This window comes from Amblyomma mixtum, chromosome 4 (assembly GCF_055824585.1).
Source record: "Amblyomma mixtum isolate Tamu chromosome 4, ASM5582458v1, whole genome shotgun sequence".
In the NCBI taxonomy this organism is placed as follows: Eukaryota; Metazoa; Arthropoda; class Arachnida; order Ixodida; family Ixodidae; genus Amblyomma; species Amblyomma mixtum.
In genome coordinates, this window is record NC_143015.1 from 97,310,998 (window position 1) to 97,383,086 (window position 72,089).

Genomic DNA, 72,089 nt, shown 5'->3' on the forward strand with positions numbered 1-72,089 from the left:
GTTAACTAAGATTGTGTTTCTGGGCCCCTTTAGGCGGGGGTACCACGGCGGCCATCTTGGACAAGACGATAGTTCAACCACCAGGGCGGCTCCACTTGTCCATGGAAGCGAAAAAGCGCTCCTCCGAGACGGTCTGGTCCTCCTCTCTGCGTTACCTTGACCTCCTCTCCCTCACATTGTGGCAGAAGGAAGCGGTTAGTCACGGAGGGGGGATAAACGCCCCGACAATGACGACCGCGCTCGAACGTGTTTGGCACACTCGTACTGCTTCTTTCGCCCCTAAGTACGCACCCCTTCGCGGCCCTGCCATGGTGTCTGGCTATTCTTTTTTAGGAGGAACTATTTCGAATGCGGAAAGTCTCCATATCTTTGACATTTACAGAAATTATATTTTGTTTCCCTTTATTCCAGAGATAATAATAATAATAATAATAATAATAATAATAATACTTTATTGCGCCAAATATTTAAAAAATGTACAGAAATCCGGCCTGCCAAAGCCTCATAGGGCTTGAGCGGCAGAGCCCGACAGGCAGCGGAACCGCGCAGACATACACACAGGCAAAAAAAAAACCACATTCAAAATAACGGACATCAAATTAGTATGACGGTGAGAACAAAATAGACACAAGACTCATGTTACATGAAGGAAAAAAAAATCCTCATCAGATTAAATCGCAAGGAAGAAAAACCAAAGTGGCATGACAATACCTCAGATCAGTGCAATAAATACAGCAGTAACCAATGAAATCACAAGATTTACTTGACAGGTGGTAAAGCACATGCATGATGTCGTAAACCCTCTAATTAATGTATCGCAGCATCTTTTTTATTTTGTATTTAGTTTTTGCCCGGCGAACACTTGGAGGTAACCTGTTAAAGTGAAAGGGAACGTAATAATCTCTTACACGCCTTCCATATCTTGTAGACCGTCGGGGAATACAAAAAGGTTCCTTCGGTCGAAGAGACCGTGTGGGAACATACGGAATCTGATAGTCACTAAGCCAAAAATGTTTCAAGACAATCGTTTCTATCAAAAGGCGATCAAAATCAGGTAGAGAAAATACCTTAAAGAGATCAGAATTGGAGGGAAGGCCTAAATCATAGCCGATATTTTTTAATAAAGATCGTAGGAGAGAATTAATCCTGCACTTCCAGCGAACTGCACAGTGACCATAAATCGTTATGCCATAGCGCAGTATGCTATAACCAAGGGCGTTTACGATAACTTTGCGTATTGAAAGCGGGATGTAGTACCTGATGTTGTAAAGCACACAGGAGACGGTTCGGAGCTTTACACGTTGTTTTATAGTTCTTTTCTCACGACCCTGAACAATAATTTGATGACTAGCAGCGGCAGCCACGGCAAGCAATATTACAAAATAAATCTTCGTAGGTTCCACTGGCATCCATAACAAAGGGCCACAAGACATCTATGGGCTATGGCCTTCGTAAAACAATATGGATGATGACGAAATTGATGCAGCGGAATAGTAGATGACCTCTTGGTTTCAAAGGGAGGTTTCCATGTGTGTTGTCACAGCCTTTTCTGCCGTCAAAGGCGCGTGGCGCGTAGCTTCTGTGCTATTGATTACCGTTCGCCATGCAGACGTTTATTTCGCAATTCCAGGAAAAACACCTGCAGTGAAACATCAACCCGAGATTTCGATGCATGGCGAGTGTTTTTATTGTTTACTCACACACTGCCAGTGCTATGTAGAATTCTAAGAGAAAGCTGATATGGTAACAGTAAATATGAGAAAATGGGCAGAATAAGGCATATCAGAATGGTACAAACATATTGCGTTCAAGTACTAGTGTTGTTGGGTCAGTAGCTGCGGAGAGGAAAAGAAAGCAATCTCACAGTGTGTTAGCCCCCTTCATCTCCCACCCGTTCCCGATAATAGCTTGGCAGAGGTAAAAACCCTTTTGTGCTTCAGTCTGTGACGTAGAGATGCGTTGCAAGTAATGCTGATTTTTTTTTTCCGCCCACGCATCCATGCATGATAACAAAGATCCCGAAAGCGCTTACGGCCGCAGCCGGCAACATTCTTTTCGTTCACTTTTTATTGTCAAATTAACCACTACCACCACCAAGGTTCGAAAAACGAAAAGGAAACACTGGCTGTGAAACTTCGACTAGAGACTGCGGGACATAGCTGGCAAGAGCTAATAAGTACTCATTACAATCGCGTCGACTTTCTCCCTACTGTGGGCTTAGCATAGCATTTCCATCCATTCATTGGAACTGCATTTTGTTGCCACACGAGGCAACGTTCCTGCTTTTCTGGTATCGTTAGTGATCAGCACGAAATTGTGATAATTCCAACAGTTCTGATTCCCTGCTGTCTTGTGAACACGGATGTGAGCGTGCGGCAGCATCTGTCTAGAAAATAAGCCATTGAATGTGGATATTGAACTACCCCCCCCCCCGCCCCCCTCTTTTTGTACTGGCACTGTTTGTGTAGTAAATTTGTATAGTAAAAGGCCAATTTTTTCTCCATTCCGTGGAATGCGGGAAGTGAGAGCTATACGCACCATGGTAGTCATCTAGCTGATGTCCGCAAAATCAGTGGACTTTTGCTTTCACGTCACTTTTCAACTGAAATCGCTTCTGCTGCTCTGTTTCGTTATGTTTGCTCTAGCATAAGAAAACATTTTGTGCTCACGCTGAGGTCTGGGGCGAATCGATCCTTGCACAATTAGTGAATTTCGGCGATAGGTAGCTGAAATTCGCAGATCTGGCCTCCCAGTGGTCTGCATTGTCCAGGAGCCGATTCGAAATATTTGGCGGCGTTTCAGGACAGCGCTTCTCAACCGATGAGCCATAGCGCGAGGCAGGGGTGCAAGATCGTGTCTTCGCCCTAGGAAAATTATCTCTGGCCGCCTCCTCTCTCGCTACTCACAGCGTTCCCTGTGCTCCTTCTAACATGGAGCGCCCGGTAGCTCTCTCGCTGAAAAAAAAAAAAATTTAGAATAGCTGTGGAAACTGCGCAACTCAAGCACATCGGAACCGGTTGTCAGAGTGTCAGCCAACACAGGGCATTCACAAGGCCATTCATCCCGTGGATACATGAGCCCGACAGAATTCGAGTTGAGTCCGCATTTTGAGGGAATGTGAAAAAAAAAAATAATCGAGGAAGAGAGTAGAGGAGTGTCGGTTTTCCTTCTCAAAAGTTGCTCTTCCGAATACTCAGCTCGACCTGCACTCTAATCGCATGCATCCCACACCTCTCTCTCTCACCATCCCACGCCCCTCTTAAGCGCTTTTCAGGCGTCCACTGACCCAGGGAGGCAGTTATGCGCCCAAAACGTTGTCAACGCCAACGCCAAAGAACACAATGAACGCCGACGGCCTATGGCTTCAATGCCGCGTTTCTGCCACAACGTTGTCAATGTCAACGCACGCAGCGCACATCTGTCACTACCGCCACGTAGCTTAAAACACGACTGAGGTGTCCACTGTCCTAAGAGGCCAATTATGCCCCTTTGCTTGAGAAGTTGCCGCTCTTCATCGTTTTCGTAGCTTAAAGCGCGACTAAGGTGCCCACTGTCCCAGGGGCCAGTCGACGAAGCCTGGCTTTCAGTCTCTGCGACTCACTTTCCCTATCTGCCGACAAATCCCACCGAGCCGCCCCTTCTATATATACGATGCAACGCCGGCTCCTCCTCTGTTGCTGCAACGCGGTTTCACCGGCTACTCCTCTGGCATCATGCCAGATGGCGCTGCGAGCGGTGCTGCCAGCTGCGGCGGTTGCTAGGCAACGGCTCAGCTCGCGGTGTGGCCATCGGCCACAGCGAAACGGCGAGAATACGGCCAATGTAGCTCTCGCTGCAAAACTGCAAGAGTCGATATCGTTATTTACATTTCGTATACGTTCAGTGCCGTTTTAATGCACGAAGGTGTGGCATGCAACTATGAGGCAATAGCAAAAAAGTGACAGATCGGTAAAAATAAAGTTAATTTAACGTGAGTACAAAAATTTGGCAGAGGCTTAGCTTGGTTAATCCCGGTAAGTTGCGAAAGCAATAGCCCTGGCTGCGCCTGGTTTGGCTGGTGGTGTGTCTCGGTAGTGCTCTTAGTAAAGCTTATGTTTATCAAAAATTTGCCAATTTGTTTTGCATGGCATTATACTCACCACACGAGGGCCCCCACGTGCTGGGAGATTTATGCGTGCCTCGGCCGCCAAAACGAGCGGCTGACGCTAACGGATGATTGTCTAGAAGCTCTGAGCTACGCGGCCAAAGCCGGCGGCCGAGGTTGAGGACAACCGCTAGATGGATGGATGGATAGGAGTGGCGCTCAGCTTTTCTTTATTTGTTTTTTTATTATTATTAATGTCTTTGTTTTTTTGTTTTTCTTGACATTTTTCGCTTTACTTTCTTAATTTTTTTTACTATTTTCTTCTTTCGCGGCAGCGGCGCGGAACTGCTGCGCGGCGCGGCGCGGCGTGGTTCCGCTGGGACAGCAGCGACGAGCTGAGTTGGGCCCCAGTTTCTCTCTCCGTCTGGCCTGACGTCACAACAGAGGTCAAGCTAAAGGTCAAACGTGGATCCGCCGGGCAAGCACGTTTACAAAACGCAGAGATCGAGGCGCCGACTACTGGCATGCCCTGAGAGGGAGATAATTGCTTCGGTAGGGACAGGCGTTGACAGGCGAAGAAAAAGGCGCCGACAGGCCTTGTCCAACCGAAATGCGCCAAGGCAACAAAGAGCCTTTCTCCCTTTCTCGCCCCCATCCGGACGCAGTAGTGCTGCTCCCTCCACGCCAAGGAACATGGCCTCCGAGGTCACCTGCCCTCAGCGCGCGGGCGGATGATCTCGGAGGCCACGCAAGGAAGAGCGCCGCTTTCTACGGCGCGACTGTCAACGGCCGGGGGGTTTGAAAATTCAAAACGGATAAGGAAAAAGAGAGACCAGATAGAGTTTATATTCTTTCAGAATCTTCTCGTTCCCTTTCCGTACGCCAAATGTGGAGAGGGTCGTCGAATTAGCCGGTACGCAAGTGACTGGCGATCCCCTTCCCCTGACCCAACTTGTTGTTATTCTGAACCCCGTACAACGGCGCATGCCCACACAGGGGGATCGGCTTAAAACTTTTTCTTCTCTTCATAAACTGAGATGCCATCTTGGCCATGGCCGGTAGTTCCACTACCTGTAATATCCTTGTCCTTGAAGCTCTTGTCTCTGCACAAGTCCCTAGCAGATGCTGTTGAAAATTCTTATTGAGCAAACTGAGTACGAACCCGGTAGTTGGAGTTCTTATTACTACTATTTCAAGATTCCATTGGTCGAAGCTGCTACGGCGGCTCTGTTAACGAGCCACATCTGGCCCTCAAGGCTTGCGCTGGACAGGACGGTCTCCCATCGGTTAGGAGATGGGGAAGGGATGGTGGATATGGCATTGCTTTTCTAACAAGACCATAGTATTGGTAGAAATCCGCAATTTCTCCATAGTGCCGACATTCTGTCCTGTAAAGTTGTGGGTACCAGGTCGTTAGAGATTTGGGGGTGCGAAACGCGTTGGTTTCTAATCGTGTCGGTTTAATCGTGTCGGCCACGTGAGTATTTTTTTTTCTTTCAGTGCAATAGCACCAGAAGTCCTAGCGAAAAAGCAATTATGGGTCCTGGTGAAGCTCGGAGTGGAAGGGGCAGCCACCGGTGGGGAGTAACCCAGGTTGCTCTAACCACTCGCGGCCAATCATTAATTTACCTGCCACCTGCCATGGTCATAAGGTTCGCGCCGCGTCATGGCCCTATTAGATTAAAACAAAGCAAAAGCAAATCAAAGGTTCAGGAGAAATTTCCAAATGGCCGGTGGTTGGCAAGTCACCGGTTTTGAGTTGGTGGCCGATTTGCTCGGCCGACTAAATTCAGGCCAGCGTTGGGCTACAGCTACTCGACTGCCATGTTGGCCAATTGTTGGCGAAAGAAACAACCGACCACTGGCAAACGCCTCACAATAGTTAGCCGCCGACACGTAAGCAAACAATCAAAGGCCAATGCCAGGCCCTTAGTTAACTGCTTTCTCTCGGCCTCTGCTGCCTATGGCAGACGAAGTGGCCTTATCCGAGCAGTGTGAGGCGGGGCTTCCACCTCACTTATTGGGTTAATCGTACCCTCTTTACTGTTTGTAGCCCTATGACCTGGCACGGAACTATTAATTCATCTAATTAATTCATCTTTCTTTCCCATCCACCAACCATGGCCAAAATTGTGTTTGTACAGCATTCCGGCTGGTGTCATACGATTTCTCCTTCCATATAGCTTACATGAGCAGTTCTAGTTGAAGGCTTGCTTGCGACAAGGGATTCAAAACGACGATATACATGGTCTGTTCTGAAAGTAGTAGGACTCATTTTTTAAACAAAATTTATTCAAGAGAATATTACAAACGATTAAAATTTTTCAAGGTAGTACCCTTCCGCACCTACACGCTGCTGCCAATGAGTTTTACAGTTTTCGTACGCCTCCAGAAACGCGTGGACTGGAATGCTGTTTAGCTCCCTCGTCACGGCCTGTTGAACCACCTCTACCGATCCGTGATGTTCTCGGGAATAGAAAAAAGTCTGGCGGGGTCAAGTCAGGCTCTAGGGAGGCTGATCAGGCAGCGTTGCCTTCTTGTGCAAGGCAAAAAATCGGGGTCCTCATTCACATGATGAAGAAGATCCTACCGCTTGGCCTGTTGCTCCTCTGACAACACTCCCGGCACCAACTTCGCGCACGCTTTCCTCATGGATAAGTTTTCTGTCACGATCTCTAAAACTTGGGTTAGAGGAATGCTCAAGTCATCAGCAATCATTCTGATACTCATTCTACGATCACTGTTAAGTAAATGTTTCACTCGCTACACATTTTCGTTGGTCTTGCTGGTAGAAGGGCGTCTGGAGCGGTCGTCTGCCTCCACTCTTTCTTTACCTTCTCGGAAAAGCTTGTGGCACTCAAAAAACACCTGATCTACCCATGGAAGCGTCACCGTAGGCCTCCTTAATCATGTTGTTAGTCTCTTTGCCCGTTTTACCGAGATTTACTCAAAATTTGATAGCGTATCGATGATCCAGTAAACGCTTGACGATTCTGCGTGACGAGACGTTTCGACAGGGGTTCGCAGTACGAGCGACCTCCTCTCTTCAACGGCCGAGAGCTGACTGCCGATTTTCCCCAGCATTCCCAATATCCCCCTTCAACGATCCTGCACGCGCAGACCACCTCTCGTCCCCCCGTTCGCCCAGGAAAAAACCACTCCTACTACTTTCAGAACAGACCCTGTATGTGCACCTTCAATTGTAACGCCTACCTAGACTTTCGTATCAAAATTTGTTACGCAACCGTTCGTCTTACAGCGTTCCGGGTCTTTGCCATACATGCCTGTGCTTTCACATACTCACACGTAAACGGTCTTTGGTCAAATGTTTAGGGGAATCCCCCAAGGTGGAGTAGATTTGTAATCTTGGGAGTACTTGACAATGAGAAAGTACTCCCTTATTACAAATCTACTCCACCTTGGCGGATTCCCCTAAACATTTGCCCAACACTGTTCCCACTTCGAGTTATTGATCAATTCGATCTCGCCCTGCCATAAGCTTGCCGTCCTGGTTAGCTCAATTGGTAGAGCGACTGCTCCGGTGTAGCGGTGGTCCTGGGTTCGAACCCCGGACCAGGACGAATTTTTCTTTAACTACGAAGTTTCTGAGAAAGCTGTACAGCTTTCCTTTGTAGCCGTATGGCTGCGCTCGGGTGGATGTCAATGAGTAATTACTCCCTTATTACAAAACGTGATGAGAACTTTGCTCATTTCTCTTTTGACTGAAGAGAATAACCCATTTGGAATGTTATCGTTCTGAAATGATGGACAGTTGGTACGAGTCCTCCTTTCGAGGGTGCCAGGGTCAGCGGTTGGAAGTGAAGATTGATAGTAATTCTATAACAGTGTTTTTAGCTTGTTAATTAAATAATCAAAATGGAGCATTGAATATTTTAGTCTATGGGAAAATTCCAGGGTGTAGATTTGAAGCTTTCCTTTGTAGCCGTATGGCTGCGCTCGGGTGGATGCCAATGAGCAAGTAAACGGTCTTTGAGGGGTCGTGACAAGGTCTACCACCAAATAGTGCTTTGGCGTTGAAGCTACTAGCCACGACGTTATTATACGTATGCAGAAACGAAGTAGAGCTCTACGCGCGCATTTCAGCTAGAAATGGTAATTTGAAGTTATCAGTTGAAAGCCCCTCCCCCTGGCAGCGACGGCCATTTTGAAGCAGCCTGAGTGACGTCATAAACTGGCAGCGTCGTCTGCTGCAAAACTGAGTGCGCGAGCACGGCAGGCGCGGAGCATAGCGCACGCCTGCTCGAGTCTGGCCGCGGTCCCTGGCACATTGTGGTGAAGTGGTGGTGGTAATGGTTTATTTTCAAGAAAAAAAAGTGAAGGAAAAGAATGTTTCCGGCCGCGGCAACTGTCTATTATCTAAGCACTGAAGCTGCAGCAGGCGGAGGTGAAAGCCTTTCCCTCGCTCGCCCACTTGACCGCTCCGCACACACACCGCTCATCCTTGGTGCATCTTGCGTACGCCTTGACTCCAATGAATGACATGGGCTTTGGAGCGGAGAAAAGACACAAACACACAAACACGCATGGAGAAAAGCAAACGGGCGGTTGCCGGGTTCGCGCTTCGCCGTGTGTTTCGATCACAATCGACTTTCGCCCCTCCGCTCGTGAAACGGTGTGGAGGCCTAAAAAAAATGAAAAGGTGGCTCGCTAACTGGGAATGACAAACATATGTATGAAAGCATGCGCTCGCTAACAAGTCTAGCGGCGAAACACCGCGAGGAGACCCAAAGAGCAAAACAGAAAGGGTGTTAGGAAACCCGAAGCGCCCTCCCCCCTTTCCTCGAATAGACCCAGTAGCAAGAACCAAGAAAAGAATTCTATTGAAGACGGGGCTATGACGTAGACATGTGACGCACTCCACAGACACCACGCCTCCGGCTTACATCGGAGAACGAAGGGGTGATTTTCCCTTGCCGAGCCTACTCGACGAGGAGCGGGAGAGAAAAATCTCGAGGAGGGAACGGAAGGAGAGGACGCTCGCTCCAAGAAAGGTAGAGAGTGTTTTCGACCAGAGGGTGGTCAGCGCTACTATCGTCCCGTGGTAATCAACCGCAATGGTTCAAAAACGCCTTTTCATTATCAAGAAGAGACAAGGAAGCGGCGCTAACACACTGACCCCCTGCTTTTCTAATGTGATATGCCTCAATAATCTCTATTTCCATCCGATCCTTTCCATGCCCAAGAAACTTAGTTTTCCGAAAAAAGGAAACAGTCCCGGCAGTGGATAGCAAGATGACCGCTCTTCCCTTCTTTCACCTGATTGTAATGCTCCCTAGCTCTCTCATTAAAACAACGTCCAGACTGACCTATGTACACTCTGTTGCAAGTGAGCGGAATGCTGTACACTACCTTAGTGGTGGAACGCGCGAAACCTAGTTGGTGGTTGATAGTACAAATCGGCTTTTTCTTATTAACCATCAAAGGACAAACTTTTGATAGCTTGCTTGGGGCGGAGAAGAGCACGTTTACATCGTATCTTCTTGCAATTTTCTCAAGATTGTGAGACACTCTGTGAAGGTAAGGAATTACTTGAGCTGCCATCCTGTCATCATGCTTATCTGTCTCTTTAGTGCGCTTCTTTTGTAGCAACGTCTCTGCAACAGCTGCCAATGAATCTGGAGGAAAGCCTGACATGCGCAGTCGGTCAGTTTGCAGTTGAACACTTTCAAACATTTTACGTGGACATGACTTTTCCAAAGCGGAATAGACGATATGCGTTGCTTGGCGGTCTGTCAACACCGCGCCCACAACTTCCGGTTTCCATCTTTGTTCGGTCGAGCTCGTCGAGCTGGTGCGAGTGGAATTTCAACAGGCAAGCTTCAGCTGCTGCGTTGTTTTCACAGCTGATCTTTGACCAAATGTAGGTGCTTTCAATAAGCGCCAGCTTAGTCATACCGCGTCCTCAACTTCGCTTGAAGTCTGGCGCTGATGATCGCAATAATCGGCACTCGAAAGTGGGTTGGAAAGTCGAACCGTGACCGTGTGCTGGTGTCGTTTTAATGCTCGCATTAAAGCACCAGTTCAAGCATCACGCATTATCATGGCTATTTTATTCCCAGGTGGACGCGAATTTATCTGGTAGGGTAGCGAGCGGTTATTTTGAGCTGAGTGCGCACGTGTGTTGACAAACTTCTGTGACAGTGCGAACTTTCGTTCGCGCCGACGCCAAGAGGTTCGTACATTGCAGTATAATCACACAAGACCCTCGACCAGCTGCGTAATTCGATTCCTTTACTGCAATGTGCCATGAGCATCCGGGGTTTTCAACGTCACCGTTTCAGAGCCCGGCGTCGGTTGATTTTCGCCACAATTCCTTGAAACCGCGTCCTGCTTAAGACGCAGTCAGTCGACATTAACAAGAGGAAAGTAGGCATGCACATATAATTCAAAATATTGTAAGCAAAGACGCAGCTTTTTTTTTTCAGATAAGCACTGAGCCACCACGGCGGCTTGATTAGAGAAAGATGCTACAGCTGTAGGTGCATGCACGGACTCGATACGCTGGTCAAGCTGTGTGTGCAGGGGCGAAATTAGCATGTTCGGTTGCTTCCGAAACTTAATTAGCTTACTCCCAAACTTAGAAAAATAGGTCTGTTGGGAAGCAAGCTGTTGGAGCTTACCACAACGATAATAAAATCTGATGGCCTGAAGCGTTTTCAGAACACTGTTGCACGTACTTTTTAGCTTAGAAATGCGTCCCTCCTTCATAATAAAGTAGCTATATTATTCGCTTCTTTTTTTTAGATTTTCGTCGCCGCAGATAACGAAGGTATAGGAATCCTCAAGAAATAAAGCATTTGCGCCTCAGTTTTTATACGTAGGGTGTATTGCTTAACAAAGACTCCTTAACGCGCGTAATATATGCGTATGGTCCAGAGAGTTTGCTCGCCCTTCTAAAACTAATTGAACTAGGGAAAAACTTAACTGAACACGTAGCAAACTAAGCAGTAATCGGCATATGGTTCTTCGAGTGAACTTATTTCGCCAAGGCACGAGCGATTGGCCGGCTCAAAAAAAATTACCTTCTCTATTACGTTGTTCAAGTATGCTTCTATATATATTCACGCCCGACCGGAGAGTTGATAAATGCATGAAATCGGCTTCTAATTTTGATCAAAGACAACAAAGGCTGTGGTCTCTATCTTAATTTAAACGCAAATAACCTCGAAAGCTTTGTAAAAAATCAGCGCAGAAAGCGAAAGCTGCGCACTGATCCGCGTGCTGACACATGATACCTCGCATGGCGTTTTGTGTTACTAAAACGTTGGGACGGAGTAAAAAAATAGAAAAGCGAAAAGCTGGAACGCACCTAGTTCTGGCACGCATCGTAGTGCCTTTTCACAGTGGAGAGGGTAGCGCAACACTGCATCGGCATTTTACTTTTCAAACGAAGCGCAGCCGTTTTAACCCAACGCTGGCAGCGGTTTCGTTTTCTGTACCGTACCAACATGGAGGACTTAGTTCTCAGAGCGCCGAGAGATGGCGCTGCGCATTTCGCATATCTAGAGTCACTGGAAAAAATTTCAGAGTACCGCATTTCTTTTCCCCGCGCCGCCGTCGCGGTCATTGGCCCAACCGTACCACGTGGTCTTGGGGTGCCATATACCTTCCAAGCGCCGGTCGGGCCGGCTGAGAAGAGCGCAGGCTCCCGACGTTTCTCGTGTTGCAACTGTCGCTTTCGTGTTTGATACTGAAGAACTCATGCCTGGCTGCTGCGCCTGCGGATGCAGCAACCGAACCGAGTCCGGAAATACTTTTTTTCTCGATTCCGACCGGGAAAAAATGACCGAGAGTGTCGTTCTGCGTAGTTGCACAGAATCGGCCGGGAGAACTTCAAGCTTTCAAAAAACACACGCTTGTGCGAGGTAAGTGAACCTTGCTTGTGCTTTTTGGTGCTGTTTTAGAAGGTATGTAAGCGCAGTGCACGCGGTGTTAGCGATAGGATGCTAAGAAAATAGGTGTTCACAGCAAGACGGTCGCGCATGTCGCGCAGGGATCGTTCGCGGCTTGCTCGCTTGACGCGGGTACACGTGTACGCGCTCGTTACTCAACACACGCGGCTCTTCCGACTATTCCGTGCTTGTGGCACGCGAAGGCACATTTGTCGCGCGAGAATTCCGCGTCCTAACGTGCACCAAGCACTCGCACGATCTTTCCGCGCCTCGAGTCATTCGACCTATGACACTTGTTTTTCGCGGACCGTGACGATCGCAGTAAATAAAAGCATGATTGGGCATGTCTTACGTTCACGTAACGGCCGCTTTCTGTTCAGTTGTGTTGGGACTGGTAGAAAAATAGAAATGGGTCAAATGTTAGCAATCCTTGAAGCTGCGTGTTTGCGGCGACATGCGTGTTTACATCTCAAATGAGCTATTTTAAGTGTCACTGCGTAAACTTAGAAACTTTTATATTCCATGTTTTTCTTGTTCCACATATTTGAAACAGGGCTTCACTCGAAAAAGCCCTGGGAGCCTCCTAGGGCAGCCCAGCATTCTGGTGACCATCATCGCTCTTCTAACTGTACAACAAACATTTGCTGGACCACTTTTGCGCTGAAGACTTCGAGAAGCCTAGAGTGGATGGGAAGAAGAAGCTAATGTCAAGTATTTTCGTCCTGCTTGAACTAGACGGCGGTCCCATGGCGGTCCACGATGATCACTGCCCAAAAGCACGAGCTTGTCTCTTTGCTGCTCGAAGTGGCGAAATGTTTCCATCGTAGCTTGCTCCGCGGAAGGAGAAAAAGAGACGTGCACAAGCTCCCGATAGCAGCGCTAAGATGCTGCTCACAATCATAGTACAGTTCCTGCAGTAAACGCAACCGGGGAGTAAAACAACCGCCGGCTGCATTACTTCGCACAAAATAACAATATTTTTTTCTCTTCTGAGTAACCATTGTCTCCGAGCACGAAGTATTTGCGCTTCAGTGAACACTCAACCCGATATGTCACCGAATATCAAGCTCTTTCAACACGGCGACCTTCCTGCGACGCAGTCGGCTTGGAAGGTAAATGGCAGTGGCCGCTCAGTGTTGCCAGTCAAATTCCGACCTTTGCGGTACTCTGAAAATTTTTCCAGTGACTCTACGCATATCTAGGGTGCTTCGATGCCACCAGCGCTGCGCCGTACAGGGTGGAGACACGACCTTCGTGGGCGCCATCTTGGGCAAGCGCTGAAATGCGGGACTACGGAGCGTCGGCCGGTATCCTTCTTTAGAACGCGCTTTCGCTAGCAGGCTGAGCTGTATAAGGTTTCTGCATATATGGTCACAGTTCTGACCACTTTTTGCTTAGTCATATTGTAACGAATATTACACGGCACACCGTTAGATACACAAGAACTGTTCCAGTCTGCCGAGCGGTCACCAGCAAGCAGGCGAAGCACTTCTTCCTCGTCATAAGCGAGATGGCGGAGCACTTCTTCTTCGTCCACTACTAAGCTGTATCATTGCTCCCTCCTCTGCAGCATCGCCTCGATGCGGGCCGCTTTCATAGAGGGGAAAATGGGTTGGACACGGAAAGTTAAACACAGCTATCACGACACAGAACCGGTGGCAGTCAAAGTACAATCACCAGGACGGTCGTAGTACGGCTTCATACGAACGACGTGCACAACATCCGGATGCGGTGGTCTGCGCGATGGGCGGCCTGGGGTTGTCGGTGAAACTTGGTACGTCACGTCGCTAATGCGGCGAAGAACTCGGTAAGGTCCGAAGTATCGGCGCAGTAATTTTTCGGACAACCCACGGCGACGAACTGGTGTCCAAACCCACACATGGTCGCCTGGTTCGTACGTAACAAGTCGCAGTCCGAGATTGTAGCGGTCAGCGTCGACGTGCTGTTGACGGTGTATTCGCTGCCTGGCCAGTTGACGTGCTTCTTCAGCCCGCTGAACGAAAGTGGCGACGTCAAGATCTGGCTCTAGGTCACACTGAGGGTCGACGGGCAACATGGCATCCAAAGAAGTAACAACTGGACGACCGAAGACAAGCTGGAAGGGCGTGAGCCGCGTTGTCTCCTGCAGGGCCGTATTGTAAGCGAACGTTACGTATGGGAGAATTTGGTCCCACGTTTTATGCTCCACATCCACATACATGGAGAGCATGTCGGCCAGGGTTCTGTTAAGGCGCTCCACCAAACCATTTGTCTGTGGGTGGTACGCTGTTGTACGCCTATGGCTGGTGTGGGTCAGATCTAGGACTGCCTGAGTCAAGCGGGCCGTGAAAGCAGCCCCACGGTCAGTAATGATAACCGCCGGAGCCCCATGACGCAGCACGATGTTGTGTACAAAAAACGTAGCTACCTCGACAGCAGTTCCGTTTGCAAGCGCCGTTGTCTCAGCGTACCGCGTCAAATAATCCGTCGCGACAGCAATCCAACGTTTTCCAGTGGATGACTTCGGGAAAGGGCCGAGTAGGTCCATTCCCACTTGTTGGAAAGGCGTCTTCGGAGGCGCTATGGGATGAAGAAATCCTGCGGGTTTTAAGGGAGGAGACTTACGGCGCTGGCAGTCGCGACAGGTTTGACGTATGTCCGCACTGATGGAAGTAATCTGGGCCAGTAGTACCTCTGCCGAATCCTCGCTAAGGTACGACTGACCCCTAGGTGGCCGGCAGATGGTTCGTCGTGGCAAGCGCTCAAGATATCCGGTCGCAACTGGGACGGGACTACGAGCAGAAATGTTGCGGTGTTGCTCTCAAAGTTGCGCTTGTAGAGGACGCCGTTCTGCAGAGTGCAAGATTTGAGCCCACGAAGAAAAACACGAGGAACGCGGGGACCATCGCAGCCTTCCAGGTACGCGATGAGCGGCGCTAACTCTGGGTCCTCCCTTTGAAGCTGCGCCATATCGGTTGCGCTAACAGCACCAAGGAAAGAGAAGTCTTCAGTGATTTCTGAGGAAGCCAGGTCCACTGGCGCGCGTGATAAACAATCCGCATCTTGGTGCTTCCGCCCCGACTTGTACACGACCGTTACGTCGTACTCCTGCAAACGGAGGCTCCACCTCGCCAACCGCCCAGATGGATCTTTTAGGCTGGCCAGCCAGCATAACGAGTGGTGATCGCTGACAACGCAAAAGGGTCTTCCGTATAGGTATGGGCGGAACTTACTGATGGCCCAGACTACCGCAAGACATTCTTTCTCAGTCGTTGAATAGTTGCATTCCGAGCGCGAAAGTGTACGGCTTGCGTAAGCGATGACTCGTTCGGCGCCATCCTGCCACTGTACGAGGACCGCCCCAAGGCCTACGTTGCTAGCATCAGTGTGTATGTCGGTTGCTGCGGCGTCATCAAAATGGGCGAGTATCGGTGGACGTTGCAGGCGTTGGCGGAGCTCCACGAAAGCATCCTTGAAGTTTGAAGTTGAAGTTTATTTCCTTTGTTACGAAGGAGGAGCCGGGACTAAAAGCTGTGGTGACAGCTTGACAAAGGGTCCCGGCTCCTTTACATTCCCGACAGTACAGGAGGAAGACGATGGCTATACTCATACATACGTATATACATACATAAAAAAATATATCAGCAAGATGAATACATCACTCACTGCTGAAAAAAAAATAAATAAATCAGCATTTTACAGACCACTTATGCACATCATGCACTAGCGAACACACAAAAAAAAGGTAATGTCATAAATCATCACAAAAGAACACCGCAAATAAAATTAAATAAATATAATAAACGGCACTTGAAATTCAAGGAAAACAGTTTGTCCGGCAATATTCCAGAATTTCAAGTTTTGATTTGTTGGTTATATCAAAATTTTCTTGGATTAATTTGCTCAGCAGAGTTGGAAGGTTATAACATACGGATTCATTCACATAGTGGGCTCTTGGTGTTGGGGCAAACCAGGTTTCTCTATGTCTCGTGTCACGGCAGCTGGTGTTTTCTCTGAGTTGTGCAAGCAAAATGATGAGATTATTGGGGTGTTTTAATTGAGATTTATAATTTAATAGTAGTCTGTAAGTATAAAATGCGAATATGGGAAGAATTTCATACTTTGCAAAAAGACTAGTGGTAGAAGAAAATAATGGTACATTGGCAATACATCGCACTGCTTTTTTCTGAAGCAGATGTATCTTTCGAAGATTAGTTATGCCTGTTGTGCCCCAAACTATGTTACAATATTGAAGATGAGAAAGTACTAACGCATTGTAAAGCATGATTTTTACCTTTGTTGGAAAGATGTGTCTAAAACGCGCAAGTATACCCAGGGCTGAGGCAACTTTAGAACGAATGTATTCTGTGTGTGCATTCCAAGATAAATTGCTTGAAAAGGTTACTCCCAGTGTTTTTACAGACTCAACGAGTTCAATAGGCTGATTATCGAATACGGCTTTGATAGGATGTGATATTTTCTTTCCCTTAGGACGGAATAACATAATTTTTGTCTTTATCGGATTTATTCGCAGATAATTTGCTTCTGCCCATAAGCCGAGTTGAGTAAGTGCACTGTTTGTTTGTTTTTCAATGTCTGTTTCGGAAGTACCTGTGATAAAAAAAGATGTGTCATCAGCATATGATACTATATGAGCGCTACTTGTGCAGTGGAAAATATCATTTATGTAAATTAAAAACAGTAATGGCCCAAGTATGCTGCCTTGGGGCACTCCGCATGTTATAGAGAGGGTAGAAGAAGTTGCTCTGTTTACATCTACGTACTGAGCTCCGTATGATAAGTAGGATTCTAATAAATTTAGCGCTACGCCACGTACACCATACCTATTTAATTTAAAAAGAAGAATATTATGATTAATGAGGTCAAATGCCTTAGAAAAATCGATATAAATACCAATGGCGAGTTTATTTTCTGTGAAAGACTTTATTATAATTTCTTTCTGTGTTAGAAGCGCCGTTTCAGTAGACCTGTGCTTCCTAAAGCCATGCTGGAAGTCAAGTAATAAGCGATTGTCATCAAAATATGAGGTAATTCTGGTGTGGATTATTTTCTCAATACCTTTAGAAAGCACAGGTAGTATGGAAATCGGTCGATAGTTATTGAGTAATTTTTTATCTCCATGCTTAAATACTGGTACCACTCGGGCAATCTGCATTTCTTTAGGGAAAACGCCAGTGGATAAAATTAGGTTATATATGTAGGTAAGAACAGGGCAAATGACGTCAAGAACATGCTTTACAGGCAATATTTGCATACCATTCGAGTCCTGTGATTTGCTATTTTTGATATTATTTATGCAAGCGAAAACTTCGATTGAATCAGTTGGGGCAAAAAAAAGAGAATGCGTACTGTCGTTACCTTTCACGTACTCAGCGTAATTGCGGCAGATACTCACGTCCTGGTTAAAGTGTTTAGTTTATTCAATAAAGAAGCGGTTAAAACCATCTGCCAACAAAGTGCCGGTGAGTAGCTTTCCCTCATGTGTAAGGGAGTCAAGCGTAGATGCATTGATGCCGGGATGTAATAATAGGTTCAAATTGCGCCAAACAGCATCTGGACGTTGTGCGCATTCACCCCGGAACATGTTTATTAAGAAAGAATCTTTAGCCTGCTTCAGTTTAGATGTAACTTTATTCCGATAGGTCCTAAATTGTGCAAGTATTGTTAAATCTTTTGTTTTTACAAATTTGGCAAACAACGCATGTTTATGCTTAATCATATTCAGTAATTCTCGCGTTAACCAAGGTTTTCGCGCTTTCTTCGGTTTCTTTACTTGCACTAACGGAAAATGTAGGTGGTAAATATCTTTAAATATGCTTATAAATTTTGAATATGCAGTATTACTATCACTGTGTGTGTAGACGGACTCCCATGTTTGGCGTTCGATTGCGCAGCGGAATGACTCAAGGCGAGAAGGATTAATTACTTGGCTATAAGTAGTTTGCTCTGTATTCCATTTGATCGGCAAGGGCTTATTCACTAATAGAAATATTCCCAGATGGTCGCTCATGCTAGTATAAATAGTTCCAGCGAATATTGTGTCAGTGTCAACATTAGTAATAAACACATCTAATAAAGTAGAGCTTTGTTCTGTGATCCGTGTTGGATGAGTGATAACATTTGATAGCCCATATGCAGAAATAGTAAGGCTCAGTTCATTCTGGTTTGGCGTAGGTATGAGCATGTTGACGTTCAGGTCTCCACCCAAAAATATATTCACTTTCTGTTCCACAGCATACTAAAAAACTTCGTCTAAAAAGGTCAGAAAGTTGCTAAATGTACCCGATGGTGGTCTGTACACCACGCAAAACAGATTATCAAGATGGCGCAAGGTGAGCACTTCAAAGTCAGGTGTGATAGCACAGAATCGTTCTTCGGTATCACAGATAATATTCGCTTTTACAAGAATAGAAACACCACCCCCTTTCTTGTCCTGACGATTGCGAAAGAAACACTGATAACCTGGTAAGTGAAATACAGCCGATTCTTCTTCATACCATGTTTCTGTAAGCATTAGCACCGTGAATGACACTCCGAAAAGATCTAACAAGGCATTCATTTCACTTTCTTTGTTTTTTAAAGAGCGAACGTTTTGGTGAAAAAAGGATAAGGCTGGTTTTTTGGTCAGAACCAATTTCTGAATTTCCTGTGGTAGGAAGCCCATATTGGCTGGACAACAAGTTATATAGGTTCAAGAAATTTACACCATCTTGGTCATGTCATCCACGCAGGTGATAGGGATGACAGGTGTGGTATCTGATTTGCGAACATAAATTTTTCCGTTCTTGACCCACGCGTACTTCCAGCCCTGCGCTTTTTTCGCTGCATTTGCAGCACCGAAGAGGCGCTTCATGGCTGGGCACAGGTGTTCGTTTACAAAGATTTGGTTGTTTGGTTCTAGCCCCAGGTCATTTGCCGTAAGTCTGCACTTTTTAGCTTTTTCCAGGAAAGAGTTTCGCCGAGCTCTGCGTGTAAACTGCAAAATTATGTTAGGGGAGGCAGTATTTCCAACAGTTTGAACACGATGACAAGCCTCAATGTCACAGTCCTCCAGAGGCATGTCAATTTCTTGAGCCAGTTTTTTGGACAGTTCTTGTAAATTTTCGTTGTCTACCTGTGGCACTCCTTTGATTTCGATGTTGAAGCACCGTGAGTGCTGTTCGTTCTGCATGAGTCTAGACTCTTGTTCCTTTACTTGTGCACACAGAGTTTGACGTTCCTCCTGCAGCGTTCTGATTGTTTCTTTCAGATCCTTGTTCTCTGTTTCAACTCTTTTCACGGAATCTTTTATTTCTTCATAGCTTTGGTTAATAAAGCCCATGCTAGTCTTAATTTCTCTTATATCTTTCCTGAGGTCTCGCTCGATACTTTCTCTCATGTCGCGAAACTCTTGTTTTATTTCACGCTTCAAGTCTTCAAACATTTTCTGAAGTTCTTTCGTCATTTCTCAGACGTTTTACAACCCAAAAAGGCACACTAGTTCTAAAACAAGACGCGCATCAAAGTGCTTGGCAGCAATATGGCAGCGGATTCACACTGAATAGTTTTACATGCAGTAAATGAAAATGTTTGGTAGCCAACCTGCAAAATATGGGCGGAAGATATAGCACGGCCGTCGTCTCCGCTACCGTAGCTGCCAAGTGATGCTTGATGAAGCTCTCGCAGATTATGTAGCCTCAGTCGATGTGACGTCACGCCGGGATATCCAATGGCTGATGGCCTCCTTTCCGGAATGACAGTGATGGTGCAGTCACGTGGAGCTGCACTCGGCAACAAAGTCTGGCCGCGGGAGCTGCAGAAACGTCCGGTAGAAAGCGATGCTGCAAAATATGGGCGGAAGATATAGCACGGCCGTCGTCTCCGCTACCGTAGCTGCCAAGTGATGCTTGATGAAGCTCTCGCAGATTATGTAGCCTCAGTCGATGTGACGTCACGCCGGGACATCCAATGGCTGATGGCCTCCTTTCCGGAATGACAGTGATGGTGCAGTCACGTGGAGCTGCACTCGGCAACACAGTCTGGCCGCGGGAGCTGCAGAAACGTCCGGTAGAAAGCGATGCTGCAAAATATGGGCGGAAGATATAGCACGGCCGTCGTCTCCGCTACCGTAGCTGCCATCCTCTTGGTCGCTTCCCCACAAGAAGGGTGTGTCGTCTCTGGTCAGCGCTGTTAAGGGTTCAGCTATTTTGGAAAAATCTTGGACGAATCGTCGATAGTAAGAGCACAGTCCCAAAAAACGTCGAAGAGTCTTTTTGTCAGTGGGACGCGGGAAACTGGAGACAGCAGCGGTCTTGTCGGGATCTGGGAGAACACCGCGCGCGCTGACAACATGACCGAGGAAACGAAGCTCCTCAAAACCGAAATAGCATTTCTCAGGCTTGATCGTAAGTTGCGCACATTGGAGCGCCCGGAGCACTGTGCGCAGCCGCTCCAAGTGTTGCTCGAAGGTGGGCGAGAAAATGACGACATCGTCCAGGTATACGAGGCACGTCTGGCACTTGAGCCCAGATAAGACAGTGTCCATCATGCGCTGGAAAGTGGCCGGCGCTGAGCACAGTCCAAACGGGAGCACCTTAAATTCGTATAGACCATCAGGCGTCACAAAAGCAGTTTTCTCGCGGCCTCGCTCGTCGACCTCTATCTGCCAGTAGCCGCTTTTGAGATCTAAAGAGGAAAAGAACCTGGCATCACGTAGTCTGTCGAGTGCATCATCAATCCTGGGGAGCGGGTAAACGTACTTTTTGGTCACGTTGTTAAGTTTGAGGGAAATCAACACAACATCTCAAGGTGTTGTCTTTCTTTTTCACGAGGACCACCGGTGATGCCCATGGGCTTGTCGACGGTTGAATGACATCGTCGGCGAGCATTTCGTCCACTTGCCTTTTAATGGCTTCGCGTTCCGTCGAAGAAACGCGGTATGGGCGCTGGCATACGGGTGGTGTAGTCTCGTCAGTGATGATGCGATGCTTTGCGACAGGCGTACGACCGACCCTGGAGCTTGTGGCAAAACAATCCGCGAAGTCGGTTATAAGCGCCGAGAGGAGAGCCTTCTGCTCAGGCGCCAAATCCGGATTGATTCTGACGGACGGAAGGACAGGACATGGTGGAGCCTGGTCTTGAGGGCTTGTCTCCAGGGCGCACACTTGAAGCACCACGGCGAAGTCATGTAGGAAGGCGACAGCCGTGCCCTTGGCGAGGTGCTGCAACTCGTTGGCAAAATTTGTAAGGAGCACACTAGCACAACCGTCTTGTAGTTGGACGAGCCCGCGAGCGACGGCTACTCCCTTCTCGAGCAGCAGGGGTACGTGGCTATCAGCGACTCCTTCGTAGTCGTGGAATAAATCGTTCCTTACGAGAACTAGCACACTGGACCGGGGTGGCACCATTACGTCGTCGTCAACAAGTCGCAGAGCAGTGAAGCGTGAGTCGTCTGTGTCAGTGCGCGCCACGGCCCGTTTAGTCGAGAACGTGACCCGTGCTTCGTGCAGGTCAATGACAGCACCGTTCGTGTGGAGAAAGTCGAGACCGAGGATCAAGTCCCTCGAACACTCACGGAGGACTACAAATTCGCCGACGTACACAAAACAACGGATATCGACACGAGCTGTGCACCTGCCGGCGGGGATAATCAGGTGACCCCCAGCAGTGTGAATGCTAGGCCCCGACCACCCCGTCAATACTTTCTTCAGTTGTAAGGCAAGGGCCAGGCACATGACAGAATAGTCGGCACCAGTATCCAGCAAAGCGGTCACGTCGATTCCGTCAATTTTGACGCACAAATCGGAGGTAGCGCGTCGGATGCTGTCGCTACTCGCTCCCGGAGAAACATCGTCGCGTGGTAGTGGCGCAGGAGGATCTTCACAAGTCCCGGCATCAGCGGCCTTGCCTCCAGAGGCCGCTGGAATCAGTTTTCCCGGCGTGGACTGGGAGAACGGCGTCCGGAGTAGCCTGCGGCTTGACGGGGGCTTGGAGAACGGTAGCGTCTCGGCGACGGTGATCGAGCCTCCTGGTGGCCTGACGTGATGTGGTTCTGGCGCGACGACAGATGGAATGCTATCTCCTGCGGTCATTCCCCGTTCTGAGGGCACGGGTCGTCCGGCGCGAAACCACGCAGGCCCACGCGGCGGTATGGGCACGCCCTGTAGATGTGACCCGCTTCGCCACAGTGATAGCAGAGGGGCCGACGATCCGGGGCACGCCACACTTCACTCTTTCGCTGTCGCTGATAGGCTGGCGGAGCGTCACCACGAGGGGAGCTCGACGAGAGCACTGCTGGAGTCGCGGCAGTGACGTTGTACCCAGGGGCCTGGCGCAGGACGGACGCATACGTGGGCCTTGCATCAGGCTGGCGAGGAACCTCGGAAATCTGGTGCTGTTGTGCTGCCAGGCCCACGTCGTCCCGGATGACTTCGCTCAGTGGCGTGAAAGATGGCGTCTCGGATGGCGTACGGAAGGCCTGCAGTTCCTCTGTGACGACAGATCGGACCAGCTCGCGTAGACCAGCTCGCGTCGATACCGGGAGGCATGGAGATGGGATCAGGCCCGAAGGTGTTGACGTCGCGATTGTACTGGCGGGCTCGCTGTTCCAGCGTCTTCTCCATAGTTGCCGCCTCTGTGAGGAACTCTGCCACAGTGCTTGGTGGGCTGCGCACGAGTCCTGCGTAGAGCTCTTGCTTGACACCCCGCATGAGGTGGCGAAGCTTCTAGTCTTCTGTCATGTTGGGATCCGCGCGCTTAAAAAGGCGAGTCATGTCCTCGCAGTACATGCGTACACTCTCGTTGTGGCGCTGGTTGCGCGAGTGTAACGCAGCTTCTGCTCGCTCTCGACGGTCTGCATTCGGAAAAGTGGCTTTAAGATTGCGGCAGAAAGCTTCCCAGGACGTAAACGAAGCTTCATGGTTTTCGAACCATGTCCGAGACGACTCTTCAAGTGCAAAATAGACATTGTGGAGCTTACGGTTGTCACTCCAGCCGTTGTAACGGGCAACCCGTTCGAAGATCTCGAGCCAATCCTCGGCGTCCTCGAACACGTCGCCATGAAACGACGGGGGTGTTCGTGGCTGATGACAGAGGATGTGCGCCGGGAGCGTGATCTCAGTTGCCATGGCAGCTGGTGCCTCCGAAGGCCGGGGTTGCGTCGCCCTGGTTGCAGCCGGAAGGAGTCCAAATTCAGGGGACGCTCCACGGAGGCGGCGGCCGCGGCGCTGGTGAACTGGGGTGAGATCCGTATTGGTCGGTAGCCTACGCGGGTCTGGAAGCGTACCCAGCACCTCCACCAGATTTGTCACGAATATTACACGGCAAACCGTTAGATACACAAGAACTGTTCCAGTCTGCCGAGCGGTCACCAGCAAGCAGGCGAAGCACTTCTTCCTCGTCACAAGCGAGATGGCGGAGCACTTCTTCTTCGTCCACTACTAAGCTGTATCAATATAAATGAGAAAAGAGCTAGCGTTTGCTTACAAGCGCAGCTTTTAGAGCAAATGACCACTGTGCAGCTAGGACAGCACTTACTTTTTGGCCGTCTCAGATGCTCAAAGCGGTTATTTTAACTGCAGTGACTGCTTTATAGAGCAATGCCTTTTGTACTGCCAGAACATGACGGAGTTTATAAGGTGCATGACATGCAAAAGGCTTTAACTGCGTCTGTTGATGCAGATGAACAACTAGTTGACGTTTTAGTCAGCCGCGCATATCAAAAATATTTTGCATCACAATCGTCTATTGTAGACAGTGAAATAAACACAGCAGAAAAAGATTATCCGTGATGAGTAGACCAAACTTTGACTCCTGCCACACGATGATGTACACAGCATTTTATTTCAAAACAGTCGTCAACCGCTTGAAGCTGCCTCTGGCTGCATGCCTAGGAGGAGACATCTCTTAAACAGTTTATTCAGCCGTTGACTTGAGCAGCCGCCGTCCATCCATTCTGTTGCTCTCAAACTGATCTTCCTCGAAGTGGCGCTAAAATGAGAGAGACGATGAAACTGTCATTTCGCGCCTCTGGTCGTGTGCACGCGAACAAATGCGATAATAAAAAGCGTTAAGGAAGCGGTGCGATATTACAAGCACAGGATCACGAAGTATTTCTGTGGACGCCAACCAAGCGACAGCACTAATTCGGGTGTCGGACAAGCAAATGTAACTTCACTTAAATTTGGCTTAACCTTGGACCGGTATTTGCGTGTTTGACAACGGTGCACTTCGCCTCGCGATGTGTCATTACATGGAGAAGAAAGACCTGTATTCGGGATGAACTTCTGTACTGCGCAGGCACCTTGCTTCCTCACGACCGCTTTCTTAAAGCGACGGCCAGTTCACAATAGAAGTTTCTTCGCGACTAGTCGAATTGCCAGCCATATACTGTAAACGACTTAACTTTCGCGAGGGCCTAACTTTTGCGTTCGTTGCGAATCGCAAATACCTCAAAAAATTATTCCCGTCAATAATTTGAGAAAAGGAAGGTGAAGGGGCCTATTATTTGTGCTGCGCAGAATTTAGCACTTGCGAAAAGACCACTTGCAAAATTCCAGGACGGCTGACTCGTAGGCAGGTTTTTGCAACCAAAACTCCCTGTTCATAGACTGCATTTTCACTTCCTACTCTGGCCACAAAAGTGATTAGGTAGCACGTGGGAGGTGCACCCGTCAGCTTCTATTATATTCTTTTTTGAAAAGGAGAGAGGGGAATGCTCCTTAATCTGCGTGAACCGGAAGCCTCGACGGCTGCTACCAGCTTTCAAGATTGAGTGTAAAGGGCAGCTGTTGAAAGGGTACAATGGCGCATTCCTTCGACAAATACCGGGCTCCACCTGCTTCACGTGTTTTCACCGCGGCTCTGAACAAAAAAAATGTGCGATCGCGAGAAAGTAAAGATCATCGTGAGACACTCCGTGAATGATACGGAAGTTGACTGTAGCTCACTGAAAGTGAAAAGACGCAATGATTCATGTATTTAGCTTGTAAGCCTTTACATAACTGGTAATTCAAAATGTTCCGCCTCAAAAGCAAAGCGCGCTACTTCCAATACCAGGCAATGCGATGCAACATGTGCTATACTCACGTTTCTAACTAGGCTTCGAGCTGCAGCTTTGAAGGCACACAAAAATTCCTGTTGCGCACAGTGCGAGATTCGTGAACAAGGCAAAAACATATATTCAAACCGCACAAAGTCAGTGCTTACAAGCGGATGGGCGAAGCGGTCTGGTATAATCTTATTCCTACTGAAAGCACATAACTGTGAGCGACATTTAGAAATAGATCTAAAAGCTTTAGCACAGACAACGACCACGAGAAAGACGGCCCACAAACACAAGCGCTTGTGTGTGTGTCTCTCATCTTCCTCGTGGTCTATGTCTGTTCGCGCTAAATTTTTTACATTATCTATATGAACAAACTAGCCAAAAAAGAAGTTTTAATGATGCATAAAAAGAGCACAGACATTGTGGCTTACCTCGCAGATCTTCGCGTTCTCATTAAGCTTCCAGTTCTCACGCTTCACTTTCGCCTCCCATATTTTTCTCCGTCCCTCATCCCGTGGAAAACGAAAACATCGCGCTCCTTTCTTCGCCGAGCCGGCACACAACGGAACACAACACCCTGGCATGCTATTTCTCGTGAATTAAAGCAGTTCATCAGCTCAGAATCCAGCGCAAAACACAGCTTTGAACCCTCCACAGCAGCGGCACGAAAAGCGACTTGCCCCAAGATGGCGAGCGCGGAGAAGACGGCGGCGCGGCGCATGCCAAGGCGTGTCACCACCCTGGACGGCGTCGCTGGCACCGAGGCACCCTACGCATATCGTCTATTGAGGCAGTTATGGCTATTGCTGTTTTGATTATCTTCGAATGAGCACTACTGTAAGGAAGGAGTGCCTTTTGTGACCTAGGATTGTACATCCAGCATATATGCCCGTTCAAGAAATGAATTCTTAGGTCAAGAAACTGTATACAATTTTCATTAGGGAGTTCAAAGGTAAAATTTAAGCCTTTTGCTACCGTTTTGAACGATGCGAGAACATCACCAAAAGCTTCGTCAATAGATAAAACATGCGGCTTGTCCATTATCACCAAATAATCGTCAACGTATCTAAAAATGCGAAGATTAGGGAGTAAGCTGCGCAAGCTTTTGTCAATTCAGGAAAGGAAAATGTCAGAAAGAACAGGTGCCACACACGACCCAATGCAGATTCCTGCTTTTTTCGTGTAAAACCGGTGGTTAAAATTATTGGCACTGTCCCGCCACACTTGGTGGGGTACGTGCAAACAGTAGCGCATCGGCCCCGAAAGACACGCTAGGGAATGCAATGCGCTACTGTCGCATTCATGTACACGCGGCTTGTGATGTGCCCGAAGACCCTTCTCTACTGCGCGTTTGATTGTCAAGCACATAATTGTGAAGTCCATGGAGGAAGGAAAACTAAGGAGAGGCCCTTCGTATTCCCAATGCACTGACGAGAATGTGGCGGAAGTGACGTCAAAATTTAGGCTTAGAAAGTCGGGCCACTAGCAACGTTGTCGTTGTTGCTAAGAAAACTCGGGCCACTAGCAACGGCGTACAGCGTCGTTAGCGTCGTTGTTGCTAGGGGCCCGAGTGTTTCTGGGTGGCGGTGGACGGCCTTTCGGCACGGTGTGTTCGGCCTTGCGCGTTAAAGTCTACAAGCCTTGCGTCGTGAGGTTACGCACGCATCTAAGATTGCTTTTAAATGCAGCAAATAACCGCTCATTTGATATTTTGTTCGTCAAACTTGGTGTCGTTACGCGGAGCGATCGATGCGTTGAAATGAATCTCGCGAAAAGGTGGAACTCAAGAACCGCGCTTCGACACGCGAAGAAGCGTTGATTGTATTGATCAGCGAACTTTCGCACCTCACCAAACAGCACAGAAAAATTCAGGGGGCACTTTGACTGTCTAAAGTGGATAGAGGCGGAAGCGTTTTCCGCACCACCTTCGCTGTTTCTGTGGCACCGGTGGCGTCACATATAATTGAGTACTAATTACTGAGTGATGACAAATCACAAATTAATGGTTAATTACTGATTAATGTCTGAATACTAATTAACTGCTAATTAATTACGCTTAAGCTTCGCCTTTAGGAGTGGAACGCGACAGCGCGTTGTAGCGCTGCCAGGGAGTCCACGGAACGCCACCATCCGTTCGGCGCGATGCCTTGCCCTTTGAACGCCACGCTTTTTGAGGAAAGGAAATGGCGCAGTAATTCTCTGTCATCTCGGTGGACACCTGAACCGCACCGTAGAGGAAGGGAGGAAGTGGGAGTGAAAGAAGATAGATAAAGAGGAGCCGTAATGAAGGAAATGAAAATTGTATTTGAAGAAAGGAAATTACGCAGTAACTGTCTCACAAAATTCAGGGGGGCACTTTTTTGACCTAAAGTGTGGTCACTGATGCCCCTAAGAGTGGAACGCGACAACGTCTTGCAACGCTGCCAAGGAGTCCATAGAACGCCATCGCCCATTCGGTTCTACGTCTCGCTCGTCAGTAAATTGGTTTTCGAGGAAAGGAAATGTATCTGTCTCTCATTTGTCGGTGGACACCTAAACCTCGCGGGAAGGGAATGGAGGAGGATGAGAGTGAGTGAAGACATCGTATTCACTAGACGCGCCTTTTTTCATTCCAAACCATCGAGCAGGCATGGCGGAGTGGGTAGCATGCTCGTCTCTCACGCCGAAGACCAGGGTTCGATTCCTGAGCTCGACCAATTTCTTAATCGGTTTTATTTATTTATATGGCCTGACTAGTAAAGCTAATTAGGCTAATTGGGTAATTTAGCAATTACCTAAGCTCAGTCCCACTTACTTGGAGCATCACTATACGATCCCTTCAATTGGTTGCATGGTTACTATTGATTGTCAAACATTTTATTCGCCGGGAAGAGCTTGGCAAGAGGTCGCGTTAAGTGATCGAGAGTACATAGCCCTCGACGACTTTGTCAGCCCATCCACCACCAAAACTTGCGTTCTGGGGTCAGAGCTAGCCAGCACGGTCTCCCACCGCTCGAGAGAAGGAGCTGTAACTAGATCACCCGGAGGTGGCTCTATTTTGCAGTCCCACAGGATGTGATCGTAGGTAGCACGTTGGCCACAGTGTTTGCAGTTTGGGTTGTAAAGATCTGGATAAATGTGCGCGAGGAGTGATGGGGTGCGTATCGATCTCGTCTGTAGACGACGCCACGTAACCTCTGGTCCTTTAGTAAGTCTTTTGTCTGGAGGGGGGAAAATTCTCCTCTCTAATTTAAAATGATTGGTGAGATCATGATATGTGATCATTGAGTCCTTCGTGAAATTCAGGGAGCCAGACTCATCCACTGCCCGGTCGACGAAACCTCGGGCTTTATTGTGGGCTGCCTCGTTCCCCGGATTCCCCGAATGGGCTGGGACCCATATCAATTCGGAATAATTTGGTGATAATTTGGTTGCGTTAAGGATTCTAAGGGAGGTGTTTGTAATTCGCCCTTTAGCGAAATTATTGATACCCATTTTGGAATCGCTGAGGATGATGCTCCCTTGGGTATGTGCTAGGGCGAGGGCTATAGCCGCCTCTTCTGCCATTTCAGAGGATTTCGTGTTGATTGTCGCCGAGACGATGTGGTCACCATTCTCGTTCACAACCACAATTGCAAAGGCATTGGTATTTTTGTATTCTGCCGCATCTACATAAAGTGTTGCAGCGCACTCTCTGTATTTCTTATGTAAGGCTTTGGCTCGTGCTTGTCTTCTACCCTCATGGTGTAAGGGGTGCATGTTTTTGGGGAGTGGTTTGATTAGTAGGGCCGTCCTATAGTCGCGGGGTAAGTCTACTTTAGCATCGTTATTCGTAGGTTGAAAGTTAATTCCGAGCCTGGTAAGAATAATCCTGCCAGTTCTGGAATTGGCTAATCGCGCTGTTTGAGCCATTAAATGGGCTTCTTTCAGTTCATTGTAGGTGTTATGTATTCCTAACCTCATAAGCCTTGCGGTTGAGGCATTTAGTGGGAGTCCTAACGCAGCCTTATAGGCCTGCCGTATCATGCTATCCAATTTGTCCTTTCTGCTTTCGAAAATTTGAGATAAGGCGTGGCATAGAGTATCCTGCTTAGCGCAAAGGCCTGCACTAGGCGGCATAAATCTCTTTCCCTCACCCCTTGTCTGCGGTTAGCTATGCGGCGGATTAATCGCGCCGTCGCTTCTACCGTGCGTTTTAGCTTAGTGAGTGTGTCAGTATTCTTTCCATTTGTTTGTAAATACAACCCCAGTATTCTCATGGTCTGTACCTCTTTGACAGATCGTCCATTAACATAGATTTTTATTTGCGGGGGGGATGTCGTGGTACGCCTACCTCTTTGTTTACGACGGATCACGAAGAGTTCAGATTTTTGCTCAGAACAAGTGAGGCCGGATTCCCATGCGCATGCCTCAATGATGTCCACTGCTGCTTGGAGTGTGTCTTCTATGTAGCCTTGGCATCCTTTGGTTACCCAAAGTGTGATGTCATCTGCATAGAACGTGTGATGTAGGTCTGGTATTTGTGCCAGTTTGGGGGGAATTTTGATGAGGGAGAGGTTAAAAAGGAAAGGGGACAGGACAGAGCCCTGTGGCGTTCCTTTACTTCCTAGTGTGATTGGGGCAGACTCTATTGCTCCGACCGTTATCACTGCTGTTCTGTTAGTGAGGAAGGATCGGATGTAGTTGTACGTCCTTTCTCCGGGGTTGATTTCTGACAAGTTTGTCAAAATGGCTTTGTGGGTGACGTTGTCGAAAGCTTTAACAAGGTCTAAACCCAATATTGCTTTCGTTCCTGTTCCCTCGTCAGCTTCAATTATGGTTACTAGCCAAAGTACAATTGGCCCGGTTTGAAATTCGCGCACTGTGACGTCACGACCGTTTCCACCAATTGAAAAGCGTGACATTTTCTGTCGACAACAGCTGCTTACAACGATGGGACATTAAAGGCTTCCGCCTTAATACGAACCGCTCTCGGCGATGCTTAGCTGGGTTTCGAAGGCCACTCTTTCTTCGCCTCGCGTCGGAAAAGGTTCACCGCACCTGTGCGCCGGTCTGTGTCTAGGGGCGTGTTTGCGGGGAGGGAGGTGTAGGAGTGTAGCGGCGAGCGGTGCGGTTTTTTTTATACCTTTCTTCTACGAAGCGCTTGCGAGCCGAGCGCGATCCCCGCCCCGTAGCTCGGTGGAGAAGGAAGATAGTGAGGAGAGCCGAGCCAACTTCCGGTTGCGAGGCGGATTCACAAAAAGTGACGTCAGGGCCTCTCCTTAGTTCTTTAATTCCTCCATGGTGAAGACCATCACCGACAAGTGAGGAAAGAGCGTTGGGGGAGGAGGATGCAGCCTCGTCACGTGACCAGAACTCGCCTCGCCCTCTTCCCTTTTGTGTTCAGAGCAGAGGGATGCGCGAACGCGAGGATGAAGTCCAAGCAGGTGCTGGTACCTCCTCCTCGCACTAGCACCTTTTGTGGGTAGAGCAGGAAGTGAAAACGCAGTCTGTGAACGAGGGTTTTTGTTGGAGAATATCTTCATGTAAGCCAGAATTCCTGCAATATTTCAAGTTGTCATGTATGAAAGCAAAGAGAGCAAGTTGAGAGAAAAAAACTGACGCCAACGAATATTTTAATTTTGCCCAACGTTCCGGGACCAACTCGGTCCCTTCTTCAGGGGTGACAAAAGTCGTGAACAAATAAATGGCAGCGCAAGGAGACGAGGACTCACGAGACTACAAGGACGGGGTTGTCTCGTCCAGCCCTCGTCTGCGTGCGCTGCCATTTATTTGTCCAAGACATGTACCAACACGCCCAATTTTGCACATTAGTCAAGTTGTGACTAAAGTGTGCCAGCAGCACCGGGGTGTTGCCTTCGCTCACCCTTTGTTAGCACGTGACGGAGTCCATTAACCTACGCAAATGGGAGCGTTCCTGGAGTTCTATTCATCGCCGCCTTTGTGAGCCGGATGTGCCACGACTCCACATGTCGCCTCTTGAACAGGTTTGGCTCCACGGCCTCGCCGTGTTCGGCGAGGGGGTTGGCTTCCGAATTCATTAGCAGGACGTCATTCTTGTGTTGCCTTATTCTTTGGGGGAGGTTTTTTGTTTCGCCGACATATGAAGCCGGGCACTTAAAGCACGGGATTTTGTAAATGACAATCGGTTGTTTTTCTCTGGGGACGCGGACTTCCGGTCGCGGTAAAAAGCGGCTTATTGTCGAATCAGGTGTGTGAGCAACGTAGATTCCATATTTTCCCAGAATGCGTGCAAGTGCCTCGCTTCTGGGAAAATATGGAATCTACGTTGCACACAAAGCTGTTTCGACAATAAGCCGCTTCTTACCGCGACCGGAAGTCCGCGTCCCCAGAGAAAAACAACCGGGTTTCATTTAAAAAATCCCCTGCTCCAAGTGCCCGGCAGACCTTAATTGGTGTTGGTGTGTTTTAGTGCACGCATCTGCGCGGCCCGTGGCGTGGGCGTTTACAGCAAGGAGGTTTTGGTGCGCTGGTCTGCAGAGGTCCGCGCATGCGCGCGCGGCAGGGCTAGCTACCACCGCACGCTATCACGTGCTGTGATGAAGAGGGGACCGATTCTCTCTCCACTTTTTATGACTAGGCTTCAAGGCTATCGCGGGACGCTGGCCGGGCGCTCCTTTTTTTTTCTCTCTCTCTCTCTATCGTCCTTGTGCAGCTGTCCTCTTCAACTAGGGTTCTTTCTTCTTTCCAAATACGACTTCCTAGCCTCCCGGAAACGGTCGCCTGAGTCATCTCTAACCATTCCCGCGCGTGTAGTTCCTCGAATCATATCCAAACACGCTTTTGGAACACAAAGGGAATGAGTCAGTCAAGTTGCAGGAAGGTCGGTGCCTCCCTCACCGCACGCAACGCAAGCCTGTCCGACCGGCAGCTGTCACAGGTGTTCCCCCCTCCCCCATGAACACACCCCCACCCCGCTCCAAGCAGTGCCCCCGTTCAAAAGGGTGGCAGAATGCGAGCGTACCCCCCCCCCCCCCCCCCTCCCCCAGTAGTAGTCACAAGTGGGCCCGAAGCCTCAGAGAACGTTTGACGAGCTCAAAGGTGCAGTGGCAAAAGGGATCGCTAGCTGCAAGCATGGACGAGAGGCGTCAGTCGCGGGATCACAACGAGTTTTCGCGCCGCCTGAAATCCCTGAGACCGGTGCAATGCCAGCCAACGTTAAATTCCGACGACAGGAAAAAGCTAAGCCAGAGGGAAGAAGTGCTCCTCGACTGTGCACGCATCGACGACTGCGTGGTGGCCCTGGCAACGGTTGAACTGCAGCGTCAGCTCTTCCTCGTAGCCATCGATGCAGCAACATCGCACCGTGCCGTCATCCTTGGGGAGCGTATATTCGAGGACGACGATTTTCTCACCTCGCTGAAGGCTTTGCTGCCAGTCGGCCTCCACCTCATGCGCTCTGTGTCGACCTCCGGAGACACCTTAGACGGCGTGTACGTAATGGAGCCTGAACTCTTCGTGACTTGCCTGGATGACGGTATCCCGTGGACAAGAGACATTCCCCTCGTAATTCTCCGGGACTTCCGTCACTATCAGGACCCGAGTCATCCATATCGCAAGATCATTGCCTCGTTTCAAGAGAGGTGGGAGCCAAACGCGTGCTCTACAACAAGGCTTCTAGCGGTAGTTGAGAACCTGGATGTCTGCGGCATCGACGCCCTTGAAGCGGAACTCAAAATACTGCGGACGCCGTTAAACCTGATATGCTACCTCGGAACGCCTGCCCGACCTTACGCAAAGAATGTCACCGTCGAGGTCCGGCTCGTTCGTCTGCGTCACCACTTTCTGGACACAGGCAAGTTTCCCTGGCTCAACGAAGGCAAAATCAAGGCAGTCAGTTCAACGCTACGAGACCGTGGCATCGTGACCGCGCGCCGCCATGCGCAGAATATAGTCGCTGGCAGGCCGCCGGCAGAACTGCGAGATTTCTTATCGCAGTTCAAAAGGCTGCGCATTGAGACCAAGGCTAAAACCCTCCTGGAGTGTGTACAAGGCCGCTCAGTCGCCTTGGTGTCGACTGTAGCTTCTCAGATTGCGTTGAAAGATGAGATCCGCGTGCAGCGGTCTGTGCCGCTTATTGCCGATCCCAGGAAGGCCGGTATCGACTCGCCTGCTATCCTTGTGGCCACCATGGCGGACGTGCCCACTCTAGTACGTTACTCCTGGGACGCAGTGCTGCTTTGCGACATGCCTGCCGGCGTTGATTGCGATGAACTGTTCAGGAAAGCGCATCGTAAGATTGCCGTTGCTACCGGAGATGAGTGGATAAGTTGGAAGGAAGCTCTAAAGCTTTACGACGACCTAGAGGAGGTTGCGGAGCGTGTGAATGCTAATACTGTGAAATAAACCTGGATACACCCGTTTTCTTCCTCTGTATGTTATTTGAGACGTTCGATTATGTATTATGTACAGCCTTTGTCAAAAGTAACCAGGCTGCATGGTTTGCTTCTAGTTTGTACAGTGGAGCCCTTACAGCTTCCCTGAAGCTGAAATGGCCGTTAAAGGTAAGGACTGGGGGTCTTCTTGCCTTCCAACACGTTTTGATCGTTAGGAAAGCCACAAGGGCTCCACTATACAAGCTAGAAGCGAACCATGCAGCCTGGTTACTTTTCACAAAGACGGTACATTGTTTGGCTTGGTGTCCAAATCTTTAACGGTCATAAGCTGCTGCATTTTGTGGCATTTGTGATGTACAAGGGGGGAACCGTTATAGAGGTTGAATGTATTAGCCCCTATTAATGTGTTATAGAGTCGAAATTTTGACTCTACTCTAGAGATGTCGGTGAATCCGTCGGTACTTACGTGTTTCACAAAATTCCGGGCACATTTGGAAAGCTGGCGCGGAAGGAATCTCGGCCGTGTGTGCCGTCGGCGGTTAAATATGACGCTGCCGACGGAGAGGGCGCGACCTCGAGTGTTGCCCTCTCCCTCGTGAGCCGGCGGGTAGGAAAGACGATTTATGGTTTCTGGGGTTTAGCCGTCGCAAAGTGACCCCGGCTATGAGGGACGCCGTATTGGAGGGCTCGGAATAATTTCGGCCAACGGGGCTGCTGCTGGTCGCACTCCTGGCACTCTCTCTCCCATTGTGACCACGCGCCGTCCTGTTCGTGGGCGCACAAAAGAGCTGTTGCCGCTCACTGCGAGTCATGGGTGGAATTCCTCGACGGTCTAAGTGCACGTTTAACAATTTTGCGAAGGATGACCTCAAGGGCGTCCTGCTCGTGTTTCCGTAGGTGGAGATAAGGAGTCGAATAGGGAATTCGACTAGTTACGAAGGCGTTTGCCAGCCGCAAGGCATCCTTACTTCGTAACCCTCCGCGTTTGTTGGAAACCCGGCGGACCATGCGGCCCACCTGGTCCCTCACCTTACGGAGTTTGGCCAATGTAGTGTCTGTCCGCCTGTGTTTGTGGATGTAGAGTCCGAGTACCCGTATCTCCTCCATTTCGCGTATGGGACCACTCTCAAGAGAAAGAGATATATTAGTTGTGCACTTCTGTGAGGGGCGGAGGTGCACAAATTCCGATTTTTGAGGGGAACCTTGAGGGGTTCCCCGCGTGCCGAGTAGGTAAGGACCATGCTCTCTATCTTGAATTCAAATGTAGGATTGACGATCCATTAAAAATTGGTCGTTGTACGATCGCTTTTGAGTGGATCCGCCAGGCAGGCGGAATGGCGGGACGAACGACCAGACAATAGGCATTCGCCCCGTTCGGCGGGCGGGAAGAAAGTTGGCGAACTTCGACTTTGGGGCGGACGAGCAAACCGCCTGGCGACCGAATTGCAGAGATTGGCTGCATTTTACGTGACGTAGGCATCCGCTCCTGCCGGGGCAAGATGGCCGTCCGTCGACTGAACTGGGGAGCGAGGCATAGGTCGTGGCTGTGGTGGTGGCACCTATGCCGCGAGGCATACTATATTGACCACATGTTGATATTACGAGTGTTCAGAGCTACTGCGAACTTCTCCGCGTGCAGCAGCGGCGAGCAGCGACAGTTTCCCGAGTTGAAATCGACGCTGATGTAGTTGACAGAGCGCCTCTTCAAACCGACGGAAGACCTACGCGTTGGCGGTGTCACGAAGTGTTTATATGGAGCTGTTTGTGGTTGCTGCAAGCGTTCCTAATTCCTGCCGGGATCATCACGCACAGCGGCGAGCAACAGCTGCTCACGGTGAACTTCTGTGCGTGCATGAGGTGCCTAGCACAGTGACTAGTGTTCGCGTAGTGAAAGTGATTGGGATCGAAGCGAGTGCTTTTACGTCAAGGCAGTGAAATGTGCACCTTCGAGAGCTCACTACGCACGCCGTGCTTTCCTAATGCTGCAATGAACGTGGCGTTGTGCAGCTAGTCGCATTCGTTGCGATGGTTGCAGTGATCGCGACCGAAGCGTGCACATGACGTTGTTGCTGGCTACGCATTCATTACCATTTTGTTCGCGATTCGTGTTGGCACTGTGCTTGAGAATTGCCGTGTGTGCGACGTGACGCGACGCGAGCTTGGCTGCACGGCCGTAGGACTGTTTTGCGGCGACAACAGCGATGTCGCCATCCTTCTGCGCTTTGGTGCTCCATTCAGTACGTTTTGGGATGATGGGTGCTCGGGTTACTACTCGCCGGAGAAACTGTGTAACCTGTGTGAAAACATCGGTGCAGTGCAAATGTATCTTCGGGAGCGTCATTTCTTTTTATTTCCTGCCGGCTGTGCGCACATTTGCCTGCAATAAACATATCGGCGTGATGAATGGGTGACTGAACACTTCCGCTAGCCATTTCGGTTTAGGTTGTAACAACATGGTATTACTCGATTACAAACAAGAATCATTGCCGCTTTTAAATCACGACTGATTGACAGTGTACAAATCTCTAATATGTGCCAACTCATAAGTCTGTTTTTCATGAGCATTTCAATTGATGTAGTGCAGAAAAAAAAATGTGGCAGCAGCTTATGCAATCAAAACTGTCCACAGAGCAAGGTGAGCATAACGAGTCTTGATGAAAAAGAAGAAAAAAATATTGAGAAAACCTTTGCCATTGCTTTTTTCTCTTTTTGCTTAGCAGTGTTAAGTCAATATTGACAAATGCTTGGCAGTATTCAGTTTAAGTGGGATGTTGGTTTCCACTGCAATCAGAAAAATACAGTGGTCTTGAAGCACCTCATAGGCAATGACAGTGTCTGTTGTTGATTTTGCTCATGGTCCTTTTCGATCCGGGGATCAGTGGTACGAAACTGGATGTGTTCGCAATGCTATTGTTGCAGAGCTGCTCGCGAAATCGGCCTTATTGGTGTTAAGCGGTTGTTCAGCGGCGCTTCCTGGGTCAGCCGCAGCACTTTGTTTAACAAGCCATTCTCGAAGCTTTGAGAAGATCTCGTCGATGCACTTGCATATGTCTGTCTGCTACCACCTTCATTTTCCTGTGACTGCTTGCTACAGACATGACTACTTGCAGACTGCAAAATAAGCCCTGTGGAGCTGGTAAAGCTACGCTAGGAACAAAGACGATGGTAACAACATCACTGCACAGGGTAGCAATTCTTGCTCTGTTGTCGTCCCTTAGCACAGTTTCGACATGCCAACTTGCCACCGGTGCACCCCACAGTACGCTATGATCAAGTTCTGTGAAATTTACAGAAAGCAACAACGGGAGAGGAAGTAGGTTGTATAGGCATATCTAGTGCATGCTGTACAGATAGCTTCCTGCCTTATTATAGCCTGGCCCCTCTGTTTTTAATCCTTCATCACCCAGCACCTATGGCCCTATTTGTGTTATTGGCATGTGCTGCAAATCACCAAACACATTTCATACTCTTGACCCTGCTAGATTGTTCTGGCCCATTAAGTTGTTTGATTCAAATCGGCAAGCTTTTAGAAGACATTTCTGCAATAGCCAACTTTTTCTTGTTCTTCACGACATGCACCTTGACTGCAACATCCCCCTATGATGCTTTTGTTCTTTGCTTTGAAAAAGCATGCGATTCCCCTATTTATGTGAGGCTGGTTTTCTTGTGCTTTAACTTGCATCCAATAGCTCTAAACTGGATCCAAGCTTAAACAACCAGCCTTCGGCAGATTTCCCTTGCCAATTCTTATGTATCTTGCCTTTTCCTGCAATCTCGGACGTCCGCCAAGGAACTCCTTTGGGCCTCAGCTTTTCATTACTTGCATTATTACCGTCCCTTCAGTGTTTTGTCATATGCCTTCACTGACAGCCATATGGGGTGTGCCATATTGCAATCAATACCAGCATTTCAGTTCAAAACAACAATGAGCATGCCCTGGATTGTCCTGTTTGCTAATGTTACTAAGAATGCAGTAATATTGTTTTTTTATTGTCAGCATTACATTTTGCCAACTTATAAGGACTTCCGATAAAGGTATATTCACTGTATACTGGTTCAAATACCTAATAATCCTCATACACCCACCCACAACCTAGGATATTTACACCATGACGTGTTGTTAGTATCACCGTCTTCCAAGTTACTTGCATTCAATTCCCCTGTGTGTCATCAACTTGGGTATTCTAATGGCACAAATCTAGTTTAACTAGAATGCTTGAATTAGTTCAGTCCTGAGCCGCTTGTTTTATTTTCTCAGGCCATTTTTGAAGGTCCAGTGTGACAGCACTAAAAGTGCATATTTGAATGTCTTCATCTTATGCAGGTTTTTTTTGCTCCTTACCAACACGTCCCCAACTAATCAGTCCCAATTTGTAGTCTCTCGTGCACTAGATGCACTAACACTCTTGTGCCTCATTTAGCTCATGTGCCACTGAATTTCAAGATTCGTTTTTGTTCGTGCCACAGAAGGCTGTAACGGTCTTGCATCCCACAAGGCTGTGTATCTTACTGTCCTTCGAAGTGGTTACTACAGAAATCATGCTATAAATTACGAACTCACTGAGCTCCTACCTGGCACACCATTTTAAAGCTCGCTACTAAACTAACGTCATTTAGGACCACTGAGGTGTGATAAATATGAAAACAAATAGATCTGATATAGTGCTCAGTCACTCGGTCACCTCGGCAAACCAGTACAATGCTCTCTTATGCATAACGTGTTCATTGAGAACTTTGTTCATAATTTATTTCAAACTATATCGGGGCAGATTTACACAATAGTAGCATTTGGGCTAACTTAGCACAAGCTAGCTCTAGCTATCTACATTCGCTCACTGCAAAGCTAAACATGCATTAGTGCACCCACCTGTTGTTGACCAGGCTTCTCTTTGTGCTTGTCTGTTCTGCTCAGCTGAGCAACACACTGACTTCATGATGTGGCTCAGTGAGAATTCTACATGTGTATGCTTATGCATGTAACTTGTATATAGTCACATGTACTAAGGATAGTATTAACTGGGCAATTGGTTCAGCTTAAAAGCTCTCATCATCAGATTGCAGCAAAGAGATAGCAATAAAAGACAAAAGTCATCACTGCCTTTCTGTTTTTCTTCGTCATCCTTCGGCCTGACTTCAACTTGGTTTTTTTCCAACTTCCTTGCGACTACTGATGGCTCAGTTAATTCGTTTCCTTGCAACCCAGACTGGCAGTGGAATAAGGGTATTTTGCTAAGAAATTGGTAATTAGTAACTAGTACGACATTATTCTATATATAACAAGTGGTGCGGATATCGATTAACAAATACAGATTCTCTCTTTTGCTTGCTGCTTTGGGAATCAGAGTTGCCCTTAAAATTTCTCATATTATTTTTTACTGATCAGAAAGGACGTACCTTCAAGATTGCTGTAGAGCTTTACTGGAGAACTTAAGCATCTATGGCCCACACATACTTCAATGGCTTATTTTTCAATTCATTCTGTCCTGAGACATCATAGCTCTTATTTCTGAAAATTAACTTTTTCGCATTCTGCTTCATATGATTGTGTTTGTTTGAGGTAACTGCAAAATATGAAGCAGTTCCCGTTCTCTTGACTATACAAAGCATTCTATCCTAGTCTCCGCCAATATTTGCTATGTAAACTTTCCAAATCGGTTCTTGCATTTCCTTAACCTCTAGGCCAGTGTACTTACTCCCTTATCTAATTATGTATGGATTAATGAGGATGGCACATGTATACTTTTCTGAAATACGGAGCAACCACTTTGTTTTAAATTCATGGGACAGTTAAGAATGCTTTGTGGTCATACGCACAATACGCTACCTTGTTTCTGTGCATGTCAACATTGATTGGCTCTCAACAGAACTTTCGACACTTGTTTACTATGCTGCATACTGGTTTGCACAATGTTCACTGCAATGTCACCTCAGGAAGCACTGGTAAAAGGAAGCGGCCTGACCACTGTCACTGCAGAACAAAAGCGTGCACTTTAGTACAGTGATGCGCACCATATCCGCTTTGAAGCCACTGAGTAGTATTTCTATTTCGATTTTCGTAATGGTGTGAAAAACATGAGGAAAAAAAATGAGAAAAGAAACCAGTATAATTGCGTCGTCATTTTTCTGTGATATTGTAAACACCCGCAGTTAACACTGATCTTCCATATTAGTAAAGGTTGGGAACATTGTAATTTCCTCATGTATAGATGCATTCATATCTGATGGTAACATGCTAAAATATGCTGATTTTTTCAAGCATGCATAATACACACACACACATACACATTTTCTTTAATGAGAGACAGTGGCGTGTTTGATGTGATTTGACCACACATACTATGATGTGGATAGAGTTGAAGTGCGGCGGGAGTGAACAGGGACGCAAGAAGAATGATATACAGGTGATGCTGGATTTCTCACAGCTGAAGAACCAAGCTGGGCAAAAATGATCTGGTTTGGTTTGGTTTGGTTTATGGGGTTTAACGTCCCAAAGCGACTAAGGCTATGAGAGACGCGGTAGTAGAGAGCTTCGGAAATTTCGACCACCTGGGGTTCTTTAACGTGCTATAACAGAGCATTGTTAAAGGCTGTGAACAAGCAGTCCACATCAGCGGCAGCAGATGCCCTCTCTACAGATGCACCAACCAATCTTGTCAAGGTCATCTTGACGTCAGAAGCAGTAGCATGGACTAAGCCTCGGTACTATTCCCTTTTATCTAAGAGCACACAGAGGCATCTGCTCTACGTCACCTCTTGTGTAGGACAGTCCAGCATACACTGTTCGTGATATCGCTTTGGACAGTTGGCAGTATCAGTGAGGTGTTTGTTGCGGGTTGTCTCTTTTTGTTTCATGTTAACTATGCGCATCTATTCCTACAACAAATATTTTTGTTTGCATTGAATTGGCATCTAAGCTCAGCCAACAACCAATGTTCAGTTTTGGTTTTTGGCTGTCAGAACATGTTATCACCGAACACTATAGTCAGATTCAATTTAAGTCTGCAGTGAAGCTCTGCCATCTGGACCGCCGCACAGAATTCTTCCGCGCCAAAAAAAGTAGTCCGCTGTTAAAACTTTTATTGTATACTACCATAAGAAGCTTATTACAAGAAAAAATGATAAGCTCTAGAATTCTGATACCTGGATAGATTAATAAAGTCAAACATCGAACAACTTATTTTGTTTACTGTTATTGGTTAGTGGAGTAATACAGGATGCCTCGGGCCATGACCGAGTGCTAACAACTGCTGTTTCTTTTAAGTTTTATCCTACTATACATGAGGTACGCGGTATGTGAACCAGAATCATAAAATTTCAGTCACAGCAATTTCATCTTGTTCAGATGTTTGATGTGTGTTCCACAAGGTCACCATCCTCAAATCTAGCAAACCATTGTCATGAAATGCACCATTATTTTTTTCTTGCAGTTATGTTGTAGGTAGGCAGCCAACGTCCGTGTTAAAGTACTCCACTCAGGATGTCGGTTTGCTTCTGCAAACAATGGAAACTCACTAAAAGCATGTGTTTGATTGCACAGACGGTTACCAGTTGAAAATAATAACAGTCATATTCACCCGACATTACTGCTATCATTCAGCAGCACAGAGAACCCTACGCAACGTCGTATAGGCTTGCGCCTACGCTTACGCTGCTGCTGAATGACTGCGTCGGCAGCGACGAACTGCGCGACTAATGGCCAGTTCACCCTGTTTGTGTTGCCCATGTAAGCAGTCAAAACCTCTACAGCCGAGCTACTCATCTGGTAGCTGACGAGAGCCGCGTACAAGAGCAAGAACTTCAAAAACCACGCCATGGCTATGCCGAAGTTCAGCCTATGTGCCGGTCGCCGAGGAGCAAAAAAAAGACCACGTTTTCGCGCCGTCTAGGTTGCCAACAGGAGCATGCTATTGGACAGACGGCAATTCCGGGCGCGCCAATCGGAACGCTTTAAACCATCCGCCTCGTCCGCCAGCTCCAAAATGATCGTACAACACCCATTCCGCCCCTCGCCCGAGCGAAGGCCGAAAGCGAGCGGTTCGCTCGCTGGCGGATCCGCCCAAAAACGATCGTACAACGGCCTTAACGGCGCCCGCTTAAGCATTTTGCGCCGGCGAAATTCCCGATTGACACTACCTTCAAGACAGACCTATTACTCGCCTGACGGGGACTCTGAAACTGCTGTAGCTGAAATGTTTTGTAGATGAAAAATCCATCAGCTTTTGTTTTCATGTATCTCATCAGATAGAGTCTAGTATACATAGCCGGTGTACACTAATTCTGAGTTCTTTTGATTTCGCGGCCCTTGCGTAAATTTAAATCTTTTTGCCGCGGACAGTAAAACATCTCGCATTGAGCAAATTTTGCAGTGCTGTTTTATATGCTGATATCATAAAGAAAAGTAAACAACAAAACAAGGTTGAATAAAAACCTCGTTCAGAATTTTTTATTGTCTGAACCCGTTTGAACCGGTTCGACGCTATCGGAGCGGTTCGAACCGGAACGGAATGTCGCTCCGGAGCCGAACCCGGAGCTGAACCCGAAATGCGTGAACCCGAACCTGAACCGAACCCGAAAAAATTCCGGTTCGACACCCTGGTTTTAGTGCACGCATCTGCGCGGTTCGTGGCGCGGGCGTCTACACCAAGGAGGTTTCGGCGCGCTGGTCTACACTGGTCCGCGCAAGCGCGCTCGCGCGGCGGGGCCAGATATCACCGCACGATATCACATGGAGTGATCAAGGCGGGAACGATTATCTCTCCACTTTTTATGACTAGGCTTCGAGGCTATCGCCGGACGCTGGCCGGACGCTCCCTTTCTTTTTCTCTCTCTCCATCGTCCTTGTGCAGCTCTCCTCTTCAACTCGGGTCCTTTCTTCTTTTCAAATTCTTCGACTTCGTGGCCTCCCGGAAACGGCCGCCTGAGTCGTCGTCCTCAGCGCGTCATCTCTAACCATTCCCGCGGGTGTAGTGCCTCGAACCATCTCCAAACCCGCTTTTGGAACACAATGGGAACGAGTCAGTGAAGTTGCAGGAAGGTCAGTGACTCCCTCACCGTACCGCATTCCCTCACCGCCTGTACGACCGGCAGCTGTCACAAGTGGGCCCGAAGCCTCAGAGTGCGTTTGACGGGCTCAAAGATGCAGTGGGAAAAGGGATCGCTATCTGCAAGCATGGACGAGAGGCGTGAGTCGCGGGATCACAACGAGTTTTCGCGGCACCTGAAATCCCTGAGACCGGTGCCATGCGAGCCAACGTTAAATTCCGACGACAGGAAAAAGCTAAGCCAGTGGGAAGAGCAGCTCCTCGACATGGTACGCGTCGACAACTGCGTGGTGGCCCTGGCAACGGTTGAACTGCAGCGTCAGCTCTTCCTCGCAGCCATCGATGAAGCAACATCGCACCGTGCCGTCATCCTTGGGGAGCGTATATACGAGGACAACGATTTTCTCACCTCGCTGAAGGCTTCGCTGCCAGTCGGCCTCCACCTCATGCGCTCTGTGTCGACCTCCAGAGACAGCTTAGACGGCGTGTACTTAATGGAGCCTGAACTCTTCGTGACTTGTCTGGATGACGGAATCCCGTGGACGAGAGACCTTCCCCTCGTAATTCTCCGGGACTTCCATCACTATCTGCACCCGAGTCATCCATATCGCAAGATCATTGCCTCGTTTCAAGTGAGTCGGCAGCGAAACCCGTACTCCACACCAATGCTTCTAGCGGTAGTGGAGAACCTGGATATCTGCGGCATCGACGCCCTTGAAGCCGAACTCAGAAGACTGCGGACGCCATTCAACCTGACGTGCTACCTCGGAACGCCTGCCCGACCTTACGCAAAGGATGTCGTTATCCAGGTCCGCCTCGTTCGTCTGCGTCACCACTTTGTGAACACAGGCAAGCTTCCCTGGCTCAGCGAACGCAACATCACGGCAGTCAATTCAACGCTACGAGAGTGTGGCATCGTGACCGCGCGCCGCCAAGCGCAGAATATAGTCGCTGGCAGGCCGCCGGCAGAACTGCGAGATTTCTTATCACAGTTCAAAAGGCTGCTCATTGAGGCCAAGGCTAAAGCCGTCCTGGAGTGTGTACAAGGCCGATCAGTCGCCTTGGTGTCGACTGTAGCTTCTCAGATAGCGTTGAAAGATGAGATCCGCGCGCAGCGGTCTGTGCCGCTTATTGACGATCCCAGAAAGGCCGCTATCGACTCGCCTGCCATCCTTGTGGCCACCATGGCGGACGTGCCCACTCTGGCACGTTACTCCTGGGACGCAGTGCTGCTTTGCAACATGCCTGCCGGCGTTGATTGCGATGAACTGTTCAAGAAAGCGCATCGTAAGATAGCCGTTGCAACAGCAGCCGAGTGGGTGAGTTGGAAGGAAGCTCTGAAGCTTTACGATGACCTCAAGCAGGTTCTTGAGCGTGTGAATTAGTAAGACTGTGAAATAAACCTCGATACACCTGTTTTCTTTCTCTGTATGTTATTTGACACGTTCGATTATGTATTATGTACATTGTTTGGCTTGGCTTAGTATTCAAATCTTTAACGGACATTAGCAGCTGCAGTTTTGTGGCATTTGTGATGTACAAAGGTGGAAACCGTTATAGAGGTTGACTGTATTAGCCCTTATTAATGTATTATAGAGTCGAACTTTTGATTCTACTTTAGAGATGTTGCTGAATCCGTCGGTACTTTGGTGTGTCACAAAATTCGGTGCACATTTGGAAAGCCGGCGCGGAAGGAATCTCGGCCGTGTGCGCCATCGACGGTTAAATATGACGCTGCCGACGGAGAGCGCGCGACCTCGAGTGAGGGACGCCGTATTGGAGGGCTCCGGATAATTTCGGCCACCTGGGGTTCTTTAACGTGCATTGGCATTGCGCACCACGCGGGCACTTCGCCTCCATCGAAATGTGACCGCCGTGCCCGGGATCGAACCCGCGTCCGAACGCCGTAATGGCCGTATCCTCAGAGCCACCACGGCGGCCATGGAGACGGCGGCGGAAGGAAGAGACTCGAATTTTCGGGAAGCGAGACTCCACGCCTGACCAAAGGCAACGCGTAACACAGAAAGTGTCTACCCGTCTTGCCCCCCGAGCGATCCGAGTCTGGTTTTGGTTGAGATATGTGTCCGGTTCTTTCTTGACCAGCGCTGCGTGCAGGCTTTTCTTCTGTTGCTGCGCCTGCCTGCAGAGGATGACAAACGAACCATGCCAAACCCGCCTGCCTGCTTGGCCCCGTCGTGCGGGGGGGGGGGGGGGGGGGGAGGTGTTGGCTGGAGTGGTTTGGCATGCTTCTTTTCCTGGCTGCCCCTTGCTCGTTTTTCCACATCCACACAGGGTAGCTGAAATGCGGCTTGCCAGCTTGCCTAATGCACGTGACCCCACTGCACCAGCGCCGCCCTCTCCCCTGGGGGTCACTTTCGAACTACTGTGCGGGCACGTCGCCGCGGAGCTACTGCTGCTCGCACTGCTTGGCACTCTCTCTTTTATTGTGGGCACGCGCCGTCCTGCTCGTGGGCGCACAAAAGAGGTGTTGCCGCTCGCTGTGAGTCATGGCTCGACACTCTGGCGCAGACTGCAGACACACTCTCACCCCTTACCCTAGCCCACTATCATCCCTCCTTCCCCACTCCGGCATGCGCTCTATGCCCAGAACCCTTCGCTTCTTCCCTCCACATCCTTTCCCTCTGATCGGCGGACCCTCCCCCGCGGGACCTAGAGAACCTCAAGACCTGGGAGGACTGGGAGACCCTGCTGCGCTCGGAGGACCCTGCTGCGCTCGGAGGACCCGGCCGTGCAGACCATCGCCACCGGCCGGGCTGCCAGTGTTATGGACCTTAGACACACTCTCACCCCTTACCCTAGCCCACTATCATCCCTCCTTCCCCACTCCGGCATGCGCTCTATGCCCAGAACCCTTCGCTTCTTCCCTCCACATCCTTTCCCTCTGATCGGCGGACCCTCCCCCGCGGGACCTAGAGAACCTCAAGACCTGGGAGGACTGGGAGACCCTGCTGCGCTCGGAGGACACTGCTGCGCTCGGAGGACCCGGCCGTGCAGACCATCGCCACCGGCCGGGCTGCCAGTGTTATGAACCTTAGGAACATAAACACTGGAGTGCAGTGGGGTCGTGCGGGGACCCTGGGGCGTGTGTACAATAAAGTTTTTTCTCTCTCTTCCGCGACGTTCTAAGAGTGGAGAAACTTGGTGTGTGGGGGCTGTCACAATAGTTTTCTGAACATCAACGGCCAAGAGCTGCCCGTGGAATTCTACAGATTTCCTGGACATGTCCCACATTCTTGGAGAAAAAAAAATTTGATATTGGAAAATTGTAACGTACAGTAACGGAAATATTGAAGGTAATGGTCCCATAATCTTAACAATTTTTCATCGCTCGTATCGAGCAGTTGACGATAGGAAAAACGTTAATACGTAAAAAAAAAACTGCAAGCCTATTGATGGAAGATTGCTATAGTGAAATCTTCCAGTATATGAAAAAAAAATGCATTCATACACTGCTTCTCATTCAAAAATGCTTTCGTCCGGAATTGTAGGGTATTAAATGGATGACAACGAGAAACGGCAGGCCTCGGTAACTGCTGGGGCAAGGTGAAGTAAGCTTTTTTTCTGTTGCTAAACACGATTGGTATGTTGCACGCGTAATATTATTTCTGATCAGTTTTTGCTGCAATTCACTAAGCATGCAGTGTTTAGTAAAGCTCGAGCTAACGAAACCCTCTTTTTTGCCAGTAAAGCCCTGCGCCGGTCAGATAAAGCAAAACATTATTATGGAGACTGACAACAACAGCTAGCAGCGTTACGCAGACGCGTGTGAGAAGAGGTCAGTGATCGCCTCAACCTTCCCACTTGTGACGCCTGGCTCAATTTTCGAAGTTGCTTTACATTGTGGGGTTACTGGCACGATTCGCACCCTGAACTCAGGGCCAACGCCACTCCGCTAGCTCGACCACACCTGTGGCCGCGAAGAACACACCTCCGAGGAATAAGCCCGCAGGCAAAACCTTTAATTGGGATCTCCCAATGCCAGAGGGCAACACTCGAGGTCGCGCCCTCTCCGTCGGCAGCGTCATATTTAACCGCCGACGGCGCACACGGCCGAGATTCCTTCCGCGCCAGCTTTCCAAATGTGCCCGGAATTTTGTGAAACACGTAAGTACCGACGGATTCACCGACATCTCTAGAGTAGAGTCAAAATTTCGACTCTATAACACATTAATAGGGGCTAATACATTCAACCTCTATAACGGTTCCCCCCTTGTACATCACAAATGCCACAAAATGCAGCAGCTTATGACCGTTAAAGATTTGGACACCAAGCCAAACAATGTACCGTCTTTGTCAAAAGTAACCAGGCTGCATGGTTCGCTTCTAGCTTGTATAGTGGAGCCCTTGTGGCTTTCCTAACGATCAAAACGTGTTGGAAGGCAAGAAGACCCCCAGTCCTTACCTTTAACGGCCATTTCAGCTTCAGGGAAGCTGTAAGCGCTCCACTGTACGAGCTAGAAGCAAACCATGCAGCCTGGTTACTTTTGACAAAGGCTGTACATAATACATAATCGAACGTCTCAAATAACATACAGAGGAAGAAAACGGGTGTATCCAGGTTTATTTCACAGTATTAGCATTCACACGCTCCGCAACCTCCTCTAGGTCGTCGTAAAGCTTTAGAGCTTCCTTCCAACTTATCCACTCATCTCCGGTAGCAACGGCAATCTTACGATGCGCTTTCCTGAACAGTTCATCGCAATCAACGCCGGCAGGCATGTCGCAAAGCAGCACTGCGTCCCAGGAGTAACGTACTAGAGTGGGCACGTCCGCCATGGTGGCCACAAGGATAGCAGGCGAGTCGATACCGGCCTTTCTGGGATCGGCAATAAGCGACACAGACCGCTGCACGCGGATCTCATCTTTCAACGCAATCTGAGAAGCTACAGTCGACACCAAGGCGACTGAGCGGCCTTGTACACACTCCAGGAGGGCTTTAGCCTTGGCCTCAATGCGCAGCCTTTTGAACTGCGATAAGAAATCTCGCAGTTCTGCCGGCGGCCTGCCAGCGACTATATTCTGCGCATGGCGGCGCGCGGTCACGATGCCACGGTCTCGTAGTGTTGAATTGACTGCCTTGATTTTGCCTTCGTTGAGCCAGGGAAACTTGCCTGTGTCCAGAAAGTGGTGACGCAGACGAACGAGCCGGACCTCGACGGTGACATTCTTTGCGTAAGGTCGGGCAGGCGTTCCGAGGTAGCATATCAGGTTTAACGGCGTCCGCAGTATTTTGAGTTCCGCTTCAAGGGCGTCGATGCCGCAGACATCCAGGTTTTCAACTACCGCTAGAAGCCTTGTTGTAGAGCACGCGTTTGGCTCCCATCTCTCTTGAAACGAGGCAATGATCTTGCGATATGGATGACTCGGGTCCAGATAGTAACGGAAGTCCCGGAGAATTACGAGGGGAATGTCTCTTGTCCACGGGATACCGTCATCCAGGCAAGTCACGAAGAGTTCAGGCTCCATTACGTACACGGCGTCTAAGGTGTCTCCGGAGGTCGACACAGAGCGCATGAGGTGGAGGCCGACTGGCAGCAAAGCCTTCAGCGAGGTGAGAAAATCGTCGTCGTCGAATATACGCTCCCCAAGGATGACGGCACGGTGCGATGTTGCTGCATCGATGGCTGCGAGGAAGAGCTGACGCTGCAGTTCAACCGTTGCCAGGGCCACCACGCAGTCGTCGATGCGTGCACAGTCGAGGAGCACCTCTTCCCTCTGGCTTAGCTTTTTCATGTCGTCGGAATTTAACGTTGGCTGGCATTGCACCGGTCTCAGGGATTTCAGGCGCTGCGAAAACTCGTTGTGATCCCGCGACTGACGCCTCTCGTCCATGCTTGCAGATAGCGAACCCTTTTCCCACTGCACCTTTGAGCCCATCGAACGCACACTGAGGCTTCGGGCCCACTTGTGACAGCTGCCGTTCGGACAGGCTTGCGTTGCGTGCGGTGAGGGAGGCACCGACCTTCCTGCAACTTGACTGACTCATACCCTTTGTGTTCCAAAAGCCTGTTTGGAGATGGTTCGAGGAACTACACCCGAGAATGGTTAGAGATGAAGCGCTGGCGACAATGACTCAGGCGACCGTTTCCGGGAGGCTAGGAAGTCGAAGAATTTGTAAAGAAGAAAGAACCCGAGTTGAAGAGGAGAGCTGCAGAAGGACGATAGAGAGAGAGAGAAAAAAAAAAGGAGCGCCCGGCCAACGTCCGGCGATAGGCTTGAAGCCTAGTCATAAAAAGTGGAGAAAGAATCGGTCCCCTCTACATCACACCACGTGATAGCGTGCGGTGGTAGCTAGCCCTGCCGCGCGCGCATGCGCGGACCTGTGGAGACCAGCGCACCAAAACCTCCTTGCTGTAAACGCCCACGCCACGGGCCGCACAGATGCGTGCACTAAAACACACCAACACCAATTAAGGACTGCCGGGCACTTGGAGCACGGGATTTTGTAAATGACACCCGGTTGTTTTTCTCTGGGGACGCGGACTTTCGGTCGCGGTAAGAAGCGGCTGATTGTCGAAACAGGTTTGTGTGCAACGTAGATTCCATATTTTCCCAGAATGCGTGCAAGTGCCTCGCTTCTGGGAAAATATGGAATCTACGTTGCACACAAAGCTGTTTCGACAATAAGCCGCTTCTTATCGCGACCAAAATCCGCGTCCCCAGAGAAAAACAACCGGGTGTCATTTACAAAATCCCGTGCTCCAAGTGCCCGGCTTCATACGTCGGCGAAACAAAAAACCTCCCCCAATGAATAAGGCAACACAAGAATGACGTCCGGCAAATGAATTCGGAAGCCAACCCCCTCGCCGAACACGGCGAGGCCGTGGAGCCAAACCTGTTCAAGAGACGACATGTGGAGTCGTGGCACATCCGGCTCACAAAGGCGGCGATGAATAGAACTCCAGGAACGCTCCCCTCTGCGTACGTTAGTGGACTCCGTCACGTGCTAACAAAGGGAGAGCGAAGGCAACACCCCGCTGCTGCTGGCACACTTTAGTCACAACTTGACTAATTTGGAAAATTGGGCGTGTTGGTACATGTCTTGAGCAAATAAATGGCAGCGCACGGAGACGAGGGATGGACGAGACAACGCCGTCCTTGTAGTCTCGTCTAGGCCTCGTCTCCTTGCGCTGGCATTTATTTGTTCAAGACTTTAGTCACCCCTGAAGAAGGGACCGAGTTGGTCCCGAAACGTGGGGCAAAATTAAGATATTGGTTGGCGTCACTTTTTTTCTCTCAACTTGCTCTCTTTGCTTTCATACATGACAACTTGAAAAATTGCAGGAATTCTGGCTTACAGGCAGATATTCTCCAAAAAAACCCTCGTTCACAGACTGCGTTTTCACTTCCTGCCCTACCACAAAAGGTGCCAGTGCGAGGAGGAGGTACCAGCACCTGCTTGGACTTGCTCCTCGCGTTCGCGCATCCCTCTGCTTTGAACACAAAAGGGGAAGAGGGCGAGGTGAGTTCTGGTCACGTGACGAGGCTGCATCCTCCTCCCCCAACGCTCTTTCCTCACTTGTCGGTGATGGTCTTCACCATGGAGGAAGGAAAGAACTAAGGAGAGGCCCTGACGTCACTTTTTGTGAAGCCCCCCCCCAAACGGAAGTTGGCTCGGCTCTCCTCACTATCTTCCTTCTCCACCGAGCTACGCAAGCGCTTCGTAAAAGAAAGGTATCAAAAGAACCGCGCCGCTCGCCCCTACACTCCTACACCTCCCTCCCGGCAAACACGCACCTAGACACAGACCGGCGCACAGGTGTGGTGAACCTTTTCCGACGCCAGGCGAAGAAAGACGACATTGCGCGCCGCTTATAGCTCAGCTCACCATCCTCCTGTGGCCTTCGAAACCCAGCTCAGCATCGCCGAGAGCGGCTTCATGTTTCTGTGCTGTTTGGTGAGGTGCGAAAGTTCGCTGATCAAAACAATCAACGCTTCTTCGCGTGTCGAAGCGCGGTTCCTGAGTGCCACCTTTTCGCGAGATTCATTTCAACGCATCGATCGCTCCGCGTAACGACACCAAGTTTGACGAACAAAATATCAAATGAGCGCTAATTTGCTGCATTTAAAAGCAATCTTAGATGCGTGCGTAACCTCACGACGCCAGGCTTGTAGACTTTAACACGCAAGGCCGAACACACCGTGCCGAAAGCCCGTCCACCGCCACCGAGAAACACTCGGGCCCCTAGCAACAACGACGCTAACGACGCCGTTGCTAGTAGCCCGAGTTTTCTTAGCAACAACGACAACGTTGCTAGTGGCCCGACTTTTTAAGCCTAAATTTTGACTTCACTTCCGCCACATTCTCATCAATGCATTGGGAATACGAAGGGCCTCTCCTTAGTTTTCCTTCCTCCATGGTCTTCACAATTATGTGCTTGCCAATCAAACGCGCAGTAGAGAAGGATCTTCGGGCACATCACAAGCCGCGTGTACATGAATGCGACAGTAGCGCATTGCATTCTCTAGCGTGTCTTGCGGGGCCGATGCGCTACTGTTTGCACGTACCCCACCAAGTGTGGCGGGACAGTGCCACTAATTTTAACCACCGGTTTTACACGCAAAAAGCAGAAATCTGCATTGGGTCGTGTGTGGCACCTGTTCTTTCTGACATTTTCCTTTCCTGCATTGACAAAAGCTTGCGCAGCTTGCTCCCTAATCTTCGCATTTTTAGATATGTTGACGATTATTTGGTGATAATGGACAAGCCGCATGTTTTATCTATTGACGAAGCTTTTGCTGATGTTCTCGCATCGTTCAAAACGGTAGCAAAAGGCTTAAATTTTACCTTTGAACTCCCTAATGAAAATTGTATACAGTTTCTTGACCTAAGAATTCATTTCTTGGACGGGCATATATGTGGATGTGCAATCCTAGGTCACAAAAGTCACTCCTCCCTTACAGTAGTGCTCATTAGAAGATAATCAAAACAGCAATAGCCATGAACTGCCTCAATTCCGCTTTTGAAAAGTCATGTCCACATAAAATGCTTGGAAGTGTTCAACTGCAAACTGACCGACTGCGCATGTCAGGCTTTCCTCCAGATTCATTGGCAGCTGTTGCAGAGACGTTGCTACAAAAGAAGCGCACCAAAGAGACAGATAAGCATGTCCTCGTTAATATACATTAACGATTTACCTCAGTGTATTTCTTCTAATATACGCATGTTCGCAGACGACTGCGTCATTTACCGCACAATCAAAAACATATCTGACCAAACTGCTCTCCAGAACGATCTAATCAGCGTTTCAGACTGGTGCAACAATTCACTAATGACGCTAAATGCCAACAAATGTAAATGCATGTACTTCTCCCGCCGGCGCAGTCCCTTTTGTTTCCCTTACACAATTCTTAACACACCCCTGGAACTAGTGCAGTCTTACAAATACCTAGGTGTAACGCTCTCTCACGATTTGTCTTGGAGCACACATGTCACTAACATTATCGCCGCAGCTAACAAAACCTTAGGCTTTCTGAAACGTAATCTGCGAAACGCCCCGGAACATGTTAAATTACTAGCTTATAAATCACCTGTCAGGCCAAAACTGGAATACGCGTCGCCCATTTGGAATCCGCACCAAGCATATCTCGCCGACGCACTAGAATCAGTTCAAAATCGCGCTGTTAGATTCATTCATTCATCGTACTCATATAATATCAGCGTTTCATCTCTCAAAGCAGAATCTGGTTTATCATCGCTTTTCTGTCGACGTCGCATTGCTAGCCTTTCACTGTACCACAAGTTCTTTTTTTCGTCCCTTAATCAAGCACCATACATCACAGCAGCAGCACGCATATCATATCGAACTAGCCATTCACTTCAAGTTGCGCGCCCCCGTGCCCGGACCACCACCTTCACTGCTTCATTTTTTTTCCGAACCGCCACAGACTGGAACGACCTTCCCCACGAAATCGCTTCTACTACCTGCCCATCTTCGTTTTTGCAACTTGTATCTGACCATTTTTTCAATAACTGTTTACCATGATCCTTATTGTTTGTATAAAAACCCACCCCTTATGTAATGCCCCTACGGGGGACTTTTAAGGTAATAAACTGAACTCAACTGAACTGATGACAGGATGGCAGCTCAAGTAATCCCTTACCTTCACAGAGTGTCTCATAATCTTGAGAAAATTGCAAGAAGATACGATGTAAACGTGCTCTTCTCCACCCCAAGCAAGCTATCAAAAGTTTGTCCTTTGATGGTTAATAAGACAAAGCCGATTTGTACTATCAACCACCAACTAGGTTTCACGCGTTGCACCACTAAGGTAGTGTACAGCATTCCGCTCACTTGCAACAGAGTGTACATAGGTCAGACTGGACGTTGTTTTAATGAGAGAGCTAGGGAGCACTACAATCAGTTGAAAGAAGGGAAGAGCGGTCATCTTGCTATCCACTGCCGGGACTGTTTCTTTTTTTCGGAAAACTAAGTTTCTTGGGCATGGAAAGGATCGGATGGAAATAGAGATTATTGAGGCATATCACATTAGAAAAGCAGGTGGTCAGTGTGTTAGCACCGCTTCCTTGTCTCTTCTTGATAATGAACTGGCGTTTTTGAACCATCGCGGTTGATTGCCACGGGACGATAGCTTTGGTTTCCGCAATAAAATTCAGTTGGAAGTGCAGCATATGTCCTTTCGTACCTATGTCTATTTTGTCCTCGTTTTTTCGTGCATCTACGCTTTCAAGATGGGGCAGTGACCGTTCGCCCATGGCACGCGGCAGAGGGGCCCATCCACCCCCATCTTGAGGGAAGTCTGCTTTGTTTTCCGTCTGGGGGGCATTGTTTAGCCACGAGAGGGAGGGGGAGCGACGCCTCCAAACCTCTTTCCATTCACCTCTGAAGTCGCCTTGTCACTCTCGATCTACCCTGCCTGGCGGATCGCTGCGACGCACTTTCCTAGCGCATTATCACCGTTTACATGAATTCGATGCGCTAAAAAGTTGACGCGATGCGCTGCTGTCGCGTCATGGAAACGCGGCTACTGGCACGCTCACGATTCATGACATAAACTAACAGACGAGTGTTTGCTCTCCACTGAACTGAGAAGTTGAAGGAGGACAAAGGCAACAAAGGCCTGTATTCTTCCCTTTTCTGGTTAGATTCTTCCCAAGCCGCCGCGGTAGCTCAGTGGTTACGGCGCTGCTGACCCGAAAGACGCGGGTCCGATCCCGGCCGCGGCGGTCGAATTTCGATGGAGGCGAAATTCTAGAGACCCGTGTTCTGTGCGATGTCAATGCACGTTAAAGAACCTCAGGTGGTAGAAACTGTCCGGAGCCCTTCACTACGGCGTCTCTCACAACCTGAGTCGCTTTGGGAAGTTAAACACCATAAACCAAACCAGATTCTTCCCGCTCTTGCTATCTTTTGCAATCGCTCCCCTCTATTCTTCTCCTTGCTATCCTCTCCATTTCCCTTTCACCTCCGCCTGCTGCAGCTTCAGTGCTTAGATAATAGACAATTGCCGTGGCCGAAAACATTCTTTTCCTTCACTTTTTTTTCTTGAAAATAAACCATTACCACCACCACTTCACCACAATGTGCCAGGGACCGCGGGCAGACTCGAGCAGGCGTGCGCTGCTCCGCGCCTGCCGTACTCGCGCACTCAGTTTTGCAGCAGACGACGCTGCCAGTCTATGGCTTCACTCAGGCTCCTTCAAATGGCCGTCGCTACCAGGGGGAGGGGCTTTCAACTGATAATTTCAAATTAACATTTCTAGCTGAAATGCGCGCGTTCAGCTCTACTTCGTTTCTGCATACGTATAATAACGTCGTGGCTAGTAGCTTCAACGCCAAAGCACGATTTGGTGGTAGACCTTGTCATGACCCCTCAAAGACCGTTAACGTGAGGGTATGTGAAAGCACAGGCATGTATGACAAATACCCGGAACGCTGTACGACGAACGGTTGCGTAAAAAATTTTGATACGAAAGTCTAGGAAGGCGTACAGTTGAAGGCGCATATATGTCGTCGGCTCGAATCCCTGTCGCAAGCTCGCCTTCACCTTGACCTGCACATGTAAGCTATATGGAACGAGAAATCGTATGACACCACCCGGAATGCTGTAAAAAAAAAACAATTTTGGCCATGGTTGGTGGATGGGAAAGAAAGATGAATTAATAGCTCCGTTCCAGGTCACAAGGCTACAAACAGTACAGAGGGTAGGATTAACCTAATAAGTGGGGTGAAAACCCCGCCTCACACTGCTCGTATAAGGCCACTTCGTCTGCCATAGGCAGCAGAGGACGAAAGAAAGCAGTTAACTAAGGGCCTAGCATTGGCCTTTGATTGTTTGCTTACGTGTCGGCGGCTAACTATTGCCAGGCGTTTTGCCAGTGGTCGGTTGTTTCTTTCGCCAACAGTTGGCCAACATGGCAGTAGACTAGCTGTAGCCCGACGCTGGCCTGAATTTAGTCGGCCGAACAAATCGGCCACCAACTCAATACCGGTGACTTGCCAACCACCGGCCATTTGGAAATTTCTCCGGAACCTTTGTTTTGCTTTCTCTTAGTTTAATAGGGCCTGACGCGGCACGAACCTTATGACCATGGCAGGTGGCAGGTAAATTAATGATTGGCCGCGAGTGGTTAGAGCAACCTGGGTTTCTCACACGCCTCACCGGTGGCTGCCCCTGCCACTCCGAGCTTCATTAGGACCCATAATTGGTTTTTCGCTCAGGGAACCGTCTGGTGCTAGCGCACTGAAAGAAAATAAAAATACTCACGTGGCCTCCACGTTAAACCGACACGATTAGAAACCAACGCGTTTCACACCCCCAAATTTCTACCGACCTGGTACCCACAACTTTACAGGATGTCGGCACTATGGAGAAATTGCGGATTTAGACCAATGCTATGGTCTTGTTAGGAAAGCAATGCCATATCCCCCATCCCTTCCACATCTCCTAACCGATGGCAGACCGTCCTGCCCAACGCAGCCCTTGAGGGCCAGATGTGGTTCGTCACCAGGGCCGCCGTAGCAGTTTCGACCAATGGAATCTTGAAATAGTAGTAATAAGAACTCCAACTACCGGGTTCGTACTCAGTTTGCTCACTAAGCATTTTCAACAGCGACTTGTGCAGAGACAAGAGTTTCAAGGACAAGGATTTTACAGGCAGTGGAAGTAACGGCGACAAGGAAGGAGGATTTCTCCAGGTGTCTGACCAACAATAAGAGCCTGAGCCTTCTACGTTTCCTGCATGAGAATACGTTACAAGCCGCCGTGGTGGTTCAGTGGTTATGGTGCTCGGCTGCTGACCCCCAAAAACGCGGGTTGAATGCTGGCCGCGGCTGTCGAATTTCAATCGAGGCGATATTCTAGAGGCCCGTGTACTGTGCGTTGTCAGTGCACGTTGGTCGAAATTTCCTGAGCCATTCACTACGGCGTCCCTCATAGCCTGAGTCGCTTTGGGACCTTAAACCCACACAAACCAAAACATGTTTTCATAGTACACAGCGAACCGAAATTATGCAGTGGCGAGTGCCCTTCAAAGAAGGCCCTACAACCAATGACGTCCCCCAGTTCTCACGACATCGCGTGCTAATCGCCTCGCGTGACGCCGCAACTGAATGGCAGGTGCCTCTTAAATGGGATTAACCTTGACGTCATGACAATCGGTCGAAGCCATTAGCTGGAGCTGAGGGGCAATCGCCGTTGCGTTCTTTCTCTAAGGGGCGGAAAATAAAGTATTGAAACTTCAATACACGGTGCACCAGTTTCAAATATAAAAATAAACATCCAAAATTTGAAATCCGCAGCCAACGATCATGAGCTGCCGTGGTGGCTCACTGGTTAAGGCGATCGGCTAGTGAGCCGGAGCACTCAGTTTCGAACCCGGCCGCGGTGGCCGCGTTTGGATGGATACGTCTACTACAGCACCTCTTTGTTCTTTCACTCCCTCCTTCCTCCCTTTCCTCACAGAGCGGTGCGGTGCCCACTCAGATGTCAGACAGTTCCTGCGTTGTTTATGTTCCTCAAAAACCAATTTTCCATTTTTTTTTATCTCTGTGAATGCGAAAAATCTCTCACACTTCGATCATTTGATTTTCGCCGCTGGTAGTACTAAGTTGGCGCAGGCGCCTAACGTCAAGGTGGCTATTCAACCTAACACAAGACATGCCTTGCGCGTTTTTTCCCGCGGGTGGAGAGAAAAATATTGTTGACAATAGTTCTGAAAAGCATTTTTGAATAAGGCGCCATGGCCGAGGATGCTTGTGCGTTTTATCGCCCTTGCCGTCACAATCCGTCTTTTACGCGCTGATTCGTCTAAAAAAAAAAAAGTTACTGTGCATGCACACGTTTAAACTTGGAGGAAGGAAAATTTAGAGGAGAGGCCGTCACGTGACATTTTGTGAAGCCGGAAAAGAGCTCGGCGCCATCTTGTCCGGGATGACGTCATGCTGACGTTTCACCGCCGCGCCATTTGAGCGCGCGATTCAAAGCCAACGAAGGAGCGTGCTACCGCATGGGAACAGGCCTCCGCAAGTTTGCATGTATGGGGTAGAAGTTTTGGCAAATGCCATTTGTTTGCAATTGATGACTTTGTTGTAGAGCAGAAGCTTTTGTGTTGTATATAATGTGAAAATATTGCAAATAGCCACGTTTTTCCGTATGAGTTGTTTTTTGTGGGAAAATAATGTTTTTTTATGAATGAAGTTCTCGAGATGCTGTGTGCATCCGTATCTTTATGTAGATATTGCAGTGAACAAAACTAACCCTTCGCCTTTATTAAAGAAGAAAAATCTCTAAGGTATTGTTTAAGCGCAGGGTCACTTTCTTTTTACCGGCGGCGTATAACACTCCCCGAAAAATATTTCTGCCTACGCCACTGGCAGTGGCTGTATTGTGAAAAGAATAAAAATGTACTTATCTGTTTTGGCGCACGTGTCTACCTTGAGTATAGAATAACCTAAGAGCGCGTGTGGTCAATGAATACGTTAAGTCGGGATCGAATTAATCGCAGGTATAACCAAGACGCCGGTAGAAACTACAGCGAGTGCATAAAGGTATACGCAGCTATAGTCGCATATAAAATCAACGGCAAATTTCTCATTCGACCGAACGTGAAAGATTAAAGATTTGGATAGTAAGCAAAAAAGCCCGTTAAAGATTTGGATAGTAAGCAAAGCCAAACAATGTACATAATACATAATCGAACGTGTCAAATAACATACAGAGAAAGAAAACGGGTGTATCCAGGTTTATTTCACAGTCTTAGCCATTCACACGCTCCGCAACCTCCTCTAGGTCATGGTAAAGCTTTAGAGCTTCCTTCCAGTTCATCCACTCGGGTTCGGTAGCAACGGCAATCTTACGATGCGCTTTCTTGAACAGTTCATCGCAGTCAACGCCGGCAGGCATGTCGCAAAGCAGCACTGCGTCCCAGGAGTAACGTGCCAGAGCAGGCACGTCCGCCATGGTGGCCACAAGGATGGCAGGCGAGTGGATTGGAGCCTTTCCGGGATCGGCAATGAGAGGCACAGACCGCTGAGCGCGGATCTCATCTTTCAACGCTATCTGAGAAGCTACAGTCGACACTAAGGCGACTGAGAGGCCTTGAACACATTCCAGCACAGCTTTAGCCTTGGCCTCAATGAGCAGCCTTTTGAACTGCGATAAGAAATCTCGCAGTTCTCCCGGCGGCCTGCCAGCGACTATCTTCTGCGCTTGGCGGCGCGCGGTCACGATGCCACGGTCTCGTAGCGTTGAACTGACTGCCTTGATTTTGCCTTCGCTGAACCAGGGAAACTTGCCTGTGTCCAGAGAGTGGTGACGCAGACGAGCGAGCCGGACCTCCAGCGACTATCTTCTGCGCTTGGCGGCGCGCGGTCACGATGCCACGGTCTCGTAGCGTTGAACTGACTGCCTTGATTTTGCCTTCGCTGAACCAGGGAAACTTGCCTGTGTCCAGAGAGTGGTGACGCAGACGAGCGAGCCGGACCTCGATGGTGACATCCTTTGCGTAAGGTCGGGCCGGCGTTCCGAGGTAGCATATCAGGTTGAACGGCGTCCGCAGTCTTTTGAGTTCGGCTTCAAGGGCGTCGATGCCGCAGACATCCAGGTTCTCAACTACCGCTAGAAGCCTTGTTGTAGAGTACGCGTTTCGCTCCCATCTCTCTTGAAACGAGGCAATGATCTTGCGATATGGATGACTCGGGTCCAGATAGTGATGGAAGTCCCGGAGAATTACGAGGGAAATGTCTCTCGTCCACGGGATTCCGTCATCCAGACAAGTCGCGATGAGTTCAGGCTCCATTACGTACACGCCGTCTAAGCTGTCTCTGGAGGTCGACACAGAGCGCATGAGGTGGAGGCCGACTGGCAGCAAAGTCTTCAGCGAGGTGAGAAAATCGTCGTCCTCGAATATACGCTCCCCAAGGATGACGGCACGCTGCGAACTTGCTGCATCGATGGCTGCCAGGAAGAGCTGACGCTGCAGTTGAACCGTTGCCAGGGCCACCACGCAGTCGTCGATGCGTGCACAGTCGAGGAGGTCCTCTCCCCACTGGCTTATCTTTTTCCTATCGTCGGAATTTAACGTTGGCTCGCATTGCACCGGTCTCAGGGATTTCAGGCGCCGCGAAAACTCGTTGTGATCCCGCGACTCCCGCCTCTCGTCGATGTTTGCAGTACAGTAGCTTGCAGATAGCGATCCCTTTTCCCACTGCACCTCTGAGCCCGTCAAACGCACTCTGAGGCTTCGGGTCCACTTGTGACACCTGCCAGTCGGACAGGCTTGCGTTGCGTGCGGTGAGGGAGTCACCGACCTTCCTGCAACTTCACTGACTCGTTCCTTTGTATTCCAAAAGCGGGTTTGGAGATGGTTCGAGGAACTACACCCGGGAATGGTTAGAGATGACGCGCTGACGATGACGGCTCAGGCGACTGTTTCCGGGAGGCCACGAAGTCGAAGAATTTGAAAAGAAGAAAGGACCCGAGTTGAGGAGTAGAGCTTCACAAGGACGATGGAGAAAAAAAAAACTCGGGTGGGAGCGTCCGGCCAGCGTCCGGCCAGCGTCCGGCGATAGCCTCGAAGCCTAGTTATAAAAAGTGGAGAGAGGATCGGTCCCCTCTTGATCACGTCACGTGATAGCGTGCGGTGATAGCTAGCCCCGCCGCGCGCGCATGCGCGGACCAGTGCAGACCAGCGCGCCAAAACCTCCTTGCTGTAGACGCACGAGCCACGGGCAGCGCAGATGCGTTAATGTTTAAGACTTTATTTGTGAGTAAATTTAAAAGGGAAGTGTGACGGGATCAGGCAGACGGGATCCCTTGAGCCTCGGCGGCCTCCGCAGCTATACTTGCACGCCGCTACTTGGACGGTTAGGTCTGAGCTGCGCATCAGTGCCCCCCACTGCTCCATATTTTCAACGTTGCTGTGTCGTTTGGGAAAATTTGAGCAACCCCACATCATGTGCATGAGGTTGGCTGACTGGGGGCAGAATTTACATGGACCCGTGTACTTATGTGGGTAAATGTGCGAGTAAATTGTGGGATGAGGGTACGTATTTGTCTGTAAGCGCCGCCAGGTGTTGCTTTAGTTAGGGTTTTGTGGCCGGCAGGATACTGTTTGCAGGACAGACGGTAGGCTTGCATAAGTTCCTGGTATGCGGTCAGTAAATCCTTGTGAGAGCTACTGCCGCCCCCGTGTTCTCCCTTTGTCCGGTACGCTAGCTCACGGGCGGTGTTGTGGGCGGATTCGTACCTGGAAGGGAGGAATGAGCGGGTTCCCAGATGATGCTGACCGTGTGTGAGAGGGTGAGGTCCCGAAGGATTCTGGCCGCGTGGGGTGTCGCGCGACCCCGGGCGTAATTTTGAACGGCTCGTTAGGAGTCCGAGATGATGGTAGTGGTTTGAGGTAGGGTGAGGGCCAAGGCTGTGGACGCCTCTTCCGCAGTTTCTGTATTATTGGAATTGATCGTGCCTCCGCTGAGAAGGACACCCGGTACATCCGTGGCGACTGCCGTCATGTCAAGGGAGAAAACCAGCCAAAAAAGACGGAAACACAAGAAGAGAACGACACAGGACAACGGCTGGACAGGAAACGGGTCATGGCCCGTTTTACGGCGTGGTCGGCTGCGTCCGTGTACACCGTACACCGTGTTTGCAGCGGTCTTGGCGGCGTGCTTCGTGGTGTTCGGGGTGCATGTACGAGGTCTGTTAGAAAAGTATCCGACCTTTGGCCGTAGAATAAACACTGGCGTAACTGGAGCCTTGGAAACCTAATCACCTTCAAAGTATTGTCCCTGGGACTCCACGCTTCTCCCAGCGGTGCTGCCATTGTTTGAAGTATTCCGAAAAGTACCCTTTCGAAATGGAGTTTAGGTCAGCTGTCGTTGCAGTCATAATGTCCTCTCTTGTCTGGAATTGCGCTCTTTTCAATGGCCTTTTGATTTTGGGAAACAGCCAGAAGTCGCAGGGGGCCATATCAGGAGAGTAAGGAGTCTGTTGAACTACAGGAATCTGGTTTTTAGTCAGAAAAGTCTGAATCAAGCACGAGGAATGTGCAGGAGCATTGTCGTGATGGATGCGCCAATTTCCTGCTGACATCAACTCCGGTCTCTTGCGCCGCACAGCACCACGTAGACGACGGAGGACATCCCTGTAGTACTCTTTGGTCATTGTTTGACCCTGTGCGGTGCGCACTCGCGGTGTGCCACGCAGCGAGAGTCAAAGAAAGCAGTCAGCATCACTTTGACGTTGCTGCGCATTTGGCAGGCCTTGTTTGTTTGGTCTTGGTGACGTGTAATGCTTCCATTGTGACGACTGGGATTTGGTTTCCGGGTCATACCCATACACCCAAGACTCGTTACCAGTGATTATGGTGTCGATGAAGTCGGGGTCACTGTTTGTGGAATCTAGCATGTCCTGTGAGACTTCCACACGAAGCTGCTTTTGCTCCACCGTGGGCAGCTTCGGCACGAATTTCTCCGCAACTCTTTCCATGACCAAATCTTCGGTGATAATGGAATGTGCAGAAAAATTGCTGATGTCCACCTCTTCCACAATTTCTCGGATAGTCACGCGCCAGTCCCGCATCACCACAGCGTTCACTTCGGCAATGACCTGGTCATTTCGGCATGTTGATGGCCGACCGGAGCGTGACTCTCTCTCCATCGATGTGCGACCATCTTTAAAACACTGCTTAATCTGTGTGCTTCTTATAGCATAGTCACCGAAAGCCGTCGGAATATTCCGAATAGTTTCCACTTGGCTGTCGCCCAGTTTCTGGCAAAATTTGATGCAGTAGCGCTGCGCCTGTTGCTCCGCCATTTTCCTTGCAATAGAAAACCGACGAGAGCACTGCGCACTGCCTCACTCAAACGCTGCGTCCCAGCGACCGACGCTCTCGGCAGGCGGGAAAAAATTCGTGCATGCGCACGAAGGTTCAAGGTCGCCTGATGCAAGTGCGCTTGTTTCATATCCATCAGGTGTTCGCAGAAAAAAATAAAGTCGGATACTTTTCTAACAGACCTCGTATTCCGGTAGGGGAGGGACCCGGAGTTTCTTTCTAATTTCCTTAGGGAGGCTTGTTTTGGGATGCGTTGTGCTCTCGTGATGTATTCCTATGGCAGCGAGGATATACCGTCCCATTGACGTGCACTAAAACACACCAACACCAATTCGGGACTGACTGGGAGAGACAAAAACGGGGGAGGGAGCGGCTTCACGAGCACTCCGCTTACGAGGGCTGGCAGCTTGGCGTCGTGCTCCCTCCTAGTTTTTTTTGTTTTTCCCCTCTATGACAAAAAATGTGGGTCAGAGCAACGTTTATTGATATATCTATAAACTTTGGGGCAGAGAACTTGTAGTGTTGCCAGATTGTTAGCTATTTGTGTCCATATTGGGCTACTCAAAAATTTTCTTGGTTGCTTTTTAGATGATTTGGCGCGTTATAGCTTTATTGGACATACGTTCCCTGAAAACGTAAGAGGTAAAAGAAACGCGTTTCAAGAAGTGCGCTACGTTTGGCTAGCTGTTGATGCACCTTTTTTTTTTTCTGCTTGCAATCTTTGCTTCCATACATGTCAAGTTGAAAATATTGAATTCGAAATATTATAGCGCAAACAAAGACACGGACAAAAAAGAGAGGAAACACACACACAAGCGCTAACTGTCAACTGAATTTATTCGGTGAAAGCCACACCTTTTATAGGCCGAAGGATCGTGAGAAAAAATGACAAAAAAACAAAACAAGGGTTGAGTCAGAGCCATCAAATCGCGAGCGCATGCGCGGGTAGACAAGGGCATCACACTTCGGTTTATCTTCCATCTAAGTAGCTGCATTAAAATAGTCAATCTCAGCCTGGAACAGAGATAAAGAAGGTTCGCTGATGCACTCGCTGCCAAGTTTCTGTATGTGGTAGGCTTCTAGGCTTATCCGTGCTGTCCTGTCTTTACTTTTGCCAAGAACCTTTGTCTCCTCAAACCGGGCCACGCATGCTCCACACTTACTTACATGTGCAACAAGAAGCTTGTATTTATCGCTTTTATTTTCTAAATTTAGGGCGTGTTCCCCTAGACGGTCGTTGACACAACGTCCAGTTTGGCCTACATAAAACTTTCCACAAGACAGGGGAATGGAATAAACCACTCCAGTGGAACACCTTACAAACGGCTTCTGATGCTTTTTCAGGCACTCGCGCTTTTTTGCACTGCAAATGCGCGGACAGAGCTTTCCCAACTTGTTGGGAGCCGAGAACAAAACTGGTACTCCATGCCTGCCAGCTACTTTTTTGAGGTTGTGCGAGATTTTGTGGAGGTAGGGCACAACTTCTGGCCTAGGGGCTTTTTGAAGAGCATCAGCCGTTTTTTGTCTCGTTCCACGTTTGAACTTCTGAAGGATGGCCTCAGAGACTGCTGTCAGAACCGACCAGGGAAACCCTGCAGCCACAAGCCGGCTTATCTGATAATTAAAGCTCTGGAACATCTGATGTGGGCACGATTTTTGGAGAGAAGATTCCAAGCATAGCGACGCTATTCCTCTCTTGATAGTCTTGGAGTGCGCCGAGTCATACGGCAACAACTCCTTCTTTGCTCGTGGATAATAGCCCCAGCAGACGTATCCTTCACAGAACGTTAATTTAAGGTCTAAAAACTGTAAAACCGAAAGTTCGGGCAGTTCATGGGTAAAAGACAAACCAAGACCGTGTTTATTAAAAGTATCTAAAACATCACCTACTGTAGAGGGGTAGGTGATGGTCTCCTGCTTTGTTAAAAGTACAAAAAAATCATCTACATATCTAAAAACTTTTAAAACTGTCCCCCCCGCCTTGAAATGCTCATCCAGCCGCTTATCTACCTTAGCTAAAAAAATGTCGCAGAGAATAGGGGCTACACATGACCCTATGCAAATGCCGTTTCGCTGCAAAAAAGGCTGGTCGTTAAAAACAATAAAAGTAGCATTCAAGTAAAACTGCAATAAGGCTAAAAAATTATCTACAGACAATCCTGCTAAGTTCTGGAATGACACGTCGCCGTTTTCCTCAATGCATTCCTTAACAGAAAGTAAAATCTGATCTTTGGGCATGGAATAAAAAAGGTCTTGAATATCTATAGAAAAACCAAAGCCAATATCTTCATTGGACTTAATAAACTGTGCGACATCGATTGACTTTTTGGTGAGAAAGGGATCGTCCAAGACAAGGCTTTTAAGCTTCTTTAACAAGAATTTGCTGACGTTTATCTGCCACGACCCTTGCTCACTGACAATGGTCCTAAACGGAATTTCCGGTTTGTGTGTCTTAGCTGTGAAAAAAGGTGTCAGGCTGTTACCCCTGCTATTAGTGATGTCCGCGGCGAGTGAATTCAGGTTTAACCTCTTGCAAAATTCAACGAACCTTGTCTTAATCCTAACTTGCATTTTCTTAACAGGTGCAAAGTTCTTGTTCACAGCTGCCTGCGCTTTCTGACTGTAAATTTCTTGGGGTAAAACAACAAACCCGCCCTCCTTATCAGTTCGTACAAGCATCAGGTTCTTGCTCTTGAAGAATGACACCACGCCATTAAAGGCACTGTCAGTACGTAAGTCAGAATGTTTTGGAGCAAACTTCCGCAGGCAGTCCACGCCTTCAAGAAGGCAGCGGTCCCGGTCTTCGTCTTTCGCCTTAAGGGCCACTTTGCGGTTCACTGCAATCAGTTCATGTGCTGGAACACCAGGTTGCAAACCATATTTGGGACCCTTGTGCAAAAGATGCAGTATCTTCTCGGGCACAGAAGCATCCCCCAGAACTACTGCATTTCTTTTTCCTTGTGCCTCTATCGTCTGTCCCAAACACAATAGCAACTTGTTCAAAATCCATTTCCACCTGCACTCTGTGACTTGTGCAGCTAGGCACTTGAGAGAAGCGAACTTCTTCATCGCCAGCCATTATGGGTAATCTTTCAAGCACATCACTCGAAGCCAGTCTTGAAAAAGGCGGACTTGCCGCCAGAGCTCCGAGCGCAGTAATCTGCACAGTCTTTTCACATGCCCCCACGATGGTTTCACCAGGCCGAAGATCGCACTTACGTCATCAGGAACAAGCCCCTTCCGAATGCAAAAGGCGTAGCGTCTTGCCCGGCATGCAGCGTCCACGATGTGACTCAGTAGAAGGTCAGAGATGGAAGAAGATGAAGAAACACAGAAAGATGGGCCCACTGTATAAGAAATAAACTTCATTAAAACTTCCTGTTGGGCGAGTTGGTAGTTCATATTGAATTAGAGATATTATAGCGCAAACAAAAACACGGACAAAAAAGAGAGGAAACACACACAGAAGCGCTAACTGTCAACTGAATTTATTCGGTGAAAGCCACACCTTTTATAGGCCGAAGGATCGTGAGAAAAAATGACAAAAAAAACAAAACAACCCAGAATGGCTGGCGATGAAGAAGTTCGCTTCTCTCAAGTGCCTAGCTGCACAAGTCACAGAGTGCAGGTGGAAATGGATTTTGAACAAGTTGCTATTGTGTTTGGGACAGAAGAAAGAGGCACAAGGAAAAAGAAATGCAGTAGTTCTGGGGGATGCTTCTGTGCCCGAGAAGATACTGCATCTTTTGCACAAGGGTCCCAAATATGGTTTGCAACCTGGTGTTCCAGCACATGAACTGATTGCAGTGAACCGCAAAGTGGCCCTTAAGGCGAAAGACGAAGACCGGGACCGCTGCCTTCTTGAAGGCGTGGACTGCCTGCGGAAGTTTGCTCCAAAACATTCTGACTTACGTACTGACAGTGCCTTTAATGGCGTGGTGTCATTCTTCAAGAGCAAGAACCTGATGCTTGTACGAACTGATAAGGAGGGCGGGTTTGTTGTTTTACCCCAAGAAATTTACAGTCAGAAAGCGCAGGCAGCTGTGAACAAGAACTTTGCACCTGTTAAGAAAATGCAAGTTAGGATTAAGACAAGGTTCGTTGAATTTTGCAAGAGGTTAAACCTGAATTCACTCGCCGCGGACATCACTAATAGCAGGGGTGACAGCCTGACACCTTTTTTTCACAGCTAAGACGCACAAACCGGAAATTCCGTTTAGGACCATTGTCAGTGAGCAAGGGTCGTGGCAGATAAACGTCAGCCAATTCTTGTTAAAGAAGCTTAAAAGCCTTGTCTTGGACGATCCCTTTCTCACCAAAAAGTCAATCGATGTCGCACAGTTTATTAAGTCTAATGAAGATATTGGCTTTGGTTTTTCTATAGATATTCAAGACCTTTTTTATTCCATGCCCAAAGATCATATTTTACTTTCTGTTAAGGAATGCATTGAGGAAAACGGCGACGTGTCATTCCAGAACTTAGCAGGATTGTCTGTAGATATTTTTTTAGCCTTATTGCAGTTTTACTTGAATGCTACTTTTATTGTTTTTAACGACGAGCCTTTTTGCAGCGAAACGGCATTTGCATAGGGTCATGTGTAGCCCCTATTCTCTGCGACATTTTTTTAGCTAAGGTAGATAAGCGGCTGGATGAGCATTTCAAGGCGGGGGGGACAGTTTTAAAAGTTTTTAGATATGTAGATGATTTTTTAGTACTTTTAACAAAGCAGGAGACCATCACCTACCCCTCTACAGTAGGTGATGTTTTAGATACTTTTAATAAACACGGTCTTGGTTTGTCTTTTACCCATGAACTGCCCGAAGTTTCGGTTTTACAGTTTTTAGACCTTAAATTAACGTTCTGTGAAGGATACGTCTGCTGGGGCTATTACCCACGAGCAAAGAAGGAGTTGTTGCCGTATGACTCGGCGCACTCCAAGACTATCAAGAGAGGAATAGCGTCGCTATGCTTGGAATCTTCTCTCCAAAAATCGTGCCCACATCAGATGTTCCAGAGCTTTAATTATCAGATAAGCCGGCTTGTGGCTGCAGGGTTTCCCTGGTCGTTTCTGACAGCAGTCTCTGAGGCCATCCTTCAGAAGTTCAAACGTGGAACGAGACAAAAAACGGCTGATGCTCTTCAAAAAGCCCCTAGGCCAGAAGTTGTGCCCTACCTCCACAAAATCTCGCACAACCTCAAAAAAGTTGCTGGCAGTCATGGAGTACCAGTTTTGTTCTCGGCTCCCAACAAGTTGGGAAAGCTCTGTCCGCGCATTTGCAGTGCAAAAAAGCGCGAGTGCCCGAAAAAGCATCAGAAGCCGTTTGTAAGGTGTTCCACTGGAGTGGTTTATTCCATTCCCCTGTCTTGTGGAAAGTTTTATGTAGGCCAAACTGGACGTTGTGTCAACGACCGTCTAGGGGAACACGCCCTAAATTTAGAAAATAAAAGCGATAAATACAAGCATCTTGTTGCACATGTAAGTAAGTGTGGAGCATGCGTGGCCCGGTTTGAGGAGACAAAGGTTCTTGGCAAAAGTAAAGACAGGACAGCACGGATAAGCCTAGAAGCCTACCACATACAGAAACTTGGCAGCGAGTGCATCAGCGAACCTTCTTTATCTCTGTTCCAGGCTGAGATTGACTATTTTAATGCAGCTACTTAGATGGAAGATAAACCGAAGTGTGATGCCCTTGTCTACCCGCGCATGCGCTCGCGATTTGATGGCTCTGACTCAACCTTTGTTTTGTTTTTTTTTGTCATTTTTTCTCACGATCCTTCGGCCTATAAAAGGTGTGGCTTTCACCGAATAAATTCAGTTGACAGTTAGCGCTTGTGTGTGTGTTTCCTCTCTTTTTTGTCCGTGTCTTTGTTTGCGCTATAATATTTCTAATTCAATATTTTCAACTTGACATGTATGGAAGCAAAGATTGCAAGCAGAAAAAAAAAAGATGCATCAACAGCTAGCCAAACGTAGCGCACTTCTTGTAACGCGTTTCTTTTACCTCTTACGTTTTCAGGGAACGTATGTCCAATAAAGCCATAACGCGCCAAATCATCTAAAAAGCAACCAAGAAAATTTTTGAGTAGCCCAATTTGGACACAAATAGCTAACAATCTGGCAACACTACAAGTTCTCTGCCCCAAAGTTTATAGATATATCAGTAAACGTTGCTCTGACCCACATTTTTTGTCATAGAGGGAAAAACAAAAAAAACTAGGAGGGAGCACGACGCCAAGCTGCCAGCCCTCGTAAGCGGAGTGCTCGTGAAGCCGCTCCCTCCCCCGTTTTTGTCTCTCCCAGTCAGTCCCGAATTGGTGTTGGTGTGTTTTAGTGCACGTCAATGGGACGGTATATCCTCGCTGCCATAGGAATACATCACGAGAGCACAACGCATCCCAAAACAAGCCTCCCTAAGGAAATTAGAAAGAAACTCCGGGTCCCTCCCCTACCGGAATACGAGGTCTGTTAGAAAAGTATCCGACTTTATTTTTTTCTGCGAACACCTGATGGATATGAAACAAGCGCACTTGCATCAGGCGACCTTGAACCTTCGTGCGCATGCACGAATTTTTTCCCGCCTGCCGAGAGCGTCGGTCGCTGGGACGCAGCGTTTGAGTGAGGCAGTGCGCAGTGCTCTCGTCGGTTTTCTATTGCAAGGAAAATGGCGGAGCAACAGGCGCAGCGCTACTGCATCAAATTTTGCCAGAAACTGGGCGACAGCCAAGTGGAAACTATTCGGAATATTCCGACGGCTTTCGGTGACTATGCTATAAGCCGCACACAGATTAAGCAGTGTTACAATTGGTTTAAAGATGGTCGCACATCGATGGAGAGAGAGTCACGCTCCGGTCGGCCATCAACATGCCGAAATGACCAGGTCATTGCCGAAGTGAACGCTGTGGTGATGCGGGACTGGCGTGTGACTATCCGAGAAATTGTGGAAGAGGTGGACATCAGCAATTTTTCTGCACATTCCATTATCACCGAAGATTTGGTCATGGAAAGAGTTGCGGAGAAATTCGTGCCGAAGCTGCCCACGGTGGAGCAAAAGCAGCTTCGTGTGGAAGTCTCACATGACATGCTGGATTCAACAAACAGTGACCCCGACTTCATCGACACCATAATCACTGGTAACGAGTCTTGGGTGTATGGGTATGACCCGGAAACCAAATCCCAGTCGTCACAATGGAAGCATTACACGTCACCAAGACCAAACAAACAAGGCCTGCCAAATGCGCAGCAACGTCAAAGTGATGCTGACTGCTTTCTTTGACTCTCGCTGCGTGGCACACCGCGAGTGCGCACCCCACAGGGTCAAACAATGACCAAAGAGTACTACAGGGATGTCCTCCGTCGTCTACGTGGTGCTGTGCGGCACAAGAGACCGGAGTTGATGTCAACAGGAAATTGGCGCATCCATCACGACAATGCTCCTGCACATTCCTCGTGCTTGATTCAGACTTTTCTGACTAAAAACCAGATTCCTGTAGTTCAACAGACTCATTACTCTCCTGATATGGCCCCCTGCGACTTCAGGCTGTTTCCCAAAATCAAAAGGCCATTGAAAAGAGCGCAATTCCAGACAAGAGAGGACATTATGACTGCAACGACAGCTGACCTAAACTCCATTTCGAAAGGGTCCTTTTCGGAATACTTCAAACAATGGCAGCACCGCTGGGAGAAGCGTGGAGTCCCAGGGATAATACTTTGAAGGTGATTAGGTTTCCAAGGCTCCAGTTACGCCAGTGTTTATTCTACGGCCAAAGGTCGGATACTTTTCTAACAGACCTCGTACATGCACCTCGAACACCACGAAGCACGCCGCCAAGACCGCTGCAAACACGGTGTACGGTGTACACGGACGCAGCCGACCACGCCGTAAAACGGGCCATGACCCGTTTCCTGTCCAGCCGTTGTCCTGTGTCGTTCTCTTCTTGTGTTTCCGTCTTTTTTGGCTGGTTTTCTCCCTTGACATGACGGCAGTCGCCACGGATGTACCGGGTGTCCTTCTCAGCGGAGGCACGATCAATTCCAATAATACAGAAACTGCGGAAGAGGCGTCCACAGCCTTGGCCCTCACCCTACCTCAAACCACTACCATCATCTCGGACTCCAAACGAGCCGTTCAAAATTACGCCCGGGGTCGCGCGACACCCCACGCGGCCAGAATCCTTCGGGACCTCACCCTCTCACACACGGTCAGCATCATCTGGGAACCCGCTCATTCCTCCCTTCCAGGTACGAATCCGCCCACAACACCGCCCGTGAGCTAGCGTACCGGAGAAAGGGAGAACACGGGGGCGGCAGTAGCTCTCACAAGGATTTACTGACCGCATACCAGGAACTTATGCAAGCCTACCGTCTGTCCCGCAAACAGTACCCTGACGGCCACAAAACCCTAACTAAAGCAACACCTGGCGGCGCTTACAGACAAATACGTACCCTCATCCCACAATTTACTCGCACATTTACCCACATAAGTACACGGGTCCATGTAAATTCTGCCCCCAGTCAGCCAACCTCATGCACATGATGTGGGGTTGCTCAAATCTTCCCAAACGACACAGCAACGTTGAAAATATGGAGCAGTGGGGGGCACTGATGCGCAGCTCAGACCTAACCGTCCAAGTAGCGGCGTGCAAGTATATAGGCTGCGGAGGCCGCCGAGGCTCAAGGGATCCCGTCTGCCTGATCCCGTCACCCTTCCCTTTTAAATTTGCTCACAAATAAAGTCTTAAACATTAACGCATCTGCGCTGCCCGTGGCGCGTGCGTCTACAGCAAGGAGGTTTTGGCGCGCTGGTCTGCACTGGTCCGCGCATGCGCTCGCGGTGGGGCTAGCTATCACCGCACGCTATCACGTGACGTAATCAAGAGGGGACCGATCCTCTCTCCACTTTTTATTACTAGGCTTCGAGGCTATCGCCGGACGCTGGCCGGACGCTCCCACCCGAGTTTTTTTTTTCTCCATCGTCCTTGTGCAGCTCTCCTCCTCAACTCGGGTCCTTTCTTTTTTTTCAAATTCTTCGACTTCGTGGCCTTCCGGAAACGGTCACCTGAGCCGTCGTCGTCAGCGCGTCATCTCTAACCATTCCCGGGTGTAGTTCCTCGAACCATCTCCAAACCCGCTTTTGGAATACAAAGGAACGAGTCAGTGAAGTTGCAGGAAGGTCGGTGACTCCCTCACCGCACGCAACGCAAGCCTGTCCGACCGGCAGGTGTCACAAGTGGACCCGAAGCCTCAGAGTGCGTTTGACGGGCTCAGAGGTGCAGTGGGAAAAGGGATCGCTATCTGCAAGCTACTGTACTCAAAACATGGACGAGAGGCGGGAGTCGCGGGATCACAACGAGTTTTCGCGGCGCCTGAAATCCCTGAGACCGGTTCAATGCGAGCCAATGTTAAATTCCGGCGATAGGAAAAAGCTAAGCCAGTGGGGAGAGGACCTCCTCGACTGTGCACGCATCGACGACTGCGTGGTGGCCCTGGCAACGGTTCAACTGCAGCGTCAGCTCTTCCTGGCAGCCATCGATGCAGCAAGTTCGCAGCGTGCCGTCATCCTTGGGGAGCGTATATTCGAGGACGACGATTTTCTCACCTCGCTGAAGGCTTTGCTGCCAGTCGGCCTCCACCTCATGCGCTCTGTGTCGACCTCCAGAGACAGCTTAGACGGCGTGTACGTAATGGAGCCTGAACTCATCGCGACTTGTCTGGATGACTGAATCCCGTGGACGAGACACATTCCCCTCGTAATTCTCCGGGACTTCCATGACTATCTGGACCCGAGTCATCCATATCGCAAGATCATTGCCTCGTTTCAAGAGAGTTGGGAGCGAAACGCGTACTCTACAACAAGGCTTCTAGCAGTTGTGGAGAACCTGGATGTCTGCGGCATCGACGCCCTTGAAGCGGCACTCGAAAGACTGCGGACGCCGTTCAATCTGATATGCTATACCTCGGAACGCCTGCCCGACCTTACGCACAGAATGTCACCATCGAGGTCCGGCTCGTTTGTCTGCGTCACCACTCGCTGGACACAGGCAATTAAGCTTCCCTGGCTCAGCGAACGCAAAATCAAGGCAGTCAATTCAACGCTACGAGAGTGTGGCATCGTGGCCGCGCGCCGCCAAGCGCAGAAGATAGTCGCTGGCAGGCCGCCGGCAGAACTGAGCGATTTCTTATCGCAGTACAAAAGGCTGCTCGTTGAGGCCAAGGCCAAAGCCCTCCTGGAGAGTGTACAAGGCCGCTCAGTCGCCTTGGTGTCGACTGTAGCTTCTCAGATTTTGTCGAAAGATGAGATCCGCGCCCAGCGGTCTGTGCCGCTCATTGCCGATCCCAGAAAGACTGCTATCGACTCTCCTGCGATCCTTGTGG